Source organism: Pongo pygmaeus, chromosome 1 (genome assembly GCF_028885625.2).
Source record: "Pongo pygmaeus isolate AG05252 chromosome 1, NHGRI_mPonPyg2-v2.0_pri, whole genome shotgun sequence".
NCBI classification, from domain to species: Eukaryota; Metazoa; Chordata; class Mammalia; order Primates; family Hominidae; genus Pongo; species Pongo pygmaeus.
Window position 1 is genome coordinate 221,968,104 of NC_072373.2, and position 58,309 is coordinate 222,026,412.

A 58,309-nucleotide genomic window follows, 5' to 3' on the forward strand; every position below is an offset into this window, starting at 1 on the left:
AGCAGGGAGGGGACGCCCTGGGCTACCCCCCGGGAAGGAGCAGATCCCCCGCACGCCTCCCATCTGAGGGACAGGCGGGGACGGTCACTGTAGCTCCGGTTTCTGGCCTTCATACATCTTCCCTTGCAGGCTCTGGGCATGTCTCACCCGTCTCTGTCCCCTCCGCCGTGGGGTCCCTGCCCAGAGCTCACCTATTTCGAATGGGCGTGCTGCTCCTTTTGCTACCTTGTGGTGTCACCAAGCCTGCGTGGGTCCTGCATGCTGTTGGTGACAACCTGCAAATCTCTAACTCCTGTACCTCAAGTGGTCCTGAAGTCCTATTTGACTTCCCCAAAACACTTACATTCCTGGGAGTGTGACACAGCTTGGAGGTAGGACTCAGGCAGGGGACAGGAGAGAAGACAAATGAAGGCATCAGGCTCTGGTGTCCTCAAAGACCCTCCCCTCCTGACATCTCCCACTCAGGGGTGAGCTCCTTCCCCTCCAGGGGGCTGCCGGGAAGGTTGGGGGACTCTTCTCAGACTGCTTGGAAGTCTATGAAATGCGATCGTCCTGCCCACCGCTGTCTCTCCCATGAGGCCCACAGACCCTCTTGCAAATGGAATGCACCGGCTTGCTCAGTCAGACACACTTACACTTGCAACGGGCAGGCGGCTGTCCTCCGTTCACGGCCCTCACTCACCGCAGCCCTCCCCTCCTCCAAGAACACACACAGCATGATGCTGGGGCCCATAAACCCCTACACCTCATGCCCCAAATGAAGAATTAAAGCCCGGATTTTGGCAAATCAATTTTATTGTTTAAAAAAATAAATGTTACATTTGACATAGAAAAAGACATTTTAAAAATGTTTTTAAAAGGTTTAAAAAGGCATTTGTTCTGGCCAGGCATGGTGGCTCCCGCCTGTAATCCCAGCACTTTGGGAGGCCGAGGCGGACGGATCACCTGAGGTCAGGAGTTCGAGACCAGCCTGGCCAACATGGTGAAACTCCGTCTCTACTAAAAATACAAAAATTTGCTGGGCATGGTGGTGCAATCCCAGCTACTCAGGAGGCTGAGGTAGGAGAATCACTTGAACCCGGGAGGCAAAGGTTGCAGTGAGCCGAGATCACGCCACTGCACTCCAGCCTGGGCGTCAGAGCGAGACTCTGTCTCAAAAAAAAAAAAAAAAAAAAAGCATTTGTTCTGAATGTGCCTCATCATCCCAGGCAGGCATCTGTAAGTTTCCATTGTTTCCATAAAAACCAGTGGGGTTCCCCTCTCTGAAAAAAAGCACGAACATTCTTGCTTGGCAGTGGGTGGTTCTCATGCCCACGCCTCTCCACCCAAGGGAACAGTCTCTCTGCTCCTCGCCTGGCAGAAGGCCAGACCCTGAGTCCCTAGCGCGGGGCAGAGCACAGAAACATGATCCAGATGCAGCAGGCCCCGCCCGTCTAGTTCTCCTGCAACAGCCTCTTAGCACTGCTCCAATCTGACCTGCCCGGCTGGAAACACAGTTCCCACTCCGGCACAGGTAAAGATGAGCTCCCAGGACCCAGCAGGGGCTCTGCCCCTGGGATCTGCTGCCAGCCAGCTCTTCCCGGTGGACAGAACTAGGAGGGGCAGGCTGTACCCAGCACATCTCAGAGAGATGGAGGCAAGCTGGATTCCTGATGATTTCCAGCTAATACAGGTCCTTCCTCCTGCATGCAGGCGCCCCGTAATGCTTTATAACAGGCACCTCTAGACTTCTGTGGGGGTAAAGTGAAGGACCCAAAGTGACACAGGCAGTGTCTGTTCACACTTCCACTTTCAAAGCTAACTACTAGCTGTTCAAATATACTCCATACAGCTTTCAGCAAATCAAAGTGTTTACCTCTCCCACACCAAGGGAAGAAAAGATACAGACTGCCTTTAAAGCACCTGACAGCAAGGCGAGGGTTTTAAAGATCAGCCTTGAGAATCAAAACAGCAGCAGAAGTGTCATTACTCCAGTGCTCTCCCTTCCCGTGCGTGGGTCACACAGAGACAGGTACATCCCCAGTGCTTTGCAAACAGAAGCGCTCCCAAAAGTTGGCTAGAGGGAACGCTTCGGCAAAGGGATCATCTTCCCCCTGGCTTGCTGGACTCTCAGAAATGCATCTGAAAGCCCTTGCCATCCTGTCTTGTGCTGATGACAGCATGAGCCCGGTTGCACCTTGCTCAGCAACAAGCTGCAAGATCCTCAGCTTCTCACTCATACCCCACCTTGAGCTGCTGACGGCGGCCTGGAGAACCGTGTGTGGCTGTTCCTGGATGACATTTGCTGTCACTAGTCTTCCCAGAACACCCACTGCCCAGGGTTTCTGCTGCCTTCCCTGGTGGACAGATTTTGCAGGGAAGACTGAGGAAATGGGAAGGGGAGCTCTGCTCTAAAGCAGAAGGCACAGAAGGTGGGGTTTTTGTTTTATAGGGAGACTGCCCAGTGCACTGCAAAAGGAAAACCAAGAACAGGGAGTGCCCAACTCACCCCCTCTGCATGAGCAAATGAAGATGGACACTGGACTGTGCCGACTGACACCGGGACTCACACTTGCCGGTCAGTGGACAAGAGGTAAAAGCAGGCAGGATTATTACAGGAATAAATCTGCACTTCCAACGAGGCAGCTCCCATGACTGAGTTACAATGCTTGGAGCCCCCGAGGGCACAGTGGCACCAGCTGGGAGGTTGATACTGCATCACCGCTTCGGATGCCCTCACAGGCTCTGATTCGCTGCCAGGTGCTGGTGAGGCTGGAAGAACTTCCTTCCTTCCTATGTACAATGCAAACAGCGCTGCTTCAAGTGCTACCCACACGGGTGCAGCCTCACGGGAGAGTTGCAGAGAGGGAATGCATTCAGTTCAGCCAGCGGACGGCCAGGGGTAAGCAGGCCCTAGTGGGTCACATGGCCTATGACGTCTGGAGACCGCAGATCTTCACCCTCTGGAGTCTCATTTGCAGGGTGGATGGGTGCTAGGGTGTCGTCCAGTCACTGTGGCCACCTCACCCTCGTCACCACGGGCCTTTCCTGTGCTGTGCTCACTCTGACACTGAGATGCTGCCAGGCAGTTTTGTTTTTTTTTTAATCAGTGGAGTAAGTTCTAAGGGAGCCCCATGTGCTTAAGATAAAAACATAGCTGGTAAAGTGGATGCAGAGGCTGCTTCTGTGAGGCTGCATATATCTTACAGGACAAAAAGTTTTGTACTTGAAAACCAAATTCTGGGAAATAGCCCTGCAGGTTTTTGGGAAGCTTCTCCCTCCCTGTCGTGAGTTCCACCTGGGCCCTCCGGGAGAACAGGGACAGGAGAAACACAAGCAAAGCAGACAGGCCCGGAGTTGGGAGCCTGAGCCCTCCAAATTTTGGAATGGAACCCCTTGAGGGACTAGTCTGGAATAGCAGGCCAAACGGTAGGAAGCTTTGATTACTCTGCTAATTTGGGGGCCCAAGAGTAGGGCTAAAGCATTGTCTGCAGAGAAACGAACAGGGAAATTCAGTAAGAAGGGCCTATTTTGACTTGCAGGTGGCAGAAGAATTTGTCCCCAGATTTTGATCTAGCTTAAAGTCCCTTGATTCCTTCCCCTCTACAAATGGCAATCATGCTTGCCCTAGAGATGCTGACTGACAAGGTCTCCCAAAGGAGGGGCCCTTCTGCCATTTATGGGCCCCTAAGTGCACACATGAGCTTCCATGCAGATGGAATCATCGGTCCCCACCAGGGAACCTGGACTGTGGGAACTGCCGCCACCAGAGGACCAAGGGCTTCCAGGTCAGGAAGAGGCAAGCAGCCTGCCTGGGAACACAGCGCTGGAACCTGGAACCCTACAGACTTGGGTTCTGAGCAGGGCTGCTCCCTGGGCTGTTGTCATCACTCTTTCTTTCCTTTTTTTTTTTTTTTTTTTTCTTTTTTGAGACAGGGTCTTACTCTGTTTTCCAGGCTAGAGCGCAATAGTGCAATCACACCTTACTGCAGCCTCAGCCTCCTGGGCTCAGGTGATCCTCCCACCTCAGCCTCCTGAGTAGCTGGGACCACAGGTGGGCACCACCATGCCTGGTTTTAAAACTTTTTGTAGAGATGGGGTCTCACTATGTTGCCCAGGCTGGTTTCAACCTTCTGGGCTCAAGTGATCCTCTCACCTCAGCCTCCCATAGTGCTGGGATTACAGGCATGATCCGCACCTAGCCCAATTTAGTGAAATTTAAGAAGCATTTTAAAAAAATGAAAACTAAAAAATAGAGGATATCCGAGGTCCTAAGGGTAAGAATTTCTTTATGAAAGCTGCTTGGAAAACAGTTGTAAACAAATGGACTGATTTATGATGGAAGGCACGTTTCTTGCTGCAGATCATGGTCCGAAGTTTGAAAGCCACCAGCCTAGAGGGTTCTGAAAACTTCTCCTGCCTAACACAGCTGAAGGGAAAGGGGTGGGTAAGGGCGGAGGCACATGGACATCTCCAGGTTTGGACTTTTCCAACGTGATTTGCAGAAGGCACTTGATTCTGGAAAGCAGACCTTTGGCATTTCGACCCTCACTCACACTCCCACACCCACTCCGCACAGATCGGTGGTGCATCCGAGGCAGGGCTGAGTTAGAACAGGACATCCTAGACTCGGCGGCGGCAGTGACTATTATTCAGAAATGGCACATCAAGGGCCGGCCTGCCCTTCATCCTGCAGGGGTACTTGGGCATGTGGAGGCCCCTTTCTCTCTGGTGTTGCAACTGGAGAGGAGTCGGTTCCTGAAGAACAGATGGGAGAGTGCTGGGGCCAGGTACCCTGGGAGAGAGGAGGGAAATGAAAAGAAATCCGGCACAGGAGCTGCGGGTATCGTGGCAGTCAGGAGGCGGCAGTGCGGTGCAAGGGCTCCTCCACGTGGCCAGCTGTGGAACTTCCACCACGACTCCCTGTCTTCTCCTGAGCCCGCCCGTCACGTGTAGCAGCTCAGATGCTGGGGCGCCAGGAGGGCGGCTTCCCGGCTCTGGGCACTGTGGTTCTGTCCTAATGAGGGGCGCTCTCTGGGTATAAAAACAGATGTTCTGGCTCACGCCTGTAATTCCAGCACTTTGGGAGGCTGAGGTGGGTAGACTGCCTGAGCTCAGGAGTTCGAGACCAGCCTGGGCAACATGGTGAAACCCTGTCTCTACTAAAATACAAAAATCTGACAGGCATGGTGGCCGGCGCCTGTAGTCGCAGCTACTCGGGAGGCTGAGGCACGAGAATTGCCTGAACCCAGGAGGCGGAGGTTCTAGTGAGCCAAGATTTCGCCACTGTGTTCCAGCCTGGGCGACAGAGAGAGACTCTGTCTCAAAAAAAAAAAAAAAAAAAAAGAGATGCTCTGTCTGGCCTGGGTTGTTGTTGGTGGCCAGAATAAGTAGGCTGAACAAGAGCCCCAGCTTGGGAACCATGTCTTAGACTGGCATTGAAAATGAAAGCCAGGATTCCTTTAAATCCATAGCCTTGAAGCGTAAACAGTCCAGAGAGAAACTGACTTCGCCATGCTCCCTCACCCAAGAAAGCCCTCTCTGAAAATGTGCTAGGAAGTTTGTATCTGCCTGATCCAGAGAGCAAGTGTAAGGTGTGGGAGAAGCCAGACAGAAAAATCGACCTTAACCAAGAGTTCCATCTCCCAGTCTTAAGTTGTGGGATGTTGAACAAACAAAACTACACATGTCCTGGGAATTTTGCTTTGTGTTGTTTTTTAAAAGCATGTCAGAGCCCTCCTTGGGGGTTTCAGAAAAGCAGGTATTGCTGGTCCATGGCTTCTCAAGATCACAGTCCCCAACCTACGCTCACCGAGAAGATACCGGCTTACTTCCCCAGTCTCAGGCAGAGAGTTAGTGGTGAAGTGAGAAGTAGCAGGAGAGACTGGCAGACAGGAAGCCACGGGGTCACCAAGGGGCAGGGAGAGAAGGCCTGGCTGCGGCCCTGTCACCCGCCAAGCGAGCCCCTGAAAAGGCTGTGGGCAGCCCCCCTGCCAGTGAGGCCTGGCTCCTGTCTGGTGGGAGCAGAGCCGCCTGGATGGCCCAGTGTCACTCGATGCTCCATCTCTCTCCCCGCTAATGAGCTGTCACCTCAGTGGGTGATTTAACTGGATCTTTCCTGGTAAAACAAGACGGGTTACTGAGAGCGGAAACACCCACTCGGGAGCCCCTGAGACGGAAATGACCCTCTTAAATTGGGGCTCTCTGGAATGGCCTGATTATCTGCACCCAGCATGCTTCATGGAGGAAGGCTAGCAGGACACAGGAGCAGCGGAGGGCAGGGGTCCTCCCTGAGGAAGCTGGGGGAATGAGACCCCACCTCCCCACGCAGAGCAAGTCATCAAATGAGAAACGGAGCTCCAAACAGCGCTGAGATTTCTGGGGCTCGGTGCAGTAGCTCACACCCAAGCACTCTGTGGGTGGGCAATCCCAGCACTCTGGGAGGCTGAGATGGGAGGATCGCTTGAGCCCAGGAGTTTGAGACCAGCCTGGACAACAGAGCAAAAGCTCATCTCTGCAAATATTTTTTTTAATTAAAAAAGAAAAAAAGATTTCTGGAACCCTTTCCACAGTCTAGTCTTTGCTGCTGTATTCCTGTTATCAGCCCTCATTCTCTATAAATGGAGTCTGAGGAACAGCAAAGACACAGGGAGGAGCCTGGAATTCCTGCTGCACAGCCAGGATGGAGGAGAGAGGGATGGCAAGTGGGAGCAGGTGGAGGCAGTGAAGAGGAGGGCCAGAGGCTAGAGGTGCAGAGGTTCTAGAAGAAGGGGCAGCTGGGGAAGGAGGGGCTTGACCCCCTCAGGGTCTAAAGACAGTCCCCAGTGCCCCTGCTTTGCACGGGGCAATATACTCCCCTGGGCGCCTCTGCACCCTTCTGTCCACCAATCATGCTCTGAATGTTCCCCGGGAGCCAGTTCAAGGATCACCTCCCCCAGGAAACCTTCCCTGATTAACCTCAGCCCACCACGTCTCCTCTTGTGAACGCCGGAGTTTGAGCGCCATCCCTTGTTGTGCTGGCTGATATGAATGTGTAACTGCTGGAGGTCTTTTCTTAAGACTCTCTCCTGGCCTGGATTTGAAGCTTCTCAGGAGCAGACTCCATTTCTTCCTTGTTTCTGCATCTATCCACCACTACACAGAGCTGCCGGTCAAAGGCATTGGGACAAGGCCTTGTCCTGCCCTCTCTGGGGCCTGACTGTGGGACAGAAGGTTCTGGAGAGCCAGGGCACGCTGGGCAGGTGGTGGGGCCGAGAAGGGAGGGAAGACACGGGCGAAGGAAAGCACAGGAGCGGAGCGGGCAAGGGGCACAGGCGCCCTCATCCCAGGAAGGCGTCATAGTCCATGTACCATACCAGCTGGCCGGAGTGTGGCAGGACACCCGAGATGGGCCACTTCTTGGGCTCATGGCCCACCCGGCTCACCAGCGTGGTGATCTCACGCTTCATCCTGCCCATGACCAGGACAGCCACCTTCTTGGCACGGTTGATGAGAGGCAGGCTAAGGCTCATGCGGCGGTGTGGCTGGGAGGGGCTCGTGGTCAGCACGACCAGCTGCTCGCCGTCCAGGCCGGTGGGCGACTGTGGGAAAAGAGAGGCTGTGTGCCCGTCGGCACCCATGCCCAGCAGCACCAGGTCGAAGCTGCTGTTGGCCACCAGGGCTGAGATCTCCCTGGCGTAGATCTGGGCGCCCTGGTCCTCCTCGGCGCAGAGCCGCTGCTGCAGATGCACAGGCATGGGGTGGATGTTGTAGTAGGGGATCCGGACGTGCTGCAGCAGGTGGGCCTGCAAGCCCTGGAAGTTGGACTCCGGGTCCGAGAGTGGGACGCAGCGCTCGTCAACCAGCCACAGGTGCGTGTGGGCCCAGGGGAAGCCATAGTGCGCCGTGGCCAGCTGCTGGAACAGGGCTACGGGGCTCGAGCCCCCCGACAGCGCCAGGTGGAACTGGCCAAAGCGCCGCACGGCTCGCACAGCGGTGGCCTCGATGTCATTAGCCAGCTTAGAGATCAGCTCCTCGGACCAGGCGGAGACCAGCGGGCTCTCTCGGTACTTGGCCCTGAGGACCTGGAAGTCACTGGGCATTGGGGCCGGCCCTGGCCCTGGCACCAGCTGCTCCGGCTGCTGCTGGGAAAAGAACAACCGGCCGCTACTGAACTCAAAGTCCAACAGACGGCCGTTCTCAGCTCCTCCAGGGTAGAGGCGTGGGGCCTTATGGGCCAGGCTCTCCAGCAGAGGGGTCCAGAAGTCCCAGGAGGCCAGCAAGTTCTCTGTGGTGATGAAGGAATCCTTCCGGCCATGGAAGATATGGGATAAGAGGACGGAGTGGGCGTCCCGCTCCTGAACAGGGCTGTAGGCGTAGTAATCGGACAGAGGGCTGCCGAAAAGGCGGAGCCCAGGTGGTCCCTCCATTTCCTTCCAGCTGGAGGGCAGGGAGGGCCTGAACAGGTTCCTGCTGACCAGCACGGCAGGGCTGCCCAGGTCGCCGTGGCCGATGTGGAAGACGAGCTGCCGGGGCAGGCACTGGCTCTGCGCCGCGGCCCAGTGCTTTTCGCTCTGCACACAGCAGGCCTGGTTCTTGAACAAGATCCGAGCGTAGCCCACTCTCTCGTCCAAGGCTTTGCCAGACATCAGGATGAAAGGCACGCCCTCCCAGCGAAGGTTGTCGATGTGCACTAGGACGGCTGGGGCGAGGGAACAGCAGAGGGTGACTCTCTGGCACAGACCAGGACTCTCCAGCCAGCCCTCTCCTCTCCTTGCCGGTCCCTCTGGGTGTCCCCCTGCCTCAGGGAAGCCCCTCACCTTGCCATGCTCACCCCTCACCTGGCATCTCTTCCACAACCTTCTCTTCCCAGTCCATGCTTGAAAACCGGCCTCTGGGGCTATCTCTATGGCTTTGACACTATGGTTTTGACACCTGCCTTTGTTGAAGGTCCCTCTTAGAGTTATGGTCCCCCAGGAAAGGAGAACCAGGCTGACAGCATCCAACCTGGAAACTCTAAAGGATGCCCCACAGTGGGGGCAAGTAGGGTGGGGGACCCTGACTCTTAGGTATGTGAGGAGTCAGGGGGTCCTACAGAGAAACATGCTCCCCTCCTGTTTGTGAAGCATTCAGGATGCATCCAACGCAGGGTCAGAGGTGCGGGGTGAGGAGACAGTCACCAAGCAGAGGCCCGTGGGTGGGGTGTTGGCGAGGAGGGGCAAGGCCTGGTGGCAAGAGCCAGGGGCTGACAGTTCCATGCCCAGGTTCCAAGCCTGGTTCATTTTGACGACTTCACCGAGCCTTACGTTTCCTCACCTATAAAACAGGGCTAGTGGTCCCTGCCTCGTGGTTGGTGCGTGAGGCTTCTATGAGAGGCATCTATAAAGCACCTGGTATACGGCGCGTGCTCAACAGGCAGCTGTGGCTCTTACTGCCTGGCTGCTACCTGGTGAGAAGCCAGCCTCTCCCAGAGAGCCCTGGGCCTCTGGAACTGCCCAGAGGACAGCCCTGGCACGGCACTTGGCCGCTGGAAGTATCTCCAGCTGTGGCCAGGCAAAAGGCTTGTGGCCTCACTGGGGAGACCCTATGAGGCAGGAACCAGGTCTGTCTGAGCCTCGCATGACAAACCCTTGGGAAGCATCTAGGGCTGAACTGGGGCTGACACGAGGCCATGGCCATCGGGATGTCCTTCGCCCTGAGGGCACCACCAGCTGGCCTGCCACTTTAGGCTGGTAGGAGGCCAGGGAGACAGAGGAATGCCATTGTTGCCTCCGAGCACCCTGGGGGAAATCCCACCTCAAGTCCCCTCCACCCCACCCAAGGGCGTCTGCATTTGGAAAGCTGCTCCCGGCGAAGTGGGCAGCCCAGTGCCCCATGCCCGGCCCCAGGGCCCACCTGCGAAGGTCGGCGTCAGGCTGTGGAAGCTATCTGGCTTCTGCAGCTCTCTGCGCACCTGCTCGCTGTAAGACTGGTACTGGCCCACGATGGCACTGCCCCTCTGCAGGCCCCGCAGCGCCTGGAAGACCTGAAGCTTGTGCCGCAGCACAGCCTCCGCACTGCTGACATTGTGCGGCAGCTCCATGGCCACGAGGGTGAGGACCTCCGTCAGATGGTTCTGGAGGACGTCGCGAATGACACCGTACTCCTCGTAGAAGCTGGTGCGGCCTGGTGGAGGGAGGTGGAGAAGTGGGGAGGATGTAAAGACAGGCCAGAGCATCAGATCTCCCCGAGGTGCACCAAAACCCCAGCCCGCACATTCATCCTGCATCCTCTTCCCCCAGTCCACAGGGCCTATAAAAATGGTGCACACCAAAGCCAACCTCACCACGAAAAGGAAGACAGGAAGTCTTGAAGCCACCTTTGTCACTGAGAACTACCGTAAGAGAAGGCGTCAAATCCGTGAGCCTCTCCAGAAATCCACATGAAGAAAGCTCTGTTCCCAGCAAAGGCCAGATTGCCTCTGCAGATACTGGCCAGCCCCTCGCCCCGCCCTGCCTGGCCACTGCCAGTAGGAGGCTCGGCACTGTGGGGGCTATGGCACCATGGCAGGAACTGCAGCACCATGGCAGGGGCTGGGGCCCCAGAATATGACTGCCACCTACTAGCATGTGATCTTGGGTAAGTTACTCGACTTTTGTTCCTGCATCCTGCCCTTGGATGAGACTAACAAGTGCCTCACTACCGGGCACATACCTGTGCCAGGGAATGTGCCTGGAAGTGGGAGGGAGGGAAAGTGGGAAGAAGAGAAAAGGAAGTAAACAAAATTACAGAGCAGTTGTGACAGAGGGTAATGAAAAGGCCCCTCCGAGACCTGAAGAGCCAGCCTCACAAAAAGCCAGGGAGAAAGCATCTCAGCTGCAGGGACCCTCAGGTGCCAAAGCCCCGAGGCAGGAAGGAACTTGGTGTGCTGGGGGCCAGATGGAGGTAAGCAAAGAGCGGGGACAGCGGTGAGGCTGGAGAGGAGGAGATCAGGGGTCTTGCAGGACAAGGTGAAGAGGCTGGACTTTTTTCTAAGATCAGTTGTAGGGGGGACACTGGAGGGTTTGAGGCATAAGACGAGACCTGACCTGTACTGGGGATTGACCCCTGGTCTTGCGGGGAGAATGGGTGCAGATGCCGGGAAGGCAAGGAAGAGGCTGCACAGCTGCCCAGCAGAGACAACAGGGCCTGGCCTAATGGGCAGTACAGGAGCTGGAGGGGAGGGAGCGGCACCCCGGAGTCAGGATTGACTGGACCTGCTGACAGATGGGGTGGGTGTGAGCAAAATGGAGGCCCCAAACATGAGCCCTGGAAGTGGGGCCTGAGCAGAGGGACGGGCAGTGGAGGCGCTCACAAACACGGGGAGGCGGAAGCAGAGGGGTTTAGTGGAGAATTTAGGTGTGTTTAGGCTGAAGACCCCCAGGCGCAGATGTCCAGTTGTCAGGTGTACGGGGTAACTGTGACGATAAAAGGGAAGAACACCTGGAGAACATGGAGCAGCACGCCTAGCGTAACAACAGCAACATAACAACACCAGCCTAACAACATAACACCAGCATAACAGCAGTGCAGCAACACCAGCATAACAACAACATAACACCACCAATGTAACAACAGCAACATAACACCAGCCTAACAACACAACACCAGTATAACAGCAGTGCAGCAACACCAGCGTAACAACAACGTAACAACACCAATGTAACAACAGCAACATAACAGCACTGGTGTAACATAACAACACGAGCATAACAGCTGTGTAACACCACCAGCATAACAACAACATAACACCAACGTAGCAAAAGTAACATAATACCAGCTTAACAATAACATAACAACAGCAATGTAACAACACTGGCGTAACAACATAACACCAGTATAACAGCAGTGCAGCAACACCAGCGTAACAACAACATAACACCACCAATGTAACAACAGCAACATAACAACACCGGCGTAACATAACATTAGAATAACAGCAGTGCAACAACACCAGCGTAACAACATAACAGCAGCAGAGTAACAACAGCAACATAACAGCAACGTAACAACACTGGTGTAACAACAACATAACAACACTGGCGTAACAACAGCAATGTAACAACACTGGCGTAACAACAACATAACACTGGTGTAACAATAACACCAGCGTAACAACAACAAAACAACACTGGCATAACAACATAACACCACCGTAACAACAGCAACATAACAACACTGGTGTAACAACAATGCAACACCAGTGTAACAACAGCAACATAACACTGGTATAACAACAATATAACAACACTGGCGTAACAACAGCAACATAACACTCGTGTAACGACAACATAACAACACTGGTGTAACAACAACATAACACTGGCATAACAACAGCCACATAACACCAGTGTAACAACAACATAACACCAGCTTAACAACAGCAATATAACACCAGCTAACAGCAATGTAACAACACCGGCGTAACAATGTAACAACACCGGTGTAACAACAGCAACGTAACAACACCAGCATAACATAACACTAGCATAACAGCAGTGCAACAACACCAGCATAACAACATAACAACAGTAACATAACACCAGTGTAACAACAACATAATAGAGTAACAACAGCAACATAACAACACCAGCCTAACAACAACATAACAACACTGGCGTAACAACAGCAACATAACACTGGTGTAACAACAAAATAACACCAGTGTAACAACAACATAACACCAGTGTAACACCAGCGTAACAACAAAACAATGCCAGCATAACAACATAACACCAGCAACATAACAACACTGGTGTAACAACAATGTAACACCAGTGTAACAGCAGCAACATAACACTGGTGTAACAGGTGTAACAACAACATAACAACACTGGCGTAACAACAGCAACATAACACCAGTGTTAACAGCAATGTAACACCACCAGCATAACAACAACATAACACCAGCTTAATAACAGCAATATAACACCAGTGTAACAGCAACATAACAATACTGGCATAACAACATAACAACACTGGTGTGACAATGTAATAACACTGGAATAACAGCAATATAATACTGGTGTAATAACAACATAACACCAGCGTTACAACAACATAACAACACTGGCGTAACAGCAATGTAACAACACTGGCATAACAGCAACGTAACAACACTGGCGTAACAACAGTGTAACAACACCAGCATAACAACGTAACAACACTGGTGTAACAGCAACATAACACTGGTGTAACAAGTTGTAACAACAAAACCAGTGTAACAACATAACACCAGTATAACAACAACACAACACTGGCACAACAATGGTGTAACCATACAACACCAGTGTAACAACAACATAACAACACTGATGTAACAACAACAACAACATAACAACACTGGTATAACAACAGCAACATAACAACACCGGTGTGGCCAGGCGTGGTGGCTCATGCCCGTAATCCCAGCACTTTGGGCTGAGGCAGGCGGATCACGAGGTCAGGAGATCAAGACCATCCTAACACGGTGAAACCTCGTCTCTACTAAAAAACACAAAAAATTAGCTGGGCGTGGTGGCGGGCGCCTGTAGTCCCAGCTACTTGGGAGGCTGAGGCAGGAGAATGGCGTGAACCCAGGAGGCAGAGCTTGCAGTGAGCTGAGATCGTGCCACTGCACTCCAGCCTGGACAACAGAGCAAGACTCCGCCTCAAAAACACAATCAAAAAACACTGGTGTAACAACAGCAACATACCACCAGCAGCATAACAGCAGCAACATAACACCACCGGCATAACATCAATGTAACACTGGCATAACAACAGCAACATTAACACTGGCATAACAACATAACAACACCGATGTAACAACAGCAACATAACACCGGCATAACAACATAACAACACCAGCATAATAGCAGTGCAACACCAGCATAACACCAACATAACAACAGTAACACCAGTGTAACAACAACATAACAACACCAGAGTAACAACAGCAATGTAACAACACCGGTGTAACAACATAACAACACTGGCATAACAACAACATAACAACACTGGTGTAACAACAGCAACATAACAACATTGGTGTAACAACAACATAACACTGATGTAACAACACCAGCGTAACAACAACAACAAAATAACGCTGGCATAACAACATAACACCACCATAACAGCAACATAACACTGGTGTAACAACAATGTAACACTAGTGTAACAACAGCAACATAACACCAGTGTAACAACATAACACCACCAGTGTAACCATAGCAACATAACACCAGCATAACAACATAACAACACCAGCATAACAGCAGTGCAACAACACCAGCATAACAATGTAACAACACTGATGTAACAACAGCAATGTAACAACACTGGTGTAACAACAACACCAGCATAACAGCAGTGTTATGCTGGCATAACAGCAGCAACATAACAACATTGGTGTAACAACAACATAACAACACTGGCAATAACAACATCAACATAACAACACTGGTGTAACAACAACATAACACCGGTGTAACAATGTAACACCAGCATAACAACAACAACAAAACAACGCCGGCATAACACTGGCATAACAACAGCAACAACGGTGTTAACAGCAATGTAACAACACCAGCGTAACAACATAACACCAGCTTAACAGCAGCAATATAACACCAGCATAACAGCAATGTAACAACACTGGCGTAACAACACTGGCATAACAGCGACATAACACTGGTGTAACAACAACATAACACGAGCGTAACAACAACATAACACTGGCATAACAGCAATGTAACAACACTGGCGTAATAACAATGTAACAACACCAGCATAACAACGTAACAACACTGGCATAACAGCAACATAACACCAGTGTAACAACATAACACTAGTGTAACAACAGCATAACAACAACATAACAACACCGGCGTAACAACAGCAACATAGCAACACCAGCATAACAGCAATGTAACACTGGCATAACAACAGCAACATTAACACTGACATAACAACATAACAACACTGGCATGAGAACGACATAACACCAGCGTAACAACAACATAACACTGGTGTAACAATAGCAACATAACACTGGTGTAACAACAATGTAACAACCCTGGCGTAACAATATCGGTATAACAACGTAACAACACGGGCGTAACAGCAGCAATGTAACAACACTGATGTAACAACACCAACATAACACCACCAGCGTAACAACAGCAACATAACAACACTGGCATAACAACACTGGTGTAACAACAGCAACGTAACAATAGTGGCATAATACCAACGTAACAACACCAGCATAACACCAACGCTGACAGCAGCCCTGGCCCGCGCTGGGCCCGCGCCGCTCCTCCCCATACTCACAAAGACCCTGCACGCAGGCACTGTGATCACTCCTGCTCTGTGAGTGAGGAAGGAGGCAGGTGACCAGGCTGGGGGGGCAGAAGCAGACACTGCTTAACCACGAGCTCCACTCCACTCCCTCCTCTGAGGCTCAACCCCAGTGAGCACTGATTATTGGTGACTCCAATATACAGGACAGTCCCAGAGCTCAGGGTTCCAACGCGTACCACCTCACAGGAGAGTTCCAATGCCCAAGTCTCCTCACAACTTCACCTACAGAGAGAGCTTGGCCTTAGACACGAGGAGCCATCGTTTCTCAAAGGCTTCTGCACGCAGGACCCCTAACCTGGGATTCGTTTGTTCACCCAGCAAACTCCCACTCATCGTTAAGGGCTCAGCTTCTAGGAGCTTTGGCCTGCCCCTTCTGAGGGGCCCTGGCTTCTCCTAGCCCAGCTGACTGTAATTCAGGCTTGTTTCTCTTTCTTCCCCGCTACAAGGGAGGGGAAGAAAGGCTTGTTTCTCTTTCTTCCCCACTACGAGGGAGGCTCCATCTGAATGGTATCTGCCCTCTGCTGCATCCCTAGCCCCTAATACAGCCCTATGTTCAGACAGTGGACAGCAGAGAAAATGAAGATCCACACATTGTCATGGATAAACCTCCAAAACGTAATGTGGTGAGAAAGCAACATGATTACTTTGATAAAATAAAAATTAATTTGAAAATAGGATATAGGCCAGGCGGACTGGCTCATGCTGGTAATCCCAGCACTTTGGGAGGCCAAGGCAGGAGGATCACTTGAGCCCAGAGTCCAGGAGTTCAAGACCATCTTGGGCAACAAAGTGAGACCCTGTTTCTACAAAAAATTTAAAAAAAAAAAAATTAGCCAAGTGTGGTCCCAACTATTTGGGAGGCTGGGGTGGGAGGATTGCTTGAGCCCAGGAGGTCAAGGCTGCAGTGAGCTGTGATCGTGCCACTGCACCCCATCTAGACAACACAGCATGAGACCCTATCTCAAAAAAAAAAAAAAAAGAAAAAAGAAAAAGAAAACAGGATATAAAGTGACCAAAATAAACAGAGCTTCAATAAATGAAAAATATAATTGGAAACTAGAAATTCAGTAGATGGGCCTTACAGATGAGAAACAGCTGTAAAGAGTCAGCTAGCAGAAGACAGAGCTGAAGCGATTCTCCCAAATGCTGGACACAGAAACAAAAAGATCCATGCTCGGACACATACAGGATGACTCTTGTTCAAAATTAAACAACAGGTTGTTTAGGGAACCAGGCGTGCATGGAAACACAAAGAGAAGCGAGGGAATAATCTATCCACAACTTGGAAGCGTAAGATGAGGAAATAGGTCAGAACGTGGGGAGGGAAACGCAGGAGAATCAAATTCTTTTTTAAAAACGGGTGGTAGGTGCATTGCCGTTTGTTATCCCATAGTTCTGTATCTCTTCCATGCATTCTGTAAACTTTAAATTTACCTAGTATCTAGTTAACATTTAATTCCAACAGACAAAAAGCAGCAGATTCTAAGTTCAGGCGTGCCGAGCCCAGCATGCTCCCTCCCAGCAGCCACTCTGGGTCCATGGCGCCAGTCCTGAGCACCTGCCCTGACTGGGTTGGTGGTATGCACTCTCGGGCCAACCAGACAGCAAGCATGTCCAGGTCATGGCTGGGGGAACAACCTGCCCTGAATCCAGCCTGATATGCCATTCCTGACAGCAGCACCAGTGCTGGGGGGCAAGAAATGAAGCCGGCAGCCACTCGTAGGAAGGCACCCTGTCCCCGGCCATAGCAACCAGGAACTGGAGGGTGCAGCTCTGTCCAGGGATACTAAACCTTGAAATGAGCAGGAAGTCCAGCCCAACTGTGCCAACCAAAATGCCAAGAGTGGTCCCCACTGGGAAAACAATGGCTGAGTTCCCCCAGCTCTGTAGTGTTGTGGCCTTCAAATTTCTTGTGCTATTGTTGAGAAGACATCCAGAAAAAGAGAAACTGATGACAGCAATGTTTGTGGATCAGTCCATTTATCCTCAGAATAACAACATATAAGGAGGCCCTTCTATTTCCCCTATTTAAAATATAAGGAACCTGAAGTTCAGAGAGGTTGGATAACTTACCCAAGGTCACACACAGCTGGTAAAGAGGTAAAAATAGCTTCAAACCCAGGCAGTTGGACCCAGAGCCTGCAATTCTTACCACCAAAACATTTCCCTTTTAATTACCTACTACTCAACCCTACAACAGAATGGTGTGAAGTTGAGTGGCGTGGGCACCACTGGCCTTTAGAAACAGAGCACAATGAAGAAGCTGGCTGAGCTTCTGGAAGGAGGGGTCTAGGGCAAAGCTCAGAGATTCCAATGCCTACCGGGGCCAGCAAAAGCGAAAAGGATGGAGTAAGGCTGGTGTCCCTCAGAGGTACAGTTAAGTACCTCAGCTGCATTCAGATGGTGCCTCACAGGAGTGTGGGCCCAGGGTGACCAAATCTTCCAATTCTCCTTTTCAGGAGAATGTAAAAAGACAATTCTTCCCTTCCCCTGCAATAATAGAACAGGAAAATTAGGAATATCTTGTATTTGAAAGGCACCTAAGGCCTGGCACAGTGGCTTATGCTTGTAATCCCAGCACTTTGGGAGACTGAGGTGGGCAGATCTCCTGAATCCAGGAGTTCGAGACCAGCCTAGGCAACATGGCAAAACCCCATCTCTACAAAAAATACAAAAATTAGCCAGGCATGGTGGCATACACCTGTGGTCCCTGCTACTTGGGAGGCTGAGGTGGGAGGATCACTTAAGCCTAGGAGGTCAAGGCTACAGTGAGCTATGATTGCACCACTGCACTCCAGCCAGGGCAACAGATCAAGACCCTGCCTCCAAAAATAAAAAATAAATGAATAAATAAATAAGAGTTCTTGGCCTCAAACAGTTAAACAGAGTCATGATCCTCCAGCAGCCCCACTCCTGGGTTTATACTCAAGAGAAATAAAAATGCAGGTCCACACGAAAGCTTGTACATGAATGCTCATTGGAGCATTATATGTAACAGCCAAAAAGTAGAGGCAACCCAAATGTCCACTAACTGGTGACTGGATAAATTACGGTATATCTATACAATAAGATATTATTCAGCAGTAAAACGAAATGAAGTGCTGGTACATGCTAGAACATGGGTGAACTCTGAACACAGGATGCTAAGTGACGGAAACCACACACTGTATGATCCTATATGTACAAAATATCCAGAACAGGCAACCCCGCAGAGAGAATGCATTTCTGTGGTTGCCAGGAGCTGGTGGGGGGGGGGGGAGTTAGGGGATGACAACTAAGGGGTACAGGACTTCCTTTGCCGTGACGAACATGTCCTAAAATTGATTGTGGTACTGACACACAACTCTGTGAATACACCAAAGCTCACTGGCCTGTCCACCTTAACTGGGTAAAGTGTAGTAGGATTTATGAGTTACAGCTCAATAAAACTTTTTTAAAAAGGTTTTAGAACAGGGAAGCAGAACCACGAAAGGGGTACTTCAGGAAGATGAAGCCGTCTGCGACCTCCAAGATGAACAAGATGGGACTGGTGGTAGTGAAATCAACGAGGCAGCCTTTGTTGCAATCAAAGGAAGTAACAAAGGTAGGAGGGAACGAAGTCACAGTGAACTGCAAAGAAGTTATTATAGCAGATGAATACAAACTACTTGGTGATTGGCTGGATCCTTGAATGGTGGTACAGAGCTGTGATCTGCAGTGTGGTCTCTGGAGCCAGGCTGCTCCAGATTATTTTATCTTATTTTATCTTATCTTATTTTGTTTTATTTTATTGGAGATGGAGTCTCCCTCTGTTACCCAGGCTGGAGTGCAGTGGCACGATCGTGGCTCACTGCAACCTTCGCCTCCCGGGTTCAAGCAGTTCTCCTGCCTCACCCTCCCGAGTAGCTGGGATTACAGGCACACACTACCAGGCCTGGATAATTTTTGTATTTTTAGTGGAGATGGGGTTTCACCATTTGGCCAGGCTGGTCTTGAACTCCTGACCTCAAGTGATCCACCTGTCTCGGCCTCCCAAAGTGCTGGGATTACAGGTATGAGCCACCGTGCCCAGCCTGCCCCGGTTTAAATACCGGCCCTGCCATCTTTCAGCCCTGTGATCTCCAGCAACTGACGTCACCTCACATGCGAACAAGCAACAATCCCCACACCTCCCTTACAGGGCTTCTGTGGGCCTGAAGGAGTTAATATCCACACAGGGCTTGGAACAGTGGCTAGCACGCAGGAAACACTGATAAAGACTGGTTGGAATTTTTCTTATGACGGATGCTGTAAGAGAAGGGCTACGAGCCTGGTCACTCAGAGAGCACTGTTCCCATTTGAAATAAAGAGGTTAGAAAACGCAGTTGGTATTTCATGAGAAAAATGCAGTGATGGTTTTCATTCTAAATCTGCTGAATCTGAAGGGATGGTGCAACACCCCATGAAACAATCTAAAAGGCGGCTGGAGGTATAAACTAGGGCCTGGGGAGACAACGCACACTGGAGATAAACTGGATTTCATCAAACCTGAAATGCCATCAGTGGCGGAAGCATCGCTGTTTTATAACCCCTAAGAAAGAAAAGGGTTTCCAGTTCCACTATGTCACCCCATTAAGGACAAATCCAACTTCGGAGACGTCCAAATATGAAAAATATGCGTCTTCCAATCAATGAATTACAGTGGATTTATATGTCAACAGCATAGTTAAAGCTTTAAAAACAGATGAATTTTTGATGAAGGGAACACAACAGAGTCCCTAAAAGCCCTGTTATCTGCTTACTATTCATTAATGTAGCGAATCCCTAAGCAGCCCCTTTCCTATTTTTATCCTCTCTCAATTCTCAAAAAGAATGCATTCCACGGGTTTACTACCTGCTGGGTAAAAGAGAGCTTCCTTTATTCCTTAATTTCAAGCTTCAGGGGGTGCGCCTGTGTTTAACACAGCCTGTAGATTTATGGACTTTGCCTGGTTGGCTCCAGCTTTCCCGAGTTTAATGCAGCAACCGGGACTGTGGCCTGGCACCTGCCTGGGAAGAGGCCATGCAGCTGAGTGCAAGGACAGGAGGCGAGGGGCTGGCCCTCCTGCTGATGTTGATCTTTTCTAGTTACTGCCCATTATTGTGGACTGATTTCTCCTAAAAATGATCTATATTGGCTCCTAGTATCTTTTCCCAGGTTGAAAGTTGAGGGTTGAAATGCATCAGTATATGAAAAGGATAGAGAAAAGCACAACCAGGGTGGACACTGGGAGGAAAGACCCCCTGTAAACTTGGCTCCCGCCTGTGCACATCCAGAGCTCGTCCAAGGTCAGAGGATGACAAAGCAGGGGGGGCCATGGCTGCACCCGCTGGCTATACTGCTCAGTCTCATAACAGAGAGTAACAGCTAGAAAGCACTTCTCCCCTTTGGCCCCGTCGTTCCACTGCCGAAGTATATACTTAAAGGGAATATATTTTTTAAAATGCTCATAAATGTTCTCGAATTAGATAGTAGTTGCATAACTTTGCAAATATACTAAAACCCACTTAATTTTATATTTTAAAAGCGTAAATTTTGTGGTATGTGCATTGTATCTCAATTTTTAAAAAAGCTCACAAAGTACTATCTAAGCTAGAAGCTGGGGAGATGGGGCACTCCTGTAGTCTCAGCTATTTGGGAGGTTAAAGCAAGAGACGATCACTTGAGACCAGGCGTTCCCTGGGTAACATAACAAGACTCCATCTCTAAGATAATAATAATAAAATAACAAAAAACTAGAAACAACCAAAAAGCTTAATAAAAGAGTTTATAACACATATTCTGTGGTATGAACAGAACTGAACAGAAATATAAATATTAAAAGGTATATATTGTGCAGTCTGCTAATACATAGAGATTTAAATACGTATACGACTGTGTGTGTATATGTGAAAGAGAAATATGACATAAAGAATGGATATTAAAGTATGACAGATCAATTACAGGATTTATATAATAATCCAATATAAGTCACGTGGAACTCAGACACACTGCAAGAACACTGCCGCTGCCTCTCCTTGTAAACTTGGAAGAACAACAACACTTCCATTTGTACCGTATTTCCGTGTGCATTATCTGATTTAATTCTTAAAACTACCCAAGAGAGAGAGGTACCGGAGCTATCAGCATTGTATAGATGTGTGCTGAAGGTCACAGCCTTCAGAACTGGGACCAGAAACCCCTTCCTCGTTGCTTCCACACTGTGGGAAATCCAGGTTTTCTCAACAAAAATAGATTCAAAAAAAAAAAAAAAAGACAACTAAGAGCCAGCTGCAATCCCTATCAACACCTTCTGGGATTACTAAAAATAAAGAGAGGTGAGGGCCAAGGAGAGCGCAGTGTGCTTGCTGATGCTCTCTCTGGACAGGAGATCCGGCAGCTGCCCTGGGTTCACCTTGCAGACAGCTCTGCAGATGGGGCGGGAAGGGGAACCGGCCCCACTGAGCGAGCTCCTGGCCCCTTCTGGCACACCAGGCTGGAAGGCGGGACAGCTGGTGTGTGCCTGGAAGGACCCTGGATGCCCTGGTCCCTCGGTGAGAGGCATTGAACGGTCACTCCAGCCCTCAGAGGTGGGCAAGCATCAGGCTCCTTTCCCCATGTCAGGACAGGGACCCTCCCAGCAGTGACATCCTCAGGAAGTCTCCCTCCTTCTTTCTAACAACAACAACAACAACAATGGGCCTTCTACACAGAGGGGAAACTAGGGCAGCAGGGAGACTGGCCCTGAGTGCGTTCCAGGAGGGAGACCAACTGCTGAGGGCCTGGCCAGCCTGGGAGGCTGTGGAGCTCAGTGGTTAGAGGCTCGGGCTCTGAGGTGCCAAGACCTCAGTTCCAATTCCAGCACTCCCGACAGAAAAGGCAGCTGGACCCAGACAGCTGAACACAGCCCATTAATCACATGGGCCCGCCTGTCTGCAGAGCCCTCCCGATGCCATGATGAGGGCCAGCCAGGGTCATCTCTGGGATGAAGGAGGCTCAGTGACTCTCCTTTTATGGCCCATGCTGCTTCGAGACCCCAGCCAGGGTACCCAGGGTGGCTGTGACTCTCAGGGGCTCACAGACTGGGATGCACAGGAGGAGCACCCCAGGTCAGGCTGAGAGGGAGCTGGGTACCAGATCGCGTCTTCCTTTCCTCCTCCCCACCCCCTCCGGCCTGTGCAGCAGCCTTGACTCTGCAGCAAACTCCTCTGGGCCAGAGGCTGCAGCAGGAAAAAAAAAAACCACTCACCCAGCATGGAGGATGGAGGGGAGGGAGCCGGGGAAGCCGGCCTCCACCCACTTAGATGCGTGTGATGCGGGTGGGGGAAGACATCCCAACGACCTTGCAGCTCAGAAGTCTCTTTCCTGGGGCCTGCAGCAGCTCTGGACCAGGAACACTCCATTTCCCAGGCCTAGCTTGCAGCCCCCTCCCTTCCCAGCACTCAGGGTGCTGGCTTGGGTTACGCAGGTGCCACTCCTGCCTAGGAGTCAGCTAGGGTTGCACCACTGTGGGGGTGGAGGGCAGCTGGGATCCACTGGAACCCTTGGCAGGGCAGAGCACAGGGTAGGGAGTGAGGGAGAATGGCCTGTGGTGTGTGTGGGGTGGGGAGTGGGGGAGAATGGACTGCCGTGCACTTTGCCCCTCTGCTTAGTAGTCAGACCGCGGGGCTCTGAATCCTGCCTTGGAAACGTTCTGCCCATGCTGAGCCCCACTGCAGCAGCACTCGCCTGCCAAGTCCACCAAACTCCAGTAGGAGGCAGCATTTACTCCTGCCTGTTTCCCACCCTCAACCGGGGCAGCAGTGGCAGCCTAGGCCTTGCTGTGCTGGGCACAGGGCTCCTGGCCGTGCTGGGGTATGCTGCAGGTCTGCGGTGGCTGTCCCCTCTTTCCAGTCTGAACCACAGGCGGGATGCCCCTGAAGGACTGGCTCCAAAGCAGGACCCAGAGAGGACAGCACAGAGCAGTGCTTGGGCCAGCAGGGCTGTACCAGGCCACCTTCTTGGGATGCAGAAAGAATGTGTCCTCTGGCACACAGGCACACAAAATTGAGAGAGATAGCAAGCAAGCTCATTCTGTTGCCAAAGCACCCTGTGTCCAAGGCCCACTTGCTGGGGGGCTGGGCTCAGCAGCAGGCAGTCCCTCCCTGCTACGAGCTATCAAGGACCTGTTTGTAAATGGCAGGTAAACAAGCCAACCAGTGAGGCCCAAGCCCCAGGACAGTCGCAGTCCTGCTGGCCACCTCTGACAAGGAGCGTGGACTGAACTAGCCCCACTCTGGTCTCACTGCGACAGGCTGCAAGCCTCCAGGACTAGTGGATCTCCCACTGCCTGTCCTGTGCTGAGGCTCACTTTGCCCCTGGGCTGAAGGTGCAGGGACCAGCTGTACTAAAGGCCTTGGACTCTGGAGCTTAGGAGCAGCGGACCCTCCCCCAGAGCCCCACATGGCAGGCAAGGCTGGGCCTCCTTTAGTCCCCACAGCTGTGACAACAGGGCTCCAGGTGCCTCTCCCTCCTGGACCTTGAGGACAGCCAGCCCAGGCTGTTGTGTTGCTGTTCAAACCCAACATCCTCAGACTGTCCCAGCAAACAGACCTGCCCAGAGCTCCACCTGTCTTTCTTTCATATCTTCCGTGTTTCTTTCTTCAAAATCCGAAAGTACCTTTGCTAGGATAATCGGGCCTGCAATCTGCCTGGTCCCTGGCTCCACGGGACCTACGAATAACCCACAAATGACACGACATACCAAGAAGGAAACAGGGTGGGAGGGCTGGAAGAACTAAGAGGCAACAGCACCAACAGGTAACTCCAGACATCATGGCTCTTCCCCAGCCCAGGGTGGGGATAGAAAGGAGTTGCCAGAAAGGGGAGAGGAGTCCTGGTCTCCCAGCCTCGCTGGGGATGGGGCCAAGTCCAGGTAGAGAAGTGCAGGCGCCGGCCCGCCGGCTGCAGCAGGGGCAGGACCCCCTCCCATTCTGCTCCAGGCTCTCTGCACCAGGTGCAGCTCACTTCTCTGAAGAGGAAGCAGGCATAGGCCCAGCACACGTGCCTGCTGGGAGATCAGGCACAGACAGGCACAGACAGGCACTGGGGGGAAACCCACAGCCGGCGCCCTGGCTGAGGACTGGAAGGGAAACTTGGAAGGGCTGGAGGATGATTCCTTGAGACCCATGAAGGCTCACTGCAGGGGGCAGGGCCTCTTTTCTGCTGTGGGTTCTGGAGTACAGAAACCCAGTGCCTTCTCGAGCCCAGAAATGTCCTTCAAGGCCTGGCTTGGGAAGTCCTGCCTGGCCTCCCGCCCACCCCCCACATTGTCCCCCCACCACGCTGCCTGCCTGCAACACCCATCACTCATTTTGTTTTCTTTTTCAGAGACGGAGGCTCACTATGCCGCCCAGGCTGGTGTCCAACTACTGAGCTCAAATGATCCTCCCACCTCTGCCCCCGAGTAGCTGCCCCCGAGTAGCCGGGTGTGCCACTGCGCCCAGCTCCATTTTGGAGTTTGTCCCACCAGCCAGTGTGATGAGATCATCACCCCTCCACAGCACCCGTGAATCTGGGCAGTATTAGGGAGCCATATCTGAGAGGCTGAGTTTTGTACCTCACTGTGGCATCTCGGCCCTGCAGAGAGCTTGTGGCACTAAATACACATTCAGAGAGGAATGGAGAAACAGCTGAAGAGAGAAACCAAGGGGCGGGGGGGAAGAAAAAGAGAAAATGGCCCAGAGAAAGAGCAAGGTAGAGAGAAAAAGAGGAGAAACCTCCTGGCCCATCCCTGCGTCCAGGGCTCTGGGCCCTGCCTGTGGCGGGCATGCGCTGGTGGGGGCAGTGGCCTCGGGTGCTCCCACTGCAGCTGCAGAAAGCGACCGTGGGGATGAGCTGGCCACTGACGCAGCACTGGCAGCACAGGGCAGTGGCACCAGGCCTGAGTGCTGGGGCCAAACTATTGCCCCCAGGATCAGGCTCCACCACCTTCTACTGTGGGGCTGTGGGCTCGCCACCATCTTCATCTGTAAGGACGCTACTAACAGCGCCCACCTCACCTGGAGGCGGGGACCGGGGACACAGTAAACTTCAGGTCTTATCATTACTGGGCAAGAGCCAGTGCTTTACATCTTCATGATCAATACTCCAAAACTTTGCTACCATCACAGAATGCCAGGTCCCAAAGGGACCTTAGCTGTCCTCATCGACAGGACGTGCTCATCTCACAGCTGCAGGGAGTGACATGCTGAGGCCACCCAGCTGAAGGCAGCGGTGGGCGTGACGCAGGGCCCCCCGCCTCCCGGGTGTATACTCAGTGTGTCTGAGGTGTGCAGCAGTACGGGAGAGGCGGTGTCCTCCTGAAGCCTACAGGCTGGCAGGAGAGACAGGGTGGACAAGGACGAGGCAAGGGTAACACCGTGCAGGGCAGGGGAGGGAGGTGTGTGGTGCCGTGAGGGTGAGGGGAGTGGGCATGCAGGGCTCAGAAAGGCTTCCTGGAGGGCCATGGAGCTGAGAACTAACAAGCGAGAGAGGCGTCAGGAGGTGGGGGGACACGAGGGGGAGTGCCCCAGGCAGGGGGCGCCATGGCTGCAAGCACCACAGTCAGGGAAGCCCTCACGCAGCTCCCATGTTCTCTACGCACTCAAAAGCTCAGGGGACCTCAGGCGGACTCCAGCCTCTACTGCGTGCCAGTGGTTTCCCGCCTCTGTGCCACGCCTACTTCTCTGAACCATACGCTCCCCACGGGCAACAATGGCTACTTGGACTTTGCCAGTCGGCACCCTGGGGTTTAGCCCGGTTCAGAGCTAGGCACACGGCAGGCTCAAAGGGAGACCACACACCCACAGAAAACCTCCCTCTGAGAAGCGCCCCACGCCTCACTGCAGACAGCGGGCAGGCAGAGGCTAGGGGACCGAGCGCGCAGGGCCACGCACACACCTTCGGCATCCACGGTCTCTTTCATGACGATCTCCACCCGCTCCACGTGTTGCCGGTTCCAGAGGCTGCCCAGAGCCTTGCGGTTCTGGTCTCGGAAGGGCAGGATCTGCGCCACAGCCTGTCGGAGGGAAGACTGGGCATGCTGCAGGATCCTCTCACGATGAAGGAGGAACCCTGACTCCCGGGAAGGGCTCTGACCTCTCTATTCCCTGCTCAGAGCAGAAGATGCACGATCTCACAGGCCAGTAAAAGTTCCAAAAACTTGCAAGTGACCTCCAAAGGGTTACCAGATTTGTATTTGCCAAGAAAAAAATAGTCAGAATTACCTATCTTCTATTACAATCAATTTTTAATAAAATAAAGATAGGTTTAACACCAAAAATGTAGCAAGAAAAGCTCTGAATTGAGCACATTCTGTATTTCTTCTCATCTAGCCATAAACAAGTGAAAACCTCCCCAGGACTGGCCCAGTTCTGAGGACCACTACTTAGGAATCCTACTATGGGCAACTCCAGGCAGGGTGGGATGGAAAGCCATGTCTCTGTCCTCAACAACTGCCTATGCCCACCCGCACCATGTACCAGAACACAGGGCTGCTGTGCTCTCTGCCAGGGTTCCTGGGGCAGGATGCCCCCAAGGGCCTCCAAGGCATTTTGAGTGAACTGGTCAACGGACATGTGTCACCCAGGAGGTTACCCCATGCTCCTGCCCAGGGCTTAAGGTCCTACTGCTCCCTGGTTTAAGCTCTTGTTGCCAACCTTCTGGCTCAAAACAGAACTCAGGAAGAAAAACATTTTGAAAAAAGGTAGATGGGGCAGGGTGCGGTGGCTCACGCCTGTAATCCCAGCACTTTGGGAGGCCGAAGTGAGCGGATCACTTGAGGTCAGGATTTTGAGACCAGCCTGGCCAACATGGTGAAACCCCATTTCTACTAAAAATGCAAAAAATTAGCCAGGCCTGGTGATGCGCGCCTGTACTCCGAGCTACTTGGGAGGCTGAGGCGGGAGAATTGCTGGAACCCAGGAGGTGGAGGTTGCAGTGAGCCGAGATCATGCCACTGCACTCCAGCCTGGTGACAGAGCAGACTCTGTCTTAAAAAAAAAAAAAAAAAAAAAAAAAGGTGGACAGGTGCAGGAGAAGGAAGCTCGTTCTAATTCCCACAGCACACCCAACAGGAAGCCAGATCCAGACACCAGAGTTGCTGAGCTACCTCTACAGAGGATGCAGGGCAACCGTGAGAAGCCAGAGCCCAGACTGGGAAACAACGAGAACGGGGGCTTTGCAAAGGACAAAAGAGGCCAGACACATGGACAAGGACCCAACGGTCCTGCCCTGCTGCTGTCTTTCCTTTACCCCCTCGCCTCCTGCCCACCTTCAAGGAGACCATGGGAGCTCCGAGTTCACAATGCCTTGGGGCCTAGCTCCACAATGAGCGAGTGGCCTTGTTGCTGGGGTCTACCAGCGCCCAGCTCACCCCAGCCCTGGCAGGCTCCACACTGATGCTCACCTGCTTGCCTAAGTAATGGTCCACCCGGTACATCTCCTCCTCCTGGAAAAAGGTCCCGAGTTCTGTGGCCAGCTGCTGGGCTGAGAAGTGGTCATGGCCAAAGGGTTTCTCAAGGACAACCCGCAGCCAGGTGCCCGGGCCTGGCCGGCAGCTGCTGTTGATGTTGCGGGCAATGTCTTCATAGGCGAAGGGTGGCACCGAGAAGTAGAAGATTCTGCCAGCCTCCCGGAGGCCTGCGTGCTGGAGCTGTGCCTCGATGTCCTTGTTCAGGGCCTGATAGTCCTCAGCCGTCTTCAGTTGGCGGTACCGGCTCAGCTGCAGGAACTGATCCTTGTGCTCTGCACAGTGACTGGGTGCCATGTCCTTGGGGCAGGAGAGGGATTCCAGGGCCTTGGCCATGAGCTCTTGACCCTGCTTGGGGGCTGTCAGAGCAGCTCCATGGAAGCTAAAACTGTGACCCCTCCCTGCTTCATCCAGGTACAGCTGGAACAGTCCCTGCCATAAGTACTTCTTAGCCAGGTCCCCAGTTGCTCCCAGCAGGATTATGGAGACATGTCCCTGGAGCTCCTGGGCTTGTAGGCAGCCCAGAAGGGCCAAGCACATCGCCACTATGAGCATATTCCACATGCCTGGGTGCCTGGGGTGCACAGAGAGACAGACAAGGAACAAGGAAGGATCAGACATGGTTCAGGTGGCTATGATGTGGAAACAAACACTTCTTGCCTGGCAAGAAACCACCACGTTTCTTAAGAAAATGTTATAGGCCCACAGCTTGTCCCTCCCTCCTGACAGCTTGGCCTCTGTTCCAGGAAGTCAGTGGGTAGAGAGCCTGCCCTGTAGACAGGGACTCTGCCTGGGAAAGTTAGAGGCCACTTGCTAGAGATGAACCACTTTGCTGCCAGGAGCATAGGAAAGTGGCAAAGGCCACCAGGGAGGGCCGCAGGCCTGGGAGTGGAGCTGTCCATTTTATGACCAAGGCCGGTCTCCTCCAGGAGCACAGGTCACCTGGACAAGCAGGGCAGCCCCAGCCTAGGTATAGTGGCAGGTCCTCAGGCGACAGTTGGAACAGTGAGAGGGTAGGACCACCTCCTCTCACCTGTCACTTGCCTCTTCTCCATGTCTACTGGGCTCCAACTACCAAATGATGACTAATAACTGCTACGGCATAGTGACAGAAAACATGGACTCCAGACTAACTGCCTGGTTTGAATCCCAGCTCAACCCCTTAGTAACTGCACAATTATTTAACCTGGCTGTACCTCAGTTTTCTCACCTGAAATGGGGGTAATAGTGGTACCTACACCAAAGAGTTGTTATAAGGATAAAAGGAGTTCATGCTTGTAATGAGCTGAGGCCTGTACCTATCACCTATTAAGCACTGAGTGGTAGGTGTCATCCTGGAAGAGTGATATCAGCAAATGCTTAGTGCTGGCACTAAGTACTTATGTGTATTAGAGATCAATGAATCCAGACAAGAATCCTGAAAGAACCACTTGGGGTGGGTTCTGTGACAGTCCTCCCATTCTGCAAATGGAAAAGCTGAGGCTCGGGTCAATGAAGGTCCCAGGGTAAGAAAGCAGGGGAGCTGGGACTGACTGTGCAGCCACTACACGACATGCCCAATGACCTCTCCAGTAAATCTGCCTCTTGACCCTGACGTCAGACCCCCTCCTCCCACCGCCCCCTCCGCCTCTTCCTCATCTCTCTCAAAATCCATGTCCAAGAGGGTCCTAGTGAGTGACCAACCCAAGGTGAGGACCAACAACAGTGTCTGAGCCAGTGGCTACAACCTCCCCCAGGTAAGCAAACCGCCTGGGCTAGTGTTCAGCCTAAACTGAGGCGCTCACATGCATAAGAAGTAGAGGCCTAGGGTGGGTCACAAACACACCAAGTATTTGTTTGTTCTGGCCTTCTGTTCTAACCAAGGTCGTAGGGCTTCCTGCGCTGAATTCTTCCTCCACAGCTCTGGCTCTCTAGCTTCCAACCAAGGCCAGTGTTGGAGGGAAGGGAAGAAGGAAGTGAGGGGGAAAGTCATCATGGCCGGCATGCCCACGGGAACTAGTCAGAAATCCACGGTGGAAATGGGGCTCAGCCTGCAGGTGGGAGCAGTGACGAAGGAACTGAATGGCTGATTTAGCGCCTATTATATGTCAGGCATTTTACCAGGTAAAGGATTAACAAAATCTTTAACAACTTTAGGAAGCTATAATCTGGTAATACAAATGGGGAAGTTGAGGTTTAAAGAGATAACTTACAAAAGGCCCCACAGAACCGGCCCAATGACCTCTCCACCATCCCTATACAGAGGGGACCAAATCTGCCTCTTGACCCTGAGGTCAGACCCCCTCCTCCCACTGCCCCCTCTGCCTCTTCCTCATCTCTCTCAAGATCCATCTCCAAGAGGGTCCTAGTGAGTGACCAACCCAAGGTGAGGACCCAACCACAGAGTCTGAGCCAGTGTCTACAGGACACACGACACGTCCATCACTGGAGCTTTAACTAGAGGATCAGGGCCACACGGGTGGCTCCCCAGCCTTCTTCTCCCACTCTCCCTGTATCTGCCCTCACCCCTAAATACACACACGGACCACAGGACCATTCTGCTTTTTCCTCCTGCTTTCCAGTCCCTGTCCTTGGCCCTTCAAGAGTTTTTTCCTCAACCAGCAATCGCTCGTCTGGAGGGAAGGAGAAGCTGCAAGGTCAGTGCAGGAGAGAGGCAGCGAGAAATCTGAAGCCCAGAGAACAGCCTGGAGAAGGAGGAGCCGCCAGCTGGCAGGCTGCGCTTCAGAGCTGCTGATCGGATCCTGGTAGCCAGGGCTCTGGACGTGCCTGGTGCAAAGGGAGGAGCTAAGCCTCCAGAGTGCTGGCATGGGCAGGTAGGGGAGCCCCAAGGGCCAGCACCTCTGCCCCCGCCCCAGAAGACTGCAGACAGCTGTGATGGATGGCCACCTGGCCTGAACTGACTCGGCCCTCTCTTTAATCCTGTTCTGACTCTGAGGTTTGCCACAGTCCTCCCTGACCAGTCCTGTTCTGGGTCCCCGGTTCTCAGGTTGGCCTCCCTTATCTGTTATGTTGCCAGCACTCCTTTAAACAAATCCAAGACACTGGGTATTACAACATGATTGCTTACTCTGTGGTTGCAAAACAACTAGAAAACAACTCTTTCCTAAATGGGTGTGGGTAGTATGCGTGGGTATTTGTTTTTTTATTATTATTTTTTAACCTTTACAGTGTTTCTCAAACTTTAATGAGCATTTGAATTTCCTGGGGATCTTTTTAAAAGGAGATTTTGATGCAGAAGGAAGGGGACCTGAAGTGCTGACAGCTGGTCCAAGAGCACACTTCGAGTAGCAAGACTCCGGAATACTGAGCAGTGAGTACCAGAGCAATGATTCTCATCAAAGGAGGGCATCAGAACAAACACGCGGGCCTCGCCTCCTGCTCCCTTTCTCAAGACAAAGACATTCTGATCCAGTAGGTGTAGGGTAGGTCCTAACACAGGTATTCCAAAACAGTCTCGTTTCATGTGCCCATCCCCTTGTAAAAACTGGTTGTTCCTGAATCCAATAATAATACCTATGTTAACCAAGTAGTCAGCGTGTGCCCGATGACTTAAACGCACCTTTCCAATCGTTCCTCACAACAGTCTTGTGGAGGGGGTTCTGTGAGGAGTCTCATTCTACAGACGAGGAAACTGGGAGGTGAAGGAAACTGTCAAGCCACAAAGCCTGGACCCTCAGTCATGATGCTAAACAGCTTCCTTAGTCAAGTAGAAGAAGGAGGCATTTGGGTCCAAGGACCTGGGATCAAGAGTACTGCCTAGCTTCGTGATCTAATTAAGTCAGCTAATTAGGCCAGGCACAGTGGCTCATGCCTATAATCCCGGCACTTTGGGAGGCCGAGGCAGGAGGATCACTTGAGCCCAGGACTTCCAGACCAGCCTGGGCAACATAGCGAGACCCCCATCTCTACAAAAAATATTTAAAAATTAGCTGGGAGTGGTGGCACATGTCTGTAATCTCAGCTACTCAGGAGGCTGAGGACTGCTTGAGCCCGAGAAGTCCAGGCTGCAGTAAGCCATGATCGCACCACTGCACCCCAGCCTGGTGACAGAGCAAGATCCTGTCTCAAAAAAAGTAAATAAATAAAATAAATAAATAAATCAGCTAATTAAACCAGGGAGATGCCCTCCACCTTTCCATAACGGCGGGTAGGTGATTAGAGCCTTAGTGTCCACATTTCTTCATCTACAAAACAGGGCAAACACCATCAACCCAAGGCGGTAGGTGATTAGAGCCTTGGCGTCCACATTTCTTCATCTACAAAACAGGGCAAACACCATCAACCCAAGGCGGGGGTGGGAGGAGGGGCAGTGAAGACTGAGATGATACATGTGACAAAAATGCTATAGAAATGTTAATTAATTAATCAAATGCAAAGTTCCTCCTGGCCCCCAAGGGTGGTATAATACCATTGCTCTCAGGAAAAACATTGTGAGCCTCCCGCCTCTCCTGGGGCTACAGAGCCAAGCCCTGCAGACAGCACTGGAGAACCAACCCTGGTTCCTAACTCAACACTCCCGACTAGTCTGGAAGCAGCAGGAGGAAGGCTGGCTTGGTCATCCTCCCTGCTGCCCTGACAGGGAAAGAAGCAGGCCCAGAGAAGCCCAGTTAAGTCAAAGTCAGGGTCAGGGGGACCCCAGCCTCTGGAGCAGAGGCACCCACGGCTCCAAAACATCTCCTGGGCTCCAGGCCTCCTCCTCATGCTGCACGGCTCTGCTTCAGAAGGTTTTCTTCTGAAGCACTTCTCCCCTCTGCCTCCTTGCCTGATCTGAAAGGAATGGGCTGTGAAATAAACCTTCCGAAATTACATACTTGAAGTTAGCCAAAGAGCATGGAAGTAGCCTTCCAAAGGCTTATCCAACTACGAATCACTTTTCAAAACATTAACAAATCAATGAGAAAATCTTTAGTGAAAAGTTTGAGCAGCTGTAAGGGGAGGGGGCATTAGACTGGGAACTCGAATGTGTGGTGGCTCTTGTCTGGGCCCTGCCTCTAAACAACCACATAACCTTGAACAAGTCATTTAGCCTGGCTGGGCCTCAGTTTCCTCATCGAGGAAATGGGAGGGTGAGATAAAGGATCTGTGTGGTCTTTTAGTGTCCCTAAGTCCTGTTTTCTGAGGAAAGGTGATCCGCACCCTATTATCTGGGAACTGCCCTCCACTTTTCTATAAGGCAAATGAGTGCTTCGAGCCTTGACCTCTGCAGCCAGGCAGGGAAACAGAGAACTAAAATATGAAGCCAAGAGCTGAGAACTGTGCGTCATTCAGCAGTTAAGACAAAAACTCTTGAAGCTATGACTTACGTGTGTGGAGGATGCAATTTCATTTACAATTCTTATTTAAGATACTTGCCAGAAATACACTCACTACGAAACAAAGTGCTGTGGGGGCATCCTGTAGGGAGGTGGAAAAGGCCTTCTTCTGTTGGCTCATCTTAGAGCCAGGGCCGACTGCGGGCACATGAACCCAGTCCTGGGTACCCTTCACTGTCTCCAACTCTAATCCTGAGAGGCTCCTACGAGTCAACCTGGGAGAGACTTACCAGTTAAAAGGCTCTGCTAACATCCCAGAAGGTGGGGGCCAGGGGGTTTGGATCAGAATGCAGGTTCCGGCCTTTGTTCTCCCACAAGTGGAAGAGGCGTGCAGCTGTCCCCAAACAGACCCGGCACTGCAGACCCAGCCTGTGCTGAAGCTCCAGCCGCAGAGCGTTTTCTGGTAAACCACAGGAGGAAGCAGTTCTAATCCTCTATGCCCAGCAGAAAAGGGGTGGGAGAGAGGAGCTGGGAGGTAAAGGTCAATGTCTGCTTGCTGCCCTGTTCCCTGTCCCAGCTTTTGACGTTACCTTGTGCGCCAGGCAGGAGGAAGGGAAATTTTCTTCAAATCATGACCCATGAGTTTGGAATTTTTTAAAAAGAACATGTGGGAGTAAAACAAAAGTTCAAACTAAAGATCACTTGAAACTAAAGCACAAGGTGATGTGCCAGTCTTTTTACAATAGCCAACCCAAGGTTTGTGTTTTTGTTGTTTTTTGTCTGTTTGTTTTTTGCACTCTTACTGTTCTGGTCCATTTATGCTGAACCCATCAATGCAGATAAAAATCAAGCCTGCTATCAATGACCTCTGATCTGCATTCACTGCCCTCAGGGCCAGAATGAGGACAAAAGCTTCCAGATCGGGCTCTGGGGTCCCTGTTACTCTCTCATCTCAGAGAATCCTCATTCCCATCTTTAGGTACCTGTCCTGTAATCCCAGCACTTTGGGAGACCGAGACGGGAGGACTACTTGAGCCCAGGAGATTGAGACCAGCCTGGGCAACATGGCGAAAACCCGTTTCTACTAAAAATACAAAAGTTAGCTGGGTGTGGTGGCGGGTGCCTGTAATCCCAGCTACTTGGGAGGCTGAGGCAGAAGAATTGCTTGAACCCAGGAGGCAGAGGTTGCAGTGAGCAGAGATTGCACCATTGCACTCCAGCCTGGGTGACAGAGTGAGACTCCATCTCAAAAAAAAAAAAAAAAAAAATCATTAAATAAATTAAAAAGAAAGGTAATAAATACTCAAAACTCATTACTTCCTAATCATCTGACTACGTTTCACTAATATCTATGCTCTTGATGTTATTTATATCCACTGCATCTATGAGGTGAAGATATTCTATTATAGTGTATTTGAAGTTGGCCAACGTCAGAATATTTACACCACAGATATAGGCAAAGGCTATAAATCAGGTTCCCCACTACCAACCCCACCCCTCAGAGTCAGTTGGTAAACATTACCAGCACACAACTGCCTATCTGTCCAAGTCTTTATTTACAGCCCGAACTTCCCCTAAACTCCAGACTCATGCAGTCAATTGCTATTCTGAGAGCATGAGTGGGATGTTTGCCAGACTTAATATGTACAAAACTGAACTGATTTCTCTCCCAATCTGCTTCCAATGTAGCTTCCCCCATTCTCAGTAAATGGCAATTCTATCTTTCCAGGTGTTCAGACCCAGAAACCTTGAGGTCATCTGATCTGTCAGCAAATCCTGTAGTTTCTATCTTCAAAATTTATCTAGAATACAACTGCTTCTCACCACCTTCCACCACTCCACTCCAGTGCCAGCCACCGTCATCTCCGTCTGGATTACTACAGAACTTCCTAATTGGCCTCCTCTATCTGGACCCTCTATGGCTGAGCCTCAACATGGCTGTCAGTGACCTTTTTATAGCTCCAGCTGGATCATGCCATTCCTCTGTGCAGACGTCTGCAGAGTCTACACATTCTGGCCTCCCACCCATTACCTCTTTGATCTCTTCTCTTGCCATCCTGCCTATCTAGGCTATGGCTGCCCAGCCTCCTGCCTCAGGGCCTTTGCACTTGTTCTCTCCGCCTTGCCGACTCCCCCATGTCCCCCACCAGGTCCACGTGGTTTACTCCCTAACTTCAGTTCTTTGCTAAAATGTCATCTTCTCAGTGAGGCTTACTCAGACCACTCTAAAATTGTAAACCGCCCACCCCCATCCTCCTCTCCTGCTTTATTTCTCCCCACAGTACATCGCTTTCTAATATACTGTATGATAATTACATTCATTTTGCCTATTGTCTGCCATTCCTTTTCCCAAGAGTGTGTGTGCCAATGAGGACAGGGACTTTTGTTTGTTTTGTTCTCCGCAGTACCTCCAGTATCCAAAACAAGGCCTGGCATACAGAAGGCGCTCTATAAATATCTGCTAAATGAACAAATAAATCCCATTTGCACAGGACCACTGTCATTTCTGCATCTGAAATACGGCACAAAGGAATATATCTCTAATGGTGACTTCAAGCACTGTGACACAGCACACATTAGCAGCAGCTTACTACTTGGAACAACACTTTTAATAATAAAAGAGCTATTTATGGAGTATTTAACTATATGCCAAATGCTAGGCTATCAGTGTGACATGCATCACACCATTTAAATCTTGCCACAACCATATGAGGTAGGTAACATGATTATCCCCATTTTAGCAGGGAGTAGAGAGGAAACTAAAGCAAAGAGAAGTCAAATAACGTGGCCAGGCGCAATGGCTCACGCCTATAATCCCAGCACTTTGGGAGGCTGAGGCAGGAGGATCATTGGAGGTCGGGAGTTTAAAACCAGCCTGGCCAACATGGCGAAACCCGTCTCTACTAACAATACAAAAGTCAGCCAGGCGTGGTGGCAGGTGCCTGTAATCCCAGCTACCTGGGAAGCCGAGGGAGGAGAATCACTTGAACCCAGGAGGCGAATGTTGCAGTGAGCTGAGATCACACCACTGCACTCTAGCCTGGGCAACAGAGCGAGACTCCATCGCAAAAAAAAAAAGAAGAGAAGTCAAATAACTTACCAAAGGTCAAGCAGCTAGAGGTGACAGGATTTGAATACAGGCAGTCTGGTCCCAGAGCTAACCTTCCTGTAAAATGTGACTACATCCCTGAATGGCAAAATGTAAAACACTGTATTAGTGTAGATACTGAACAGTGGTTTAAACTAGACAGGGTGTTTCTCTGCTCCATGAAGTCAAGCTGTTCCGAACACTAACTGCGGTAACCAGCCTCGGCCTCCCGGGTCCGCTTTGCCTTTCACAGTTCTTCCTTCCGACATCAAGACATCACACATAAGCCTCAGTTGCTTTGTTGAAACCTGGAAGACCTTCAAGGGCTAGTTTTTGGAGAACTGGTTACGTGAGAATATTCTGGATTCAAATCCCTGCCACTCAGTAACTATGTATCCTCAGACAAGTTATTTAACCTCTCTGTACCTCAACCACAGAATAGGAAAACAAATCGATGGGAAGCATGTAAGGCACTTAGCACAATGCCTGGCATACAGTAAGCACCCAAGAAATCCTAGCTGCTTTTTTTTTTTGAGACGAAGTCTAGCTTTGTCACCCAGGCTGGAGTGCAGTGGCACGATCTTGGTTCACTGCAACCTCCGTCAACAGAGGCGGGGTGGTTCAAGCAATTCTGCCTTAGCCTCCCCAGTAGCTGGGATTACAGGCATCCACTGCCCCCATGCCCAGCAAATTTTTGTATTTTTAGTAGAGACGGGGTTTCACCATGTTGGCCAGGCTGGTATTGAACTCTTCAAGGGACCTACCCGCCTTGGCCTCCCAAAGTGTTGGGATTACAGGCGTGAGCCACTGGGCCCGGCCAGAAATGTTAGTTTCTATCATTAAACCATTAGCATCACGAATGAAGTCCTTCTTGCTAGCTTCTTGAACTGCTGTTAAAACCAACTAACCAGCTGGGCGCCGTGGCTCATGCCTGTAATCTCAGCACTTTGGGAGGCCGAGGTGGTGGATCACCTGAAGTCAAGAGTTCAAGACAAGCCTGGATAACATAGTGAAACCCTGTTTCTACTAAAAAATACATAAAATTAGTCGGGTGTGGTGGCACGCGCCTGTAATCCCAGCCACTCAGGAGGCTGAGGTGGAAGAATCGCTTGAACCCAGGAGGAGAAGGTTGCAGTGGGCCGAGATCGCGCCATTGTACTCCAGCTTGGGCAACAAGAGTGAAACTCCGTCCCCCCCCCCCCAAAAAAAAAACCAACCAACTAACCATCCACCACAGAAAAAATGCCAAGGAAAAACTCAGACAGCTTTTCATGACCTTCCAATCATAATGACGAAAAATGAAAGGGATATGATGCATAATTTAAAATACGCTGTCTGGGCGTGGTGCTTCACACCTGTAATCCCAACACTTTGGAAGGCTTCAGCAGGAGGATCGTTTGAGCCCAGGAGTTCGAGACCAGCCTGGGCAACATAGTGAAACCACTGTCTCTACAAAAGGTTTAAAAATTAGCCAGGCGTGGTGGTGCGCGTCTGTGGTCCCAGCTACCCAGGAGGCTGAGGCAGGAGGATGGCCTGAGCCCAAGAGGTGGAGGCTGCAGGGAACCGTGTTTGTGCCACTGCACTCCAGCCTGGGCCAAGCAAGACCCCATCTTTTATAAAAAAGTAAAAAATGAAAATAAAAAATATGCCCATGTGACACCAGTTTTCCCTCATCTGCTGCCTTTCATGAGCCATGGGCCTGTTGGGGGTACAGGGGGAGTGGGCAAGGACACTTCTTTCCAGAAGTTCTCACTTCTGGCTAAGCTTTCAAGGTTGGGTGAGCTGATTTTCAGAGATCCAGAGAAGTTTGCCTCCAGAAAACCGTTCACTGGATCCGGGTACGGGAAACGCTATGTGAAACCCGAGGGCCAATCAATGCCAAAGATTAAGCAGGTCCCGGGGAAAAGCACGGAGTTCCCCCTCTCCTGGAACTCAGTTCCGGGAAGCCCACGGAAAGGACAGCTCGGCCGCTCGGGGCGACCCTGGAGGGAACCAGGCCGCCTCCTGAGCAGTCCCAAAACCGCCAGCCGCAGGCTCTGGGGCTCGGCGCGGCCTCGGGCCCGGTGGCAGCGCAGGTTGGAGGCGCTGGGGCCGGGGCGGCGGCGGGGGCGGCGGCGGGGGCGGCGGCGGGGACGGCGGGGGGCGCTTACTTCCTCTCGCGCGGTGGCGCAGGCCGCTCCTCCGGGTCACGACCGGGGCGGCGCTGAGGGCCGGGCCCGCTCCGCAGGGCTCCCCTGCGCCCCGGGCCGCACCTCCTCTTCCGCAGGGCCTGTCACCCCTACAAGTGCTCGTGTCACGCGGCCACGCGCCTCACGACACGCCTATACCGCCCGCGGAGACCGCGGCGGCCGCAGGGGAAGGCGCGAGGCCAAGTCCAGCCCGGCCGGCCGCCACCCCGCCCCAGGCCTCAGGCCTCCGGCCTCCACGGCCTTGCGCGCAGCTAGACTGGGGCCCGGGCTGGGGGCGCGCGCGGCGGGGGCGGGGCGGGGGCGCCGGCGAGGCCACGCCCCCCGCTGGCGGCCGCCGGGGCGGGGCCTCGGAGCTTCCGGGGCGAGGCGGTGGGTCTGCTCCGAGCCTCCGTCCCCGCCCTTCCTTTCGGCCCCCTGGTGGCCGTGCGTCCTAGAGCTGCCCTGCCGCGTGCGAGACGCGCGCGGGACCCAGAAGTGGCCGAGGGACGTGGTTGTGTAGTGGAGGGGACCCGGGGTGCTGGCTGCTCCCTACGATCTGGCACCCGCTCTGGGACTCCCCAGGCCTCGCTTTTCCCCATCTGTAGAATGAGCGGCTCGGTCCTTCCCGTCTTCAATATCCAGAGTAGGGATTTACAAGTCGGAGCGCACACGCTGGCCACGCCTCCGCGCACAGCTTCAGATCTCTGCCACCCCTTATCACTTGTGTGACCTTGAGTTTAGTTTCTTCATCTGTACAGTGGGGACAATGGGAGTACCTGCCTCCAGGGCTGTCTGGCACTTGGGTGCTTAGTAAGCGAAAGCTTGGACCCGTGTGACAAATGGAGGACTTTGCTAAGACATGCTAAGCGAGCAAATGGAATCAGGGCTTCTCTGTAGGGTGAGAGGTATTTAAGTGAGAAAACGGGATCAACTGCCTCTCAGAGCACTCAGTCCCCTTCCTGTCCCCCACCATTATCAGGCAGTAGGTGGCCCTCACCCTGCTCCCCAACCTGCTCCCCACTTTTTCTTTCTTTTCTTTTTTTTTTTTTTTTTTTGAGACAGGGTCTGGCTCTGTCACCCAGGCTGGAGTGCAGTGGCGCTATCACAGCTCACTGCAGCCTCCGCCTACTGGGCTCAAGTGATCCTCCCGCCTCAGCCGCCCAAGTAACTGGGATCACAGATGTTCGCCACCACTCCTAATTTTTCAACTTTTTGTAGAGACGGGGGGTCTCACTTTTTTGCCCAGGCTGGTCTCGAACTCCTGGGCCCAAGTGATTCTCCCACGTTGGCCTCCCAAAGTGCTGGGAGGAGATTCTGACCTGAGAGAGAAAATGTGCTGCAGCTTTTTATTTCCCGATGGTTCCATTAGAGGTGGGAGCGTCTGGAACTAGCAGAGGGAACTTGGCAGTGGCCAGCAGGACTGAGTGGGGCCAACAGGCATGATTACCACACAGGATGTTAGGCAAGGGGTTCCGGGAAGGCTGGGAGCTGAGGGGGGCTGGGCCTCACTGTCACCAAGGCCAGGGGCCATCCGGGCACCCGCAGAGGGCTGCCAAGCCTCGGCAAGGATTTAGGTCACACTGAGTGGGCCTGGCGGAAGGGGGAGCCAGGGAGCCAGGCACGCTGGGCTGCCTCCACAGCTGGAAGTGAGCAGGAGGGCTTAGGGCAGGAGCGGGCCAGAGCAGACTGGAATGATGCCGGGACTCTTGGCCTAGAGCCCTTCCCATGTTCTGTGACCCTGAGTGTGTCAGGCACCCACATAGCTCTGAAAACCGGGGCCCAGGAAGGCACAAATAGAAGTGGGCAGGTGTCCAGAGGCATGACTGGGGGGTTGTTTCCCAGATCTCCATGTGGCCATCAGAGGGTGATCTGCTACCTTGAGGGCTTCTTTAAAAATAGCCCCAGGCCAGGCCTAGTGGCTCATGCCTGTAATCACAGCACTTTGGGAGGCTGAGGCAGGTGGATTCCCTGAGGTCAGTAGTTTGAGACCAGCCTGGCCAACATGATGAAACCCCATCTCTACTAATAATACAAAAAAAAAAAAGCCAAGTGTGGTGGCGCACCTGTAGTCCTAGCTACTCCGGTGGCTGAGGCACGAGAATCGCTTGAATCCAGGATGCAGAGGTTGCAATGAGCCGAGATCGCGCCATTGCACTCCAGCCAGGGCAACAGGGTGAAACTGTGTCCAAAAAAAAAAAAAAAAGCCGGGCACAGTGGCTCACACCTGTAATCCCAGCACTTTGAGAGGCCGAGGCGGGTGGATCACCTGAGGTCAGGAGTTCGAGACCAGCCTGACCAATATGGTGATACCCTGTCTCTACTAAAACTACAAAATTAGCTGGGTGTGGTGGTGCATGCCTGTAATCCCAGCTATTCAGGAGGCTGAGGCAGGAGAATAGCTTGAACCTGGGAGGTGGAGGTTGCGGTGAGCCGAGATCGCGCCATTGCGTTCCAGCCTGGGCAACAAGAGTGAAACTTGGTCTCAAAAAACAAACAAACAAAAAAACAAAAAAAACAAAGCCCCAAACCAAGTCAGTTGTAACCTGCTTACTAAGAAAACGTCCACCTGATTAGGTAACATTGGGGTGGGGTCTGAGGAGGGAATTAGCCTAGGGTGTCACAATGCCCTCCCAACCCTATGTCCACTCCCACACCACCCTGAGATGTTTCATTTCTCTGCCTGTCTTTCCTCGCCTTACCTTCACCTCAGTCTCATCCTGCCTCTGAACCTTCCAGTTTTCTCTGGGCAATGAATTGCTTTGCTTTCTTTCCATCATGAAGACGATTAGGTCGTACTAAGCCCCAGTCATCCTGGTGTGAGAGTACTGCCACCCAAAACACAAAAATCGAAAACCTTGTGCCCCTGGGCCCTGGCATTGGTTTCTGCACCTTTGCCTGTCTGAAGCTTTTCTTGTTTCTGTGCTGACCGCAGCTACAAGGGACCAGGTGTGCCCAGAACCCCGTGACGGAAGCCGGGAGAATGAAGGAAGCCGGGAGAAAGGAATGATGCTCCATGGATGGGCCTAGGGGTGTCCTGTGACCAGAATTCTGTCTGTGGTTTATCTCATGCTTTATAAGGAGCGCCCTGGGGGTCTATTTATGAAGTGGATTTTTGGGGATTTTTCTTCCTAGCCCTTTAACTGTGGGGTAGGTAGAAGTCAGGGTGAATTCAGCCTGCCTTACAGACAAGGAAAGTGAGACCCAGAGAGATGAATGACTCACAGAGATGCCTGTGGAGTTAGAAATAAAATCCCATTGCAGTTTCTATTTTCAGGTGTCACTCCCTAAGGCAGCTCTGTTGGCTTCCTCTTGCTTCTCGCAGGAGGTGGGGAGGGAGGGGAACAGGTAGAGATTTTTCGGCCATGAGTACATCTTTTCATCCTCAGACATGAGGAGCCTCTTTTTAAAAATTTGTATTTTATTTTTTGAGACAGAATCTCACTCTGTCACCCAGGCTGGAGTGCAGTGGCACGATCATAGCTCACTGCAGCTTCAACCTCCTGGCCCACATGATCCCATCCCTTAGCCTCCTGAGTACCTGAGACTACAGGTGCATGCCACTATGCCTGGCTAATTTTTTTCTTTCTTTTTTTTTTGTAGAGCTAGGCCCTCACTATGTTGCCCAGACTGGCCTCTAACTCCTAGGCTCAAGGTATCCTCCCACCTCGGCCTCCCAAAGTGTAAGGATTACAGGCATAAGCCATTGTAACAGACCTTTTTTATTTTTTAAGATTAGCTTCCTAAAGTCCACATAAAGTAGTTATGTAATGGTTTCCATTGTTGCCATAACAATATACCACCATTTAGTGGCTTAAATAACCCAAATTTATTATCTTACAGTTCTGGAGGTCAGAACTTGGGGCTTACCAGGCTAAAATAATGGGTCAGCCTAAATTCCTATCTGGAGGAGCCATTTCTGGTCAAGGCATAATTCAGGACCTTGTGGTTTTAGGACGGAAATCCCCGTTTCCTTGCTGGCTTCAGCTGAAGGGCATTCTCAGCTTCTAGAGAGTACCACACTCCTTGGCTTGTGGCCCCTTTCTTCCACCTTCAAAGCCAGCAATGGGAGATCCAGTGATTTCTCTCTCACCTGTACCCTTTTCAGGGCCATCTCTCTGACCCAGCTGGGGAAGGCTCTCTGCATTTTTTTTTTTTTTTTTTTTTGAGACAGAGTCTCACTCTGTCACTCAGGCTGGAGTGCAGTGGCGTGATCTCGGCTCACTGCAACCTCCGCCTCCCGGGTTCACGCCATTCTTCTGCCTCAGCCTCCTGAGTAGCTGGGACTACAGGCACCTGCCACCACGCCCGGCTAATTTTTTGTATTTTTAGTAGAGACGGGGTTTCACCATGTTAGCCAGGCTGGTCTCGATGTCCTGACCTTGTGATCCACCCACCTTGGCCTCCCAAAGTGCTGGGATTACAGGTGTGAGCCACCACGCCTGGCTGGGTCTCTGGCTGGGTCTCCGCTTTTAAAAACTCATGTGAGCCAGGTTTGGTGGCTCACGCCTGTAATCCCAGCACTTTGGGAAACTGAGGCGGGTGGATCACCTGAGGTTAGGAGTTCGAGACCAGCCTGACCAAAGTGGTGAAACCCCGTCTGTACTAAAAAAAACAAAAATAAGCCGGGTGTGGTGGTGGGCGCCTGTAATCCCAACTACTCGGGAGGCTGAGGCAGGAGAATTGCTTGAACCCAGGAGGCGGAGGTTGTAGTGAGCCGATATTGTGCCATTGCACTCTAGCCTGGGCAACAGAGCAAAACTCAGTCTCAAAAAAAAAAAAAAAAAGGTTAGCAGGATGACATGATGCGTGCCTGTAATCCCAGCTACTTGGGAGGCTGACACGGGAGAATAGCTTGAACCTGGGAGGCAGAGGTTGCTGTGAGCTGAGATCACACCACTGCACTCCAGCCTGGGTGACAGAGCGAGACTTCGTCTCAAAAAAAAAAAAAAAAAACCCTCATGATTAGATTGGGGGCATTTATATAATCCAGGATAATCTCCTTATATCAGGGTCCACATGCTTAATCACATCTTGCAAAGTCTCTTTTGCCACTTAAGGTAACAGACACTAGTTCAGGCATCGGGGCCTGTTTTTTTGTTGTTGTTTTGTTTTGTTTTGTTTTGTTGAGACAGAGTCTCACTTGGTCACCCAGGCTGGAGTGCAGTGGCACAATTATGCATCTGTGACCTCGTGCTCAAACAGCCCTCCTGCCTTAGCCTCTCCAGTAGCCGAGACTACAGGCACACACCTGATTTGCTTTTTGTAGTGACAAAGCCTTACTCTGTTGCCCAGGCTGGTCTTGAGCTCCTGGGCTCAAGCAATCCTCCTGTCTCAGCCTCCCAAAGTGATTACAGGTGTGAATCACTGCACTCAGCTGGACTTTTTTTTTTTTTTTTTTGAGGCGGAGTCTCTCGCTGTCATCCAGGCTGGAATGCACTGGTGCAATCTCGGCTCACTGCAACCTTCGCCTCCTGGGTTCAAGCTATTCTCCTGCCTCAGCCTCCCAAGTAACTGGGATTACAGGCACCCGCCACCATGCCCAGTAAATTTTTTTGTATTTTTAGTAGAGGCGGGGTTTCACCCTGTGGCCAGGCTGGCTTTAAACTCTTGACCTCAAGTGATCCACCCACCTCAGCTTCCCAAAGTGCTAGGATTACAGACATGAGCCACTGCACCTGGTTCCAGCGGGACATCTTTAGTCATTGTTCTGCCTACCACAAATTATAAATTTGCAAATTCTCAAACCCTCTTGATGATCTAGGATTTTTATCACAATTTTTATTTTTTTCTTGAGACGGAGTCTCGCTCTGTGGCCCAAGCTGAAGTGCAGTGGCACAATCCTCACTGCAACTTCTGCCTCCTGGGTTCAAGTGATTTTCCTGCCTCAGCCTCCCGAGTATCTGGGATTACAGGTGCCTGCCACCACGCCCAGCTCATTTTTGTATTTTTTAGTAGAGACGGGGTTTCACCATGTTGGCCAGGCTGGTCATGAACTCCTGACCTCAGGTGATCTGCCCGCCTTGGCCTCCCAAAGTGCTGGGATTATAGGCATGAGCCACTGTGCCAGGCCCACAATTTTTCATAATAGCTGTATTGAGAGAAAACTCACCTACTATGCAACCTACTCATTGAAAGTGTGCAATTCAATGGTTTTTAGTGTATTCACGGAGTTTTACAACCATCGCCACAATCAAGTTTACAATATTTTTCACCCCGACAGGAAACCCTGTACCCATTAGCAGTCACTCCCCATTTTCCCCCCACCCGCTAGGCCCTAGGCAATCACTAATCTATTTTCTGTCTCTATGGATTTGCCTATTGCAGACATTTCATCTAAATGAATCATACAATATATGGCTGTTTGTGGCTAAATATGTTATATATAGACACAGGCATATATGTGTGTCTATGTAATGTTTTCAGGGTTCATTCGTGTTGTATCGTGTATCACTGCTTCATTCCTTTTTTTTTTTTTTTTTTTTTTTTGAGACAGAGTCTCACTCTGTCGCTCAGGCTGGAGTGCAGTGGCCTGATCTTGGCTGATTACAACCTCCGCCTCCCGGGTTCAAGTGATTCTCAGCCCTCAGCCTCCTGAGTAGCGGGGATTACAGGCATACGCCAGCATGCCCAGTTAACTTTTGTATTTTTAGTAGAGACAGGGTCTTGTCATGCTTGCCAGGCTGGTCTTGAACTCCTGGCGTCAAGTGATCTGCTTGCCTCAGCCTCCCAAAGTGCTGGGATTATAGGCGTGAGCCACTTCACCCGGCTGCTTCGTTCCTTTTCATTGCTAAATCATGTTTAATTTTATGAATATACACCACATTTTGTTGATCCATTCATTGATTGATGAACATTTGGGTTGTTTCTGCTTTTTACTGTTATGAATAATGTAGTTATGAATATGTGTGTATATGTTTTTCTATAGATGTATGTTTTCATTTTTCTTGGGTGTATACCCATGAGTGGAAGAACTGGGTCAGCTGGTAATTCTGTTTTTTTTGAGACAGTCTTGCTCTGTCACCCAGGCTGGAGTGCAGTGGTGCAGTCTCGGCTCACTGCAACCTCTGCCTCCTGTGTTCAAGCAATTCTTCTGCCTCAGCCTCCTGAGTCGCTGGGATTACAGGCGTCTGCCACTATGCCTAGCTAATTTTTTTTTTTTTTTAGTAGAGGCAAGGTTTCACCATGTTGGCCAGGCTGGTCTCAAACTCCTGACCTCAGGTTATCCACCTGCCTCAGCCCCCCAAAGTACTGGGATTACAGGTGTGAGCCACCACGCCTGGCTCTTCAGCTGGTAATTCTGTTTAGCCTTTTCAGGAACTGCGAGACTGTTTTCCAAAGTTACAGCACCATTCTCTGTTCTTACCAGCAGTGTACAGAGGTTCCAATTTCCCCACATCCTCACCAACACTTACTATTGCCTGACTTTTTTTTTTTTTTTTTTTTTGAGACAGAGTCTCGCTCTGTCGCCCAGGCTGGAGTGCAGTGGCATGATCTTGGCTCACCACAACCTCTGCCTCCCAGGTTCAAGCGATTCTCCTGCCACAGCCTCCCAAGTAGCTGGAATTAAAGGCGTGTGCCACCACGCCCGGCTAATTTTTTTGTATTTTTAGTAGAGATGGGGTTTCACCATGTTGGCCAGGCTGGTTTTGAAATCCCGACCTCAAGCGGTCCACCTGCCTTGGCCTCTCAAAGTGCTAGGATTACAGGGTGAGCCACCACGCCTGGCCCCTACTTTTTTATTATAGCTATCTGAGTGGGTGTCAAGTGGGAGTTAATTGTCATTTTGCTTTCATGTCCCTGATGGCCTGTGGTGTTGATCATCTTTTCGTGTGTTTATTGGCCATTGAGTGTCTTCTTTGGAGAAATATCTGGTCAAATTCTTTGCCCAGTTTTCTTTTTTTCTTAAGAGAAGGAGTGTTTTTTGTTTTTTGTTTTTTGTTTTTTTTTTTGAGACAGGGTGTGGCTCTGTCATCCAGGCTCAAGTGCAGTGGTGTGATCTCCACTTACTGCAACAGCAGCCACCAAGGGGGCTCAAGCCATCCTCCCTCCCACCTCAGCCTCCGTGGTAGCTGGGACCTCAGGTGCGTGCCACCACACCTGGCTGATTTTTGTATTTTTTGTAGAGATGGGATTTCGCCATGTTGCCCAGGGTGATCTGGAACACCTGAGCTCAAGTGATCCACCCACCTCAGCTTCCCAAAGTGCTGGGATTACAGGCGTGAGCCACTGCACCTGCCCACATTTTTCAGGGGTTTTTTTGTTGTTGTTGTTTTTGTCTTTTATAGTTGTGTTGTTAGAGTTGTTTATACATTCTAGATACAAATCGCTTACCAAATGTATGATTTGCAAAAATTTTCTCCCATTCCGTGGATTGTCTTTTCACTTTCTTGATGGTGTGCTTTAAAGCTTAAGTGTTTAACCCCCATGATGTTCAGTGTATCTATTGATTTTTGTTTAATCCTGATGATGTTCAGTGTATCTATCTATCTATCTATCTATCTATTTATTTATTTATTTATTTATTTTTTTAATTTATTTTTGAGATGGAGTTTCACTCTTGTTGCCCAGGCTGGAGTGTAATGGCATGATCTTGGCTCACTGCAACCTCCACCTCCTGGGTTCAAGTGATTCTCCTGCCTCAGCCTCCCAAGTAGCTGGGATTACAGGCATGTGCCACCACACCCAGATAATTTTTGTATTTTTGGTAGAGATGGGGTCTCACCATGTTGGTCAGGCTGGTCTGGAACTCCTGACCTCAAGTGATGCACCTGCCTCAGCCCCCAAAGTGCTGGGATTGCAGGTATGAGCCACTGCACCCAGCCATCTATTGATTTTTGTTGCTTGTGCTTTTGGTGTCATAGCTAGTAAAGGCTTTGCCCAATCCAAGCAAAATCATGGAGATTTATGCTTGCATTTTCTTCTTCTAAGAGTTCAGTGGTTTTGGCACTTGCATTTAGGTTTTTGATCATCTTTAGTTAGTTTTTGTAAATGATGTGAGGTAGGGGGTCCAACTCCCTTCGTTTGCACGTGGATATCCCATTGTCCACGGGGACAGCCCAACAATGCAGGCTGTTCCGGGGTGTGCTCTGAGAGCCTTTGCTTGCGTAGACATCCAACATGGTAGGCCCAAAGTGCCTCCCTGGTCCAGAAGGTAGACCCTGGAAGACCAATGCCTGGCAAATAACAAGCCCTCAGAAACTGTTTGTCAAATGAACATGGTGTAAGCTAGGGAGCCTGAGCCACCGAGTCCAGGTGCTGGAGTCTCCTTCGCTCTACAGAGGCTCCAAGGGACTTCAGCTTGGCCACAATCTGTTGGTGCCCCTGGGGAAAAGGGACAAACTATCAGTGCTACTACTTCCTGAGCCGGATCTCAGGAGAAAAAAGCCCCAGATTTTGTTCTGAGGCTGCCTAGGGGAAGGAGAGTCGAGGGAAGAGAAGAGAGGAGACTGGGGAGCAGCCGGCCTGGATATGAACCAGGACAGGGGACCTTGAGTAATGAAGAGGGAAGCTCCTGTACTCAAGGTCGATGTTTCTTGCCTTAAGCTTCAAGAGGCAAAGGCAGGGAGAAGCTCTTGGCTGGCAGATAAAATGAGAAGATAAAAGTGCTGGCAGCCACCCCAGACATCTCTGCACCAGCAAAAGCTGCATCATCTCCTTCGGGCCAAGTAGAGACGCAGCCTGGGGACAGGCAGGCGATGGATGAGCCTGGGGTCTGGGGGAAGGACAAGGAACCCTCAGAGGGGAAATGTGCTGGTCAGCAGGACCTCACCAAACAGCCGCTGGCTTACCATTGGCTTCCCCAGGAAGCAGGCACTGTCTGCCTTTCCCCAGCCCTGACACTGCAGTGGGCTGGTCTGGGGCCAGAAGTTTGGAAGCCTCTGGTGAGGCGGTAGCTCCCAAGTGGCTGCAGGGTCACAGCAGGAGACAACCCTGCATTGGTCCAGCCCTGGCACCTCTCCGCTGTCCAGTCCTGAACGAGGTAAGACACCCCTCATTCATGCAACCAACACCATGCACCAGGCATGTGCCAGGCTCGGGGGCACAGCAGCGAACCAAGCCCCTGCTCTCAGGGAGCTCAGATTCTACTCCAAGTAGGCAGGCATGGTGGGGAGACAGACAATAAACAAGTGAATCGTGACAGAGAGTGGCAGATGCCACAAAGCACATAAAACCAAGTGATGGAAGAAAATGTCTGACTGGGTCCTTAAGGGTGGCCTCTCCAAAAGGTGACATTTGACTGAGACTAGAGGGAAAGAGGCCAGTTGTGCAAGAGCTGGAGGAAGAGCATTCTGGGTGGACAGAACAGCAGGTACAAAGGCCCTGAGGCGGGAACTGGCTTGGCTTCATTGAAGAACGGGAAGGAGGCCAGCACGCAGAGCACTGAGCTCAGCGCCCAGGAGCAGACTGCAGGGCTGAGACCAGCAGCACCTCGTAGACCACAGTAGGAACTGTGGGGTTCACTCTAATTTGTAACAGAAGGTTCTAGGGAATTTTAAATGAGAGAGTGACGTGATCAGTTTTCGCTTTAGAAAAGTCCTTCGGGCTCCTGGGTCACAGGCCTAGAGGAGAAGCACGTTGGTCAGGTGTGGAGGAGTCTCTGGGAGGGTCCGATGGGCTTGCTGCACAGCGCCGTGGTCTTTTAAAGTGATGGCTTTATAGGCCAGATGCGATGGCTCACGCCTGTAATCCCAGCATTTTGGGAAGCTGAGGTGGGCAGATCACCTGAGGCCAGGAGTTCGAGACCAGCTTGATCAACATGGTGAAACCCCGTCTCTACTAAAAATACAAAAAATAGCTTAACATGGTGGTGCACACCTGTAATCCCAGCTACTCGGGAGGCTGAGGCAAGAGAATCACTTGAACCCAGGAGGCGGAGATTGCAGTGAGCCGAGACGGCGCCACTGCACTCCAGCCTGGGTGACAGAGTGAAACTCTGTCTCGAAATAATAATAATAATAAATAAGTGAAGGTTTTATTATTATTTAGGTTTGGCAAAGCCCAGCAGATCAGGATACAAATGCCATTGAAGGATAATTGTTTAGACTCACAGACTCCAAGAAGAGAGAACACGCTTGGCCAGGCGCGGTGGCTCATACCTGTAATCCCAGCACTTTGTGAGGCCGAGGTAGGCAGATCACGAGGTCAGGAGATCGAGACCATCCTAGCTAACATGGTGAAAACCTGTCTCTACTAAAAATACAAAACATTAGCCAGGCGTGGTGGCACGTGCCTGTAGTCCCAGCTACTTGGGAGGCTGAGGCAGGAGAATCGCTTGAACCCGGGAGGCAGAGGTTGCAGTAAGCTGAGATCATGCCACTGCACTCCAGCTTGGTGACAGAGCGAGACTCCATCTCAAAAAAAAAAAAAGAAAAAAGAAGAAGAAGAGGAAGAGGAAGAAGAAGAGGAGGAAGAAGAGGAAGAGGAAAAAGCAGAAGAAGAAGAAGAAGAGGAAGAAGAAGAGGAGGAAGAAGAAGAAGGCGAAGAAGAAGAGGAAGAGGAAGAGGAAGAGGAATAAAGAAGAAGGAGAAGGAGAAGAAGAAGGAGAAGGAGAAGGAGAAGAAGAAGAAGAGGAAGAGGAAGAAGAAAAAGAACGCCACACCTAGGGAGTCCTCTCGGAAAAGCACCAGAATGGGTCGCGGGGGTAGAGAAAGCAAGGGGCAAATGTGGCAGAGCCCTGATTGTGGTTTCTGTGGAAAGACTGGGTGAGGCAGGGCAGGCTGGCTTAGGATTGGATAGTGTGGACGATTCCGGCAGGCTCTGGGCAGAGGGCTGTCCCCAGCCATCCGGCCCCTGGCCTGGGTTGACCAGGGCAGGTGGATGGGGGCCATCCGGGGAGACCCTGGTTGAGGAGGTGATGGGATGCAAGCTCTGAGTGGGTTGGCATGAAAGGTAGGCTCCCAGGCAAGGCCTTTACTATCTCTAGAAACTGGCCAGCCCTGGGAGAGGCAGTCCCGCAGGGTCAGCAAGGCCCCAGAGGTCAAATCATCAGAAACACAAGGTTAACACACAGAGGACGTCTGTGTTCTATGGAGAGAGGTTAGGGAGACGAAATGGATGGGATTTGCTGATGGATTAGATGTAAGTGACCAGGGAAGCGGTATAATCAAAGATGATGCCTTGGCTGGACGTGGTGGGTCACACCTGTATTCCCAGCACTTTGGGAGGTTGAGGCGGGCAGATCACTTGAGGTCAGCAGTTCAAGACCAGCCTGGCCAAGCTGGTGAAACCCTGCCTCTACTAAAAATACAAAAATTAGGCCAGGTGTGGTGGCTCATGCCTGTAATCCCAGCACTTTGGGAGGCCGAGGTGGACAGATCACGAGGTCAAGGGATCGAGACCATCCTGGCCAACATAGTGAAACCCTGTCTCTACTAAAAATATAAAAATTAACTGGGCGTGGTGGCACACACCTGTAATCCCAGCTACTTGGGAGGCTAAGGCATGAGAATCTCTCAAACCCAGGAGGCAGAGGTTGCAGTGAGCCGAGATCGTGCCACCAGGCCTCCAGCCTGGGTGACAGAGTGAGACCATGTCTCAAAAAAAAAAAAAAAAGAAAAAAAAATTAGCCAGGCATGGTGGTATACACCTGTAATCCCAGCTACTGGGGAGGCTGAGTCAGGAGAATTGCTTAAACCTGAGCTGAGATGGTGCCACTGCACTCCAGCCTGGGCAACAGAGCAAGACAGTTTCCAAAAAAAACAGAAGAAAAAAGAAAAAGATGCTGTCTCGGCTTTTGGCTCAAGCGGTTGAGTCCTCCCATTCTTTATTTTTTATTTTTCATTGTTGTTATTTATTTTGTGTCTTTTTGGCTCCTCCCAATTCTTGAAGCATGTCTCGGGGAGCCAGGAGACATGGCTATGGCCAGGGAGCTTCAACTCTCACAGAAGAGCCAAGCTTCAAGTGGAGCAAGCAGGCCAGGTGAGGCAGCAGCATTAAGCTCCATGAAGCATGAGTGTACCTTGCCCTAAATAACAGATATGCTGCTAAAAAGTAATGCAGAGTGCAAAAATTCATATTCACCATTTAGAAATACTATTTCCCCCATGTACTTAAATTATCATTTCAGCAACCATGATTTCTGGTTAGCATTCCCTTATCCAAAGCCCAGGATGCTGCCATGATGAAAGTCTCTGTTACTATAGCCCAGGGATCAAATGCTTCAAGAAACAAATCTTATTTGTGTTAGAGGATCGCTTCATAGGAATTTAAGACAAGCCTTTAAAAAATATAGACTCTTTTGACCCTGTAAATTATTGCCTTCTAATATTTTTTTGTTTTGTTACAGACTCTTGCTCTGTTGCCCAGGCTGGAGTGCAGTGGCACAGTCTCGGCTCACTGTAACCTCTGCTTCCCAGGTTCAAGCGATTCTCGTGCCTCAGCCTCACCAGTAGCTGGGATTACAGGCGCGTGCCACCATGCCTGGCTAATTTTTGTATTTTTAGTAGAGATGGGGTTTCACCGTGTTGGCCAGGCTGGTCTCGAACTTCTGACCTCAGGTTATCCACCCGCCTCAGCCTCCCAAAGTGCTGGGATTACAGCATGCCCAGGCCTGTTTTGTTAGATCTCATTTTATTAAATTCAATTTTATGTAACAGTAAATAACTGTTACCATTTTTTTTTTTTTTTTTTTTTTTTTTTTGAGACAGGGCCTTGCTCTGTTACCCAGGCTGGAGTGCAGTGGCATGATCACAACTCACTGCAGCCTTGACCTCCTGGGCTCAAGTGATCCTCCCACCTCAGCCTCTTTAGTAGCTGAGAGTAAAGGCATGTGCCACCATACCCAGCTAATTAAACAAATTTTTTTGGTTTAGACGGGGTCTTACCACGTTGCCCAGGCTGGACTTGAACTCCTGGCCTCAAGTGATCCTCCCGCCTTGGCTTCCCAAAGTGCTGGGATTACAGGCATGTACCGCTGCACCCAGCCTATTAATGTTTTTAAAAATCAAGAATAAGAAAACAGAGCACCAATATAAAACACAAAGTAGGTGCTCAATAAAAAATGTTTTTGTGATTTGTTTTGATGGCACAGCCTCCACAAAAGGCAGAGCTGGTGATGTTTTTATTAAGTCTATTCCAAAGCCACAAAAGAGCTCCCTGCCTAGAACATAACACTGACCTGGTGAGAGACTAAATGAACTGGGGATATTACAACACCTAAACGTAATGCTTTTGAATTCTTGCTAATTAAGAGGTCATGCAGCACCTACTGTGTGGATGGAGCTGTTGATTGCTGGCGAGAAATTTGGTTGTGCGGTTTAGAGCAGGTGAGGAAGACCTTGTGGGGCTTTCTCAACCAGCCTCCTTGCACATTGGAGCATTCCAACCTGTCAACTGAAATTCACACACACAAAATGATCATATGGCACCTACAAACATCATTGTTACTGTTTTTCAGCCTTTCTTTTTTGTGGGGAGTGTCTTGTCAACTAGACTGTAAACACTTTGCAGCCAAGATGTTTGGGAGCTACTATCTTTTTTTTTTTTTTAGAGACGGGGTCTTGCTATGTTGCCCAGGCTGGTCCTGAACTCCTAGACTCAAGCAGTTCTCCCACCTCAACCTCCCATAGTGTTGGGATTATAGATGTGAGCCACCACACCAGGCCACACTACTGTATCTTATTCATAGAGCCCTCCCCAGCACCCAGCACCAGGCTCTTCTTCTACGTATTTGTGGGTTCAGTGGGTGAATGGATTAATACCGCATAGTTGTCACCTAGCCGATCTTTGTCAGATCAGTGATTATTTTTTACTTATGCAGAAAGTCACATTTGGTTATGCATCAAAAGACACCATCAAGAAAGTGAAAAGACAACCTGCAGACCGGGAGAAAATATTTGAAAGTCATGCATCTCATAAATAATTAATATTCAGAATATATAAAGAACTCCTACACCTGAACAGCAAAAAATACAAACAACCCCATTCAAAAACTGGCAAAAGACTTGAGTAGACTTTTCCAAAGAAGATATACAAATGGACAGTAAGCACATGAAAAGATGCTTAATATCATTAGTCACTAGGGAAATGCAAATCAAAACCACTAGGAGACACCATTTCATACCCCTAGGATGGCTATGATAAACAACAAAAAAGAAAATAAAAAGTGTTAGCAAGGATGTAGAGAAAATGGAAACTTCCCTCATTGCAGATGGGATAGTAAAGCAGTACAACTGCTGTGGAAACAGTTTAGCAGTTCCTTTAAAAGTTAAATATAGGCCAGTCTTGGTGGCTCACGCCTGTAATCCCAGCACTTTGGGAGGCCAAGGCAGGTCAATTACCTGAGGTCAGGAGTTTGAGACCAGCCTGGCCAACATGGTGAAACCCCATCTCTACTAAAAATACAAAAATTAGCTGAGCGTGGTGGTGTGCGCCTGTAATCCCAGCTACTCGGGAGGCTGAGGCAGGAGAATTGCTTGAACCCAGGAGGCGGAGATCATGCCACTGCACTCCAGCCTGGGCGACAGAGCAAGACTCCATCTAAAAAAAAAAAAAAAAAAGTTAAATATAGAATTGCTGTGTGATCTGGCAATTCCAACCCTAGGAAGAATTGAAAGCATGGACTCAGATACTTGTACATTAATGTTCATAGCAGCAATATTCACAAAAGAACAGCCCAAATGTCTGTAAATGGGCGAGGATAAACAAAACATGGTCTATCCATACAATGGAATATTACTCAGCCATGAAAAGGAACGAAATTCTGACACATGTTACAACATGGACGAAACTTGAAAACATGATAAGTGAAAGAAGCCAGTCACAAAAAGACAAATATTGTTTGACTCCACTTATGTGAGATACCTAAAATGGGCAAATTCATAGAAGCAGACAGAAAGGTGGCTGCCAGGGGGCTAGAGGACAGGAAATGGGAGTTAGTGTTTAATGGGGACAAAATTTCTGTTTGGGAACATGAAAAGTTCTGGAGATAGATGGTGGTGATGGTCATTTACCACTGTAAAAACACCACCGCTGGCCGGGAGTGGTGGCTCACACCTGTAATCCCAGCACTTTGGAAGGTTGAGGTGGGTGGATTGCTTGAGCTCAGGAGTTGGAGACCAGCCTGGGCAACGTGGTGAAACCACGTCTCTCCCCAAAATATGAAAATTAGCCAGATGTGGTGGCACATGCCTGTGGTCCCAGCTACTCTGGAGGCTGACTGGAAGGATTGCTGGAGCCCAGGAAATTGAGGCTACAGTGAGCTGTGATAGTGCCACTGCACTCCATCCTGGGCGACAGAGCGAGACCCTGTCTGAAAATAAAATAAATACATAAATAAAACACAAAAATAAAACAGGGCCACTGAATTGTACACTTAAAAGTTATCAAAATCGTAAATTTTATATTTGCATATTTTACCATAATAGAAAAATTACTAAAAAGAAAAGACGAGCCGGGCGCAGTGGTTCATGCCTGTAATCCTGGCACTTTGGGAGGCTGAGGCGGGCGGATCACGCGGTCAGGAGTTCGAGACCAGCCTGACCAACATCATGAAACCCCGTCTCTACTAAAAATACAAAAATTAGCTGGGCGTGGTGATGCGCGCCTGTAATCCCAGCTACTCAGGAGGCTGAGTGAGACAGGAGAATCGCTTGAACCAGGGAGGTGGAGGTTGCAATGAGCCAAGATCACGCCATTGCATTCCAGCCTGGGTGACAGAGTGAGACTCCGTCTCAAAAAAAAAAAAAAAAAAAAAAAAAAAGGAAAGACGAGTCACAGTTGGGGCCACATCCCATAAATGAGAAGCTACGTGCCACTTGGCTGGTGCAGTGTCATTTAACTCAGGATCCTGTCTGGCTCTCCCACCTCCTGGGATTAGGAGGAGCCCAGCCACCAGCCGGCCATCCTTCTGCATTTGTATGGGAAGGGTTAGACACACAGAGGTTTTAATCACCGTGGCTGACACCTATCAGAGCTGGGATGGCAGCCAAGTCCACACGGTGAAAACACGAGCTTCTTCAAGGGCCCAGGTCTCGTCTCCATTTCTGTATCCCTCTCAACGGCTCAACAATGCCTATCCCATCTGCAATTTATTGTAAAGGGTAATTACGTGTCAGCTTAAGTCAGACACTTGGCCTTCATCACAAGTCCAGTTTGGGAGAAGGTTAAGAACATTTAAGCCGGGCACGTCTGTGGCTCATGCCCATAATCCCAGCACTTTGGGAGGCTGAGGCAGGTGGATTGCTTGAGCCCAAGAGTTCGAGACCAGCCTGGGCAACATGGTGAAACCCTACAAAAAATACAAAAATTAGCCAGGTGTGGTGGCGCATGCCTATAGTCCCAGCTACTCAAGAGGCTAAGATGAGAGGATCATTGAGCCCAGGAAGTCGAGGCTACAGTGAGCTGAGATTGTGCCACTGCACAGAGCAAGACCCTGTCTCAAAAACAAAACAAAACAAGAAAAACACTTAAAAGGCATATGGCCAGGCACAGTAGCTCATGCCTGTAATCCCAGCACTTTGGGAGGCCGAGGCGGGTGGATCACCTGAGGTCAGGAGTTTGAGACCAGCCTGGCCAACATAGTGAAATCCCGTCTCTGCCAAAAATACAGAAATTAGTCAGGTGTGGTGGCACTGGGAAGTCTGAGGCAGGAGAATCACTTGAACCTGGGAGGTGGAGGTTGCAGTGAGCCCAGGTGGCGCCATTGCACTCCAGCCTGGGCGACAGAGAGAGACTCTGTCTCAAAAAAACAATAATAATAAATAAAATACAAATAAAAGGCATATGAAAAATTCAAATGTATGCCGAGGTCTGTTCCCAGAACCCATGCAATTGGGTAGCATGCCAGTGATGTTCTCCTAACTCTTCTAGAATTAAGCACCCCACAGATGAGGCCCCAAATGGGCGCATCTGTACTAAGTTCCAGGACACTGGGTAATGTTAGTGTGAGGTTCCCAGGTACCTGAAACCCACATAACAAATAGAACATTAATGAGTGCTACAGTTAGAACTGGCTTCACACACGCAGGTATTTAGAAGTGAGACAGGAAGTGTAAATGGAGCCCTAATTAATGGATGTGCTAATTGTGCTTCCCTGAAATTGGGAGATTAACCCTGGCATATTTTTAAAGCTTTTTTGTAACTGGTACATTGAACAAGTGGGACTCATTGGGTGTAGAAAACACTTCATCTTCCCCCCACTGCCTGGTTCAAACCTGTTCAAATGCTCTTATTCATGCCTTGCATGAGATCTAAGGCAGGCCCTTGACTCTGCTGGCCCCTCTCTCCAATCAGGATCTGCAGTGTGCAGTCCCAGGCCAGGCACGGTGGCTCACGCCTGTAATCCCAGCACTTTGGGAGGCCGAAGTGAGCAGATCACCTGAGGTCAGGAATTCGAGACCAGCCTGGTAAACATGGTGAAACCCTGTCTCTACTAAAAATACAAAAATTAGCCAGGTGTGGTAGCATGCACCTGTGATCCCAGCTACCTGGGAGGCTGAGGCATGAGAATCTCTTGAACCCAGAGGCGGAGGTTGCAGTGAGCCGAGATCACGCCCTTGTACTCCAACCTGGGTGACAGAGCAAGACTCCATCTCAAATAAATACATAAATAAAATAAAATAACATGTGCAGTGCCATGTAAGTGTCAATCCCCCCAAATGACAGCTTCTCCCCACCCCCAGCTCCTGGTGGGGAGGCGGCTGGGTGTGGGATACTGTTTTCCCTGTGGGGCATCACTTTGCTTGCTAGCTGCACTTTCTGGTGGTTTCCTAGGCTTACAGTGGAGAAGGAAGAAGACACAGGGAGAGAGCAGGCGCGGTGTAACTGGACGGGTAGGTCACAGGCTGGCTTTGCTATCCCCTGGGTTTGATAGGAATTTAAACTTGTTGCATGGGAACTCTTTTGGGGTATTTTTTGTTTTTGTTTTTTTTGTTTGAGATGAAGTCTCACTCTGTCGCCCAGGCTGGAGTGCAGTGGTTTGATCTCTGCTCACTGCAACCTCCACCTCCCTGGTTCAAGCAATTCTCCTGCCTTAGCCCCCGCTAGTAGCTGGGATTACCGGTGCGCACCACCACCACCACGCCCAGCTAATTTTTGTATTTTTAGTAGAGACGGAGTTTTGCCATGTTGGCCAGGCTGGTCTCAAACTCCTGACCTCAGGTGATCCACCCGCCTTGGCCTCCCAAAGTGCTAGGATTACAGGCGTGTGCCACCGTGCCCGGCCTCTTTCTGTTTTTTTTATTGAGATAGAGTTTCACCCTGTCGCCCAGGCTGGAGTGCAATGGCGTGATCACTGCAACCTCCACCTCCCAGGTTCAAGCAATTCTCCTGCCTCAGCCTCCGGAGTAGCTGGCATTACAGGCACGCACTACCGCGCCTGGCTAATTTTTGTATTTTTAGTAGAGACAGGGTTTCACCACGTTGGCCAGGCTGGTCTGGAACTCCTGGCCTCAAGTGATCTGCCCGCTTCGGCCTCCTAAAGTATTGGGATTACAGGTGTGAGCCACCACACCCGGCCCTCAGGGTCTTTCAAGACTCCTTTAACACAAGGATCTCACAACTGCTGTTCTTTTGATTCCAGTGAAAACACCTCCTGGGGCTGGCCTTTAATTTGTAATTCCACCTCCAGCTCCTGGAGATGAGGTGTTAGAGTACAGAACTCTTCCTCTAAATTCTCCTTTCGCTCCAGGTGGTCTGGTTGGGAGGATCTCAGGCTCTCCCAGCCCTGCACCTGGTCCACAAAATCTCCCACCTTGGACGGGCTGTTGGGGAAGGAATGTGACCACCCGGCTGCATTAGCCAGGCGCCTCCTCTCCACCTTCAGGTCTTTTGGGTGGGAGGTGCACGCCAGCCATTTTGTTCTGGGCCCAGGGACATGTGCCTTCTCTCCATGGGGACCCTTAGTCAGCTATCAGCTAAGCTTAAGGGGGAAGCAACCCTTCCCACCCCACTCTGCTCCTCCAGGGTTAGGGGAGGCACCCTTGCAAGACACTAACCCCTTTCTGTAAAACCACCTTCCCTAATCACAGACTTTCTGGATCCTTTTTCTTTATCTTTCTTTTCTTTTTTTTTTTT

General features: G+C 50.8%; 1 protein-coding gene across 3 annotated transcripts; it reads right to left on the bottom strand.

Moving 5' to 3' along the window:
• Positions 1-777: 777 nt before the first annotated feature.
• H6PD (hexose-6-phosphate dehydrogenase/glucose 1-dehydrogenase) lies at positions 778-38,413 on the bottom strand. 3 transcript variants are annotated; one of them, XM_054440590.2, is made up of 6 exons: positions 38,279-38,404; positions 36,141-36,227; positions 27,726-28,362; positions 26,219-26,336; positions 9,853-10,122; positions 778-8,659 (listed from the first exon to the last, which is right to left on the bottom strand). In XM_054440590.2, the coding sequence occupies exons 3-6, from the start codon at positions 28,350-28,352 to the stop codon at positions 7,299-7,301; spliced, it is 2,376 nt and encodes a 791-aa protein (XP_054296565.1). In that variant the 5' UTR covers positions 28,353-28,362; positions 36,141-36,227; positions 38,279-38,404; the 3' UTR covers positions 778-7,298. The 3 variants fall into 3 exon arrangements, with proteins under 3 accessions (XP_054296565.1, XP_054296555.1, XP_054296549.1); XM_054440580.2 differs by lacking the exon at positions 36,141-36,227 and having other exon boundaries at positions 38,279-38,413; XM_054440574.2 differs by lacking the exons at positions 36,141-36,227; positions 38,279-38,404 and adding an exon at positions 33,331-34,282.
• Between the last annotated feature and the right edge of the window lie 19,896 nt (positions 38,414-58,309).

Bases quoted from the DNA above. Each gene is read 5' to 3' on its own strand.
- H6PD (XM_054440574.2), bottom strand. From the start codon at position 33,353: ATGTTAGCAGAGCCTTTTAACTG. The intron at 28,363-33,330 runs GTAAGTCTCTCC...TGTGCACCCCAG, and splicing joins TTAGCAGAGCCTTTTAACTG to GCACCCAGGCATGTGGAATA. The intron at 8,660-9,852 runs GTGGGCCCTGGG...CCCTCGCCCCAG, and splicing joins CCTGACGCCGACCTTCGCAG to CCGTCCTAGTGCACATCGAC.